Source organism: Melanostigma gelatinosum (genome assembly GCF_949748355.1).
Source record: "Melanostigma gelatinosum genome assembly, chromosome: 20".
In the NCBI taxonomy this organism is placed as follows: Eukaryota; Metazoa; Chordata; class Actinopteri; order Perciformes; family Zoarcidae; genus Melanostigma; species Melanostigma gelatinosum.
The window spans coordinates 2,199,627-2,262,958 of record NC_136653.1 but is presented as its reverse complement, the minus strand read 5'-3'; the positions used below and the strand labels follow the sequence as shown (position 1 = coordinate 2,262,958).

The following is a 63,332-nucleotide window of genomic DNA, read 5'->3' as shown; positions in this document are numbered from 1 at the left end:
ATCATCTGCTGAAGCAGCTCGGTAAAAGCCGATCAGACAACCGTCCACCGGGAGAAGCTGCGTCTTCCTATGACCTTCTGTCTGCAGTGTGTTGTGAAGGACACGGCCGTGTGTGTGCACAGCCTGAGTGCACCTGTAGCGCTGCAGCACGCCAACACACATCACATAGCTAACTGATGACAACACGCACGCACACACGCACACACGCATGTCCGACTCAGCCCACAGTGAAAGCGCATACAGTGTGTATGTGTGATGGGATGATACCGACCTGTCATCGAGCTTCACGCAGACCAGCTGCTAGCTGCATCCTCCTCCTCCTGATGCTCTCTACCTCCTGGCTGCACACATGCTGCGTTCACGTCCCGTGGGGAAGATCGGAGATAGCAGCGTCCGTCTTAAAATAACGTGTGTGTATAGTTTTTGCATAACCAGCAGTGGCGGCTGGTGGAACCTTTTCTAGGTAGGGCTGTGCCACATCCAATCAATTTCAGCAAACATCCCAGTATGATTTAATGCAAACAAATTAAAGTATCAAACACGCATTACCACTTTGCAGTTAAATATTTAACCTTTATTCCAACATGAAAAAAGCAGTAAATAAAACTTTGACAAACACGTCAGGACATCATATTTTTTTTCATACCCTCACATGCAATTCAGTATAATATAATAATATATATATATCATATAATAATATTCACTAGAATATAAAACACACACACACACACAAAACGCACAGACAGACAAAGATGATTTTATCTTCAATAAAATAATAAGATAAAGGGGACCAAAACCCCTAAAACAAATTGCAGAAAACAGAAAATGGAAATCATACAATAGGTTAGGTAGCCTATACATTGCCAGTTGTTTACATAATGTTAAGGCATACATTATAGTTGTTTTTTCTCAATAGCTGAAAAGTGGCTCGAAAACTAAGATTATTATTATTAGAAGAAACATTATTGCATGTAAAAATTGGTTGTTATCACAGTCCATATGTTGTTACAAATGAATCCAAGTCTTTGTTCTTCAGGAAAAAAGGGAACAACTAATGTAATGTTGAAGATTATGAATTATATATTTCCTAACCAGCAATTCATGTAATCTATCCCAAAAGGTTTTATACAATCACAGCTGTAGCAAACATGTCTCCTGAGTTTTTGGCAGCGTACAGTTTGGACAATTCACACCCTAAAAATGAAAGCAAAATAAAGTTTAGTTTATGTGATCCTGCATGAAAAAGACATGTATTCTTTACGTGCCTCATTGTATGCTATTTTTGCACTATTTTGATAAATGCACAGGGTGTACAGTTCTCTACACTGCAAGTCTGTGACACTGTACTGTGGCCAAAGTCAGCATCAGCATCTTCATCCTTCTGGTCGGAGAGATTGGCTGAGATGAAGCACTGAGAGTAATTTCCACGTGTCACATATTACATAATAATGCAGTGACTCAGTGACATTTCGTATATCATATCTAAAATAAACTGTTAGAAATGGTGGTCACACATCTGAGGCACTGGATTTGTATTGTGGTCCGAACAGGTTATCTGTTCATAATGAGAAACATGGTGACTGATCAGGGAAAATGTCCTAACCAAAATTCATTCTGTTGAAGAATGCAACATAAAATTACATGAAAAAGTAATTTGTTTTCAGACCAGCCCTGGTGAGCCAGTGTCTGAGAGGATGCACTCATGACATGAGGACATTTAAAAACAATTCCACATCAATCTTAAATCCAGGACTGGCTGCAGCTGCAGTTGCCATGACATGTTTACTCTGATATTCAGTACAGCAAAGATGAGAGGAACATCATTCAGCATTGTAGTTCATTGTTTGTATCTTTCTGAATTTATAATGTCATAGGACAAAAACAGCAAACAGTGTGGTCTTAAATAAGCTTAAATTAATTATTATTATTAATTAAATATTTAGGCTTATGGTTTGATGAAAAATGTTTGTGGAGAGCTCATATTAAGCATATTGAAACTAAATGTAAAAAGGTGCTCAATGTTATGAGAGCAGTTTCTGGACATCAATGGGGAGCAGATAAACGGTCACTAATGCACATCTATAGGGCTATTATACGAGTATGTATAGATTATGGATGTATGGTTTATGGAACAGCTGCCAAGAGTACATTACTAGCATTGGATAGAATTCAGTTCAGAGCTCTAAGACTTAGTGTAGGTGCAATTAAATCGACCCCAAACAACGCACTTCTGGTAGAAGCTGACGAACTGCCATAAAGCCTAAGACGAGCAGAACTAGCTCTGGCATATTGGGTGAAGTTAAAGGGATCTGCAGAGGAACTTCCCGTAACAAATGTGCTGTATGAATGCTGGGAATACACCCAAAGTAAAGGCAAAGGGTTTGTTTGGACAATCAGTGCAACAGCCAAAGAATACGGGTTCACTGGGTTCGAGTATGGGCCCAATGTAATGAGGGGAATGTTCCTCCGTGGATACCACCAGTGCACAATGTGGATTTAACACTCATAGAAGAGAGGAAGAAATGGATGGAAAGGAAATGGTATGACATTGGACATCAGACTCAAGTATACATCAATAATAAGTATTATAACTATATGCAGATTTATACAGATGGATCTAAAGATAACGGGAATGGACACGTGGGATCAGGGGTATTCATACCAGAATTTACTGTGACAATATGCAAACCAATGAATGACAGACTGTCTGTCTTTACAGCTGAAATGATTGCAATAATCTTGGGACTGCAATGGGTAGAAGAGGTCAGGCTGAGAGAGTGCTCATCTGTTCAGATCCTGCTGCAGCTTTAAACAGCCTGAAGACAAAACTAACAATTGAGAGGATTTAGTGATGGAAATATCTCTGATCATGTTGAGACTTCAAAGACTGGGAATAAATGTTCCATTTAGCTGGTTCCTGCTCATGTAGGGGTGGAGGGCAATGAGAGAGCAGATATGATTGCAAAGAGAGCACCAACACTAAAAGAAGAGGAGATATTGAAAATTCCTTTTGGAAAGGGGGAAGCTAAAGCATTAATAAGAGAGGCAGGACGGGAGGTATGGCAGAAGAAGTGGGACAACGACAACAAAGGAAGACATTATTATAACATTCAGAAATCCATAAATGTGAAGACATACAAAGGGAAGTATAGAAGAGAGGAGGTCATAATAGCAAGGTTAAGGTTCGGACACACAGGACTTAACTCAACTCTGTATTTAATGGCACAAATGGACTCAGATAAGTGCACTGAGATTACTGAAGCCGTGGAGCATGTTGTCCGGAAATGTCAAAGATACAATTCAGACAGGAACATCTTGAAGCAAAAAATATGTCAGTTGGGACGGAAGTGGAGTTTGGAGGGAGTTCTGGCAGTGGACGGAGAATGGCGGGAGTGCTGCAGAGCACTGTTGCGATTTCTTAAAGAAACGGGATTAGACCGCAGGATTTAGGTGGAAACAGTGAAGAAAAGGTTACCCTGAAACTGCACACTCCGGTACAGTAGGTGGCGGTATGCACCTATACAAGTTGGTTGCGACCCGCCAATCAAATTTAAAGAAGAAGAAGAAGTTGTGCCTGAAAGCCGGAACTCAGGGTTCAAACCCGAAATACCATATCTGCGTTGGTCCTACAGAGCCACCGTAGCTGTCATGGCGTGCTTGGTAGGAGCTGTGTTTGCTGTTTTACTTCTATGTTTGTTATTTTTTATCCGCTTATATTGTGTTGTGAAGACTGGCTCGAGCTATAAACCTGGAACCAGAGGTCCGGTTGCTGTTCTCGTCGTCGCAGGATCAGGTGCGTTAACGTTAATGACGTTAGCTTACGTCCATGCACCACAGTAACCGTATCCTTATCTGAAGGGTACCTTAACGTTACGTTAGTCATAGCCCTACGACCACAGATACGTTATGACGTGACGTTACTCCAATTTGTGAGACATTATTTAAAATGCCAGTGCACACGCGTGAACAAGCAACATTCGTTTTGAAGTTGTGCCATTGCAGCGTCGCTGTACTGGGCTTCTGGCTGGACTGTGTTGGGTGTATTGGGATGGAGCTCTTCTAAACCAAAGCTTTTCCAGCTTCTTCATATTTTTACAGAGTATTCCCCCTCAACCCTAACAAGCTGAACAACAAGTGAGCTTAACAGTCCTGGACTCTGACGAAGCTTGTTAGAAAAAGAACCAGACCAAATCGAATCAATGTGATCTTTACCATTTGGACACATGTTCACGTCCACGTCTCATCTTATGTCGTCTCATCTTATGTCATCTCGTCTTATGTCGTCTCATTAATGTCGCCTCTTCTTATGTCGTCTCTTCTTATGTCGTCTCATTAATGTCGTCTCATTTATGTCGTCTCATTAATGTCGCCTCTTCTTATGTCGCCTCTTCTTATGTCGTCTCTTCTTATGTCGTCTCTTCTTATGTCGTCTCTTCTTATGTCGTCTCATTAATGTCGCCTCTTCTTATGTCGCCTCTTCTTATGTCGTCTCTTCTTATGTCGTCTCATTAATGTCGTCTCATCTTATGTCGCCTCTTCTTATGTCGTCTTCTTATGTCGTCTCTTCTTATGTCGTCTCATTAATGTCGCCTCTTCTTATGTCGTCTCTTCTTATGTCGTCTCTTCTTATGTCGTCTCTTCTTATGTCGTCTCTTCTTATGTCGTCTCATTAATGTCGCCTCTTCTTATGTCGTCTCTTCTTATGTCGTCTCTTCTTATGTCGTCTCATTAATGTCGCCTCTTCTTATGTCGTCTCTTCTTATGTCGTCTCTTCTTATGTCGTCTCATTAATGTCGTCTCATCTTATGTCATCTCTTCTTATGTCGTCTCTTCTTATGTCGTCTCTTCTTATGTCGTCTCATCTTATGTCGTCTCATCTTATGTCATCTCTTCTTATGTCGTCTCTTCTTATGTCGTCTCATTAATGTCGCCTCTTCTTATGTCGCCTCTTCTTATGTCGCCTCTTCTTATGTCGTCTCTTCTTATGTCGTCTCTTCTTATGTCGTCTCATTAATGTCGTCTCATCTTATGTCATCTCTTCTTATGTCGTCTCTTCTTATGTCGTCTCTTCTTATGTCGTCTCATCTTATGTCGTCTCATCTTATGTCATCTCTTCTTATGTCGTCTCTTCTTATGTCGTCTCATTAATGTCGCCTCTTCTTATGTCGCCTCTTCTTATGTCGCCTCTTCTTATGTCGTCTCTTCTTATGTCGTCTCATCTTATGTCGTCTCATCTTATGTCATCTCTTCTTATGTCGTCTCTTCTTATGTCGTCTCATTAATGTCGCCTCTTCTTATGTCGCCTCTTCTTATGTCGCCTCTTCTTATGTCGCCTCTTCTTATGTCGTCTCTTCTTATGTCGTCTCTTCTTATGTCGTCTCTTCTTATGTCGTCTCTTCTTATGTCGTCTCTTCTTATGTCGTCTCATTAATGTCGCCTCTTCTTATGTCGCCTCTTCTTATGTCGCCTCTTCTTATGTCGTCTCATCTTATGTCGTCTCTTCTTATGTCGTCTCATCTTATGTCGTCTCTTCTTATGTCGTCTCTTCTTATGTCGTCTCTTCTTATGTCGTCTCTTCTTATGTCGTCTCTTCTTATGTCGTCTCTTCTTACGTCGTCTCTTCTTACGTCGTCTCTTCTTACGTCGTCTCTTCTTACGTCGTCTCTTCTTATGTCGTCTCTTCTTATGTCGTCTCTTCTTATGTCGTCTCTTCTTACGTCGTCTCTTCTTACGTCGTCTCTTCTTACGTCGTCTCTTCTTACGTCGTCTCTTCTTACGTCGTCTCATCTTATGTCGTCATTAATGTCGCCTCTTCTTATGTCGTCTCATCTTATGTTACAAAAAATCCAATATCCAGTTATACATCCTTCCACTAATACCTATTTTATGCATTTTAATCAATAGGCCCTCTCTCCACATGGAGTCATATGCTTTCTCTATATCAAAATAGACGATAGCCATAATCTCCTTCATACTTATTGCTTTCTCTGCCTCATCAATACCTGACTATAGAGCAAGGAGTCTCTGTTTGTGTATGTGTGTGTGTGCTGTAACTTTGTACAGTAAATATCAGCAGAAAACTGGTTATTGACAGGTTTGTTAAGTAAAGAAGTAAGCCAGTACCTCACACAGCGACAAACCTCCATGATCAAAATACTGTGTCACATGCATCAGCGTTCCCTCGGTCCTCCTCTGAAGGAAGAACTGAAGTACCATCGTCCAAATTGGCAAAAAGATGGAGCTCACACCAAAATAGTGTGGCAGCAGTTACCCACAGTCACCCAGAGGTGATCTCACAAACAATTTACAGCAGTTCTTAGCAACAAATAACACTTTTTCAAACTGAGTTCCATGATCAATCAGCACCGTCTGTGACAAAAGACAGGAAAAGTGTCCCATGTTCATCCCGTAGAAACACAGCATTATGTTATTATTATACAACACCTCTGATAGATGATATCCATGTGATAACCTCCGTGGAAATGTGTCCCATAAAATATACTAACTATCAAAGATAAAGGAAAAACACTTCACATGAACCAACAGCACACTGCTGCTGGCCAGTCTACACCAGTGTTCACTTGTACTGACTCAGCGAGGAAAAGATATGGAGCATACATGCACGGTATGGAGCTGATGTAGTGGAACAGGTGGGTCTGGTTTGTGAGGACTAAGTAGTGAAGTGGTTCAGTCAGAGAGGTCCTGTTTGTCAGGCCATACTGCACTAGAAAGCATCTTTTACTTGATGATGCTCTGTCTTTCTTTACAGTATTAGGCTCCAACATTGTCACCACAAAAGCAAGCAATGGGGCCAAATAGCAGACATCAGTTGCAGCGTGACTGATCATCACAATTAAAGAAAGTGTTTCCTTTTCTTTGAGCAAGAAGAGCATTTTCACACCACCTCTAATCAGCACTTTAATTATAACATAATACTATTGTATTTGAATCTTAAATATCTCTAAATATTTGTTATTAGACATATAATGTTGTCAGTGTTTATAAAATGATGCTGAAGAGTCTTTAGATGAAAGTGGAATAAGACATTTGTTAACATATCTTCCATCTGACGGCCTAGTGTCCATGTAGAAGCGGCTGCTCATGCTCCTGCTCATCTCGTGGAACTGACGGTGTGTCTTGTGTGTTTCCAGGTGGTCACACCACAGAGGTCCTGAGGCTGATGGAGTGCCTGTCTGCAGCCTACACACCGAGACACTATGTTATTGCTGACACTGACAGGATGAGTGAGGAGAAAATCTGCACCTTTGAACGCTCTAAACAACACTCCGACTCTGAGGCACAGGTACACAGCTGTCTACAGGATGGACATGTCATGTCATCAAACAACTGTTACGAGGCAGAAATGTCCCCCAGAAAGCAAATGATGGCTTCTGGTCCTTTTTTAAGAATAACTAAAGTTACAGCTAAGCATTCATTCGAATTCATTTCAGACATGTGTCATCTTTGACATGAACGTTGAGGATGAACATGTATTGGGCCAGTTTTAAACGCTGGGTCAGGAGTTATTTAGTGATCACCATTTGATCAAAGCTGGTACCAACACACACACAGGTGAGGTACACACTCACAGGCCAGCTGTCATTGGGAGTATTTGAAATGATTCAATGAAGTAAAAGTACAAATACAACAATGTAAAACTACTGTATTACAAGTGGAAGAATCCTATATTCAAAAGTTTACTTCAAGTAAAAGCACAGAAGTATTGTCAGTGTAAACTATGATATCATCACATGTTTTTTTCATTTTTTTTTTCATACATTTTTTATTGAAAGACACGAGACAATATTAAGACAATACATAGACATAACAACAAGAGGATGACAAGAACAGTGGGATAAAAGCCATAACAAAAAAACAACAAACCAAAAAAATGAAAAACAGGTAAGTATGTGTGCACATGGATGTTCATGTATGCATGTACGTGGGTTTCAATTGTTTGTCCGGCAAGAAAAACAAAACAAATCAACAATAGTAAAAAATACACAAAAAAATATATATATCTACACCGGTATATATACTATACATGTTTCAACATTAATAGAATGGGTGGTGTCACGTTTGCAGAAACATAGTGAGGGATGACCAGGTGGACTGGTGTTCTGTTGTATTGTATATGATGGATGAGGTTAGATTTTCCATTGAAATATATTCGATCATTAAGTTTCTCCAGTGTGCGATGTGTGTATTATTCCTTGATTTCCAGTTGATGAGGATAGTTTTCTTGCCGATAGTTTGGGCCACAAGGAGTAATTTGTGGTTTGTTTTACTCAGATGTATTGTTGAGATGTCTCCTAGTAAGCACAGTGAAGGGGATAAAGGGACGAGGCAGCGCAGGAAGACAGACAGTGACTCACTTATTTCTTCCCAAAAGTGATGAACTGGTGTGCAGTGCCAGGTGGCGTGAACAAAGCTAGCCGGGCTGCTTTGAGTGCAATGTGGACAGATATCTGACGTGAATCCCATTTGAAACATGTTTTGCCCGGTGTAATGAATTCTGTGAAGTATTTTATACTGGATTAGTTGTAAATTGGCATTTTTAGTCATGAAGTCGATGTTATTGAAGATTTGGTTCCAGAAATCAGCATCAGGAGTGATGGACAGGTCTGATTCCCATTTTCTTGATGGTATGGATGATGTTTTGTCAGACTGTGATATTACTCTACATATTTTTGAGATAAACTTTTTTGAAGAGGGGATATTAATTAATTCTGAATGTTGTTAAGTTTGGATTGAACGGATGATTTGAGTTGCAGATATTCCAAAAATGTATTGCTCCTGATGCCGTACTTCTGAACCAAGTGAGGGAATGAAACCATGGTGTTATTATTGAAGATGTGTTTCAGATGAGTGATGCCTTTAGCGGACCATGTGTGGAGATTTAGAGGTGTCTTGTGACTTAGAAAATCATCACATGTTTTTGAAGAGGTACTGAGGTCATGAAGTGTATCCAAAATAATAAGACTGTTAACGTCTTCTAATCTAATGCAGTGGGTGGAGTCAGGCTCAGACCTATGGGTGGAGTTCCACTTTGACAGCATTGCATCATAGGTACTATTTGACTGTTGCAGCAGTTGCTCTGCATACAGTTAGATATAATGATTCATTCCAGTGTCAAACTTATAATATTGTTTATAGATGGCTATATAATCAAATGCATGTTGAATGAAGTAAACATTTGCAGAATCACGCTGTTGTGTGAATATTGATGTTATAGAGCGGTGTGCACATTGGCTTTCTGATAAAGAATGTCCCACTAAAGGGGAAACAACTATCACTGTCTGTGCTGCACTGTTAATATTCACCAGCAGGTGGCATGACGTTTCATCTGTGTTCATAACAAACATACCAAACTCATTTCTACTTCCCATCTATTTGAATATCAGTGAGCACTAACTGTGATGAAAAGGAATATAGAGTGCTGTACATTTCTTTGGGTAAGGATTTGTGTGGATTAGCAGACTAATCGTTGCAGCTTTAAAATTGGAGATATCTGAGTTTAAAGCGAGTTTTATCCAAATAAAACACACTGGTGACGTCTCCGAGCTCCTCTGATCGAGGTGCCCTTGTTCCCCAGTTCACCATCTGTCGGATCCCACGGAGCCGGGAGGTGCATCAGTCCTGGAGCTCCTCTGTTCTCAGCACTCTGGACGCTCTGCGCTATTCTCTTCCTCTGGTCTTCAGACTCAGACCTGACATGGTGAGTGTAGCAATGCCTGTATCCCACACACACACACACACACACGCACACAGTACTGATAGTACTACATGCTAATGAAGACATGTTATTGGTTGCATTATGGGAGCTTGATACACACTACGGACTAAAAGGCAGGGCTCTCAGCCTCTGTTGCACAGACTGTGACCGTGAAGTAGGGTTCAAAACTGCTTTAGTATCCCTTTAACGATTGATTCCCTCTGGAAGAGCACAAACTCATCCAATTCCATCCTGCACTTACAGGGTCCACATGCAGATAATGTACAAATATGAACACTGCAGGGCTCAACAATAAGGACGGCCCTCTGCAAGTCAAATGCCACGAATAAATCTAGGAATGAAATAGATTTAAACACCAATTTCTTTTCCGGAGCTGATGATGGAAGTAGCTCAGGAGTGAGCCATCTCGCTTCTTTTTCATCTCTATTGAGTGTTGCACATGCCCAGTACGGCTTGGCACTGAGAGAATGGCGGCAGATAAGGACAAAGAGCAAACGAGCATTTAAATCTGGTCTTTGTTGTCAATTGTTAACCTAATAAATACAACAATTTTGGGTTAAGGAGATGTCTGACCCACTTACCAGCAAGTGAAAGATTTGAATTGCATATATCTGCAATACACATCCAGTCTAGCTTTAAAATGTTACAGCTTGCCATAGCTGCTGAAGACCCTGCTGCAGTAGAATGAGAGGCTCTCTAAAGGGACTCTGGTGCTCAGAAACACTACCACTGTAGTCCACAGGGACGACAAAATCAACACCAGATGAAAGTGTGTTGTAGTAGCTTGAAATAAAGAAGTCGGAAATAAACCTTCCTTAAAGGTAAACGGGCTTAACATTCATAAAATGCATTATACTGGACATGGAAATGACCTAAGATCAAAACTGAACCAATTCATTCACCTTTCCAGAGACACACACCGTAGAAAAGGGTCAGACTGCACCACGGTATTTGCTTAAATACTGAGGCTCTGAGAGATCAGCTGTTAGATACAATAAAGGCAGACAATGACACCTTTACAGGGAGGTGTTTGTGTCGGGCAGCTGTGCACACTAGCCTAACACCTCTGTGATGACACGCTGAACCAGGAGCACACATCAGAATGATGGAGCTCTTTGTCACATGTCTTCCGCTCCAAACAGCTCATTTAATGAGTGTTTGACAGGGCGCTCAAACTCATTCTCTCTCTGGGCCACATCAGCGTCACGGTCGCCCTCAAAGGGCCGGTTGTAAATGTAACTACTCCTAACATATTGGTAAATAACTGTCTCTGCATTTGATTATTGTTTATTCAAGTGTACAAATATTGTACATGCAGTTATATAAAGGTAAAAATATATTTAAGCACATTTCTGTTATTATAACTTAAATCCTTTTAATTTAGGGTTAATAAACCCACATGACTCTATCAAAGATCAAACTATTAAAGAAAATAGCAAAGACAAATATCAAACACAAGATATTACAATAACTTTGTTCAATGCTTAAAATCCTTTCAAGGGTGCGTTTGCACAATCCCACGTGAAGTATTTCATCTGTTGTAAAGCCACGTTTAAAGTAGTCTTCAATGTACTCACAATACATTTCAAATGTGCAGTAACCAGCCAAAGAGCTGCTTCTGTGTTTAAGTATCTCATCATTATGACTTTCTATCTCATAACTTCGACTTTCTATCTCATAATTTCGACTATGGGGATATTTTTATTATCAAGTCTAACTTTAAAAAAAAAAAAAAAAAATCTTACTTTTTTTTTGTTTGCTGGGGGATTCGCGGGCCACATAAAATGACGTGGCGGGCCGGATTCGGGCCGGGAGTTTGAGACCCCTGCACTAAGCCGTCTCATCTTGTAAGTCACTCCCTGTAGTTCAGTGATTGGTCAGGCCTCCCGGCTCAGGTGACCACTAGTAAATGTTTTACTTGACTACAGTACTTTTGTCTGTAGGATATTGCTTGGCCCTCACAGGTTAGTGATCGATCCCAGAACAGAACAATGTAACTGCCTCTCCTCCTGTGAGCCCCCCGCCCCCCTCCTGTCCCCTCATGTAATGCCATGTTCTCTGAAGATTGGACGCAGGCACCTACATTCTGACGTGGGAAAGATCTGACAAACACAAAATCCCAGCACTTGGCAAAGAATGTCATCCTTTTTTTAAATCTTCGGATCATTCATTCACTCCAGTTCCAATTCTGTTCTGTTTCTTTTTTGTCAGCAAAATGTATTTCTATTCCACAAATGCTCCAGTTGGACCGGTCTCAAACCTAGAGGCTCATGTCCCAGTGTCTTTAACCCTCCAGTTTCTGACAGTCTGAGACACATTTGTATTTATTTAGTTGTACTATGATAAACATATAACTACCTATTGTGCTCGTTTTCAGGTTTATACTTGTATTTTGAGTTTCTACATGCTTTAATGTTTAAAATGCACCTTTCTTCATACGGTCTGTCTGACTATACCTGTAGTCCCCCTCTGTCTGAAATGTTCCGGTCTCTTTAAACCCCTCCTTGAAACAGATGTTTTCTCATCACAGCTGATTTTCTTTGCTTGTTTTTCTGTGCAACAAATATGAGGATTGTTTGCAGTGTTTACATTTTGTAAGCAGCACATAATGGTTCAGTCAACATGATTAGAAGGTAGGACAGCTTGGACATCATCGAGCCTTGTAGAATCAGCTCCATGGTGCAGCCGACGGACTGACGGAGCAGTAGGTGTGACGACACCAGTCAAGGTTTCTGGCCTTAAGCGTTTTACCAATGACCGCACAGGTCATTGGTAAAACCCAAATACAATGGAGGTGAATGCTGTTTCATTTGTGCTGATCAAAGTATTGAACATTTTCATGCAGAAATTCATCAACCACATCTCTTTCCAGAAACAATGTCCCTGTTACTCTGTTACTCTGGATAAACCAGAGTTCAGTAGAGAGTATACAGTATTACAGAGAAAAGTCATGTATTTGTATGCTCATTTAATACTTTATTTTTAAATCCTCTAATACTTCTCAATTGCACAAAAACATGTTTGCGCTCGCTTGAGGTGGTTTTGTCTCTGTCAAAAATGATAAATGGATAAAAGGTGATAAATGGGATATGGAAAGGCTTTGCTGAATAAATTCTGACGTATTCATCTTACATGAGATTACTGTTTTTCGCTGTCTGTTGTCTCCCCGGATATATATTTATGTTGTCTTTATCTCCGGACAACATGAAATATGGCCAGTACCAGCTGACATGAAAGATCAAGGAAAACTCTCCCAACAGAAACAAGTTCCTGAAGGCTCTCCATCTTTCTGTCCTAGATGGTTAGATGGCCAAGATGACTTATTTAGTTTCCTCTACTTCTACTCTGTTGACTGGAGGATTCATCTGAGCTCATATCGCGGAGTTCTGACCAAACTGAGCAGCAGAGTTTATTCCCTCCAAACCAGTTGATGAAGATGTGCCGAAATCTTTAAAAAGTTCCCTTAAAATTCACTTCATGAAGTGTAGAACCTAAATATTCTGGGAAACGGAAAATGTACTCCAAGCTTGCTGTGCTTTAGTCAGTGAAATACACATCTGTCAGATACACATCTGTCACTTCGGATAAAGAGCAGATAATGCAGCTTCTCCCTGGTCTGTGTGAACTGTATGTTGAGCGGATGAGAATAGTGAGAGCAGATTCCAGACCTGTGAGCGTCTGTGCAGCAGAATCCTCTGGATATTGGCGGCTGGTTTGAAACCTAGCCAGGGACTTTCGGACCAGTCATGCCAGGAATGTTCCAGCCAGGCTTCTGACCAGTAATCCTCGGGCCGCCCTCATGAGCATTGTACTGATTCTGATTGTACCACAAGCAATCATGAAATGTGAACTGTAAATATAAAACAATAAAGGAATGTATTTTTAGATGAACTCTACTCTCTCCAAGTTTGGCCCCCATTGTTGAGTCCTATTTACAGTGTTCAAGCTCTGATTTCTGAGTGATCGAATTGGTTACAGGTGTTTTCACAGGTGCATTCTGGGTGCAGGTGATTGATAATTGAGTGTGGTATTTCAATGGCAGTGTTTAGCAAACTACAACCACAGGCTTTTAGTATTAAATGATGTGTTTAATGTAGATAACCTTTTGTAGTTATTTGCAAAAGGTGTGTTTTAGAATTTCAAACTGAGTGAAAAGCAGAACAAAGTGCTAATGGTTCAGCAGACCTGGTCAATAGATGAGTTAGTGATTTCAACAGCTGTGCCACAAGTACTTGTTTTTGTGTCTTCACATAGAAAAAGTGAAACTCCTACCAGAGTACTGTTTACTGCAGCCAGAGGGAGCAATCTGCTGACATCTGCTGATGTTTATGGCAGACTCTGCTGCCATTTTTAAATTGTATTTACTGCACAGCAAAGAAAAAGAAAGTAAACTGACCTCTTCATTTTACCAGTTAAATGGGAAATTGTAATGATTGCATCTGCTGCTAATGAACCATTTCATTGTGTGGGTGTAAAGTATGTCTGTTGGTGAGTTGTGAGAATGAAGGGGAGTGTGCAGAGGTCATTAGTGCGGCTGTGTCTGTTCTGTGGAGCTGTATGATGACTTCTCCAGACTCCAGAGCAGCTCTGTCTGGTTTCCTGAAACCCCAAACTCCCTCAACTCCCTCCGCTGCCTTCAGCCCTGTGGCCACATACTCATCCAGCCCCTCCCCCTCTGCCTCTGAATCACACACATGCTCCCTTTCCTCGTAATTATGGGACTATTTACTACAGTTCTTCAATCTGGGTGTTGAGGAGGGATGGTACATGTTCAGTTGTACATGTATATGTTCGTGTTTAGCTTGAAGCATACTACATAACTCACTTATTATGATGTGTGGGTATTGTGAGCAACATGATGTGATGGAGATTGTTTTAAAACAAATTCCGTAGCAAGTCCCAGGAAACCCAAACTGTTTCCTTTACACGGGTAACTCTTTCCAGCCACCTGAAGGCAGCAGGGATCTGTTCCATCTGCAGTCTGGAGACTTTCTGTCCCGTCACATTCAGCTGTGATAACTATAGCAGTGATGCAGCTAGATCGCAGTCAGGGGCACCCTGCCATGTGCATCAGGAGCATGTTAGCCCACTTTTGGTCATTTATTTATTTTTCAGGGACACTAATAAACACTAAGTGAGCCAGAGTTAGCCAGAGAGGCTAACTTCCATCTGCTGTCCCCGGCCAGATGTTTCAAGGCACAATCATAGTCATTGTGTGTCCAGGCTAACTTGGGGCACCTGTGGGATCATTATTACAGATGGGCCCAGTAGAGAGTGACCGTAGAGACTGGTTCAGTGGAGAGCAGGGTCGATCCCCGGCTCCGCTCGTCGCATGTCGACACTTAACCCCAAAATTGCTCCCGTGGCTTTGCCTACGGTGTGTGAATGTTAGCTAGTCCTGATCAGTGTATGAATGGGTGAATGATGACGTGTAGTGTTAAGTGGTCGGAAAGACTGGTAAAGTGCTATACAAGTCATCATTTCCCTTCATGCCTCTTGGCATGTAGGGCAGCAACAAAAGTCTTCCACTCCTGTCTGTCCTGGGCGAGTCGCTGGATGGTGCCCCATGAGTGGTTGAGGCTCTGCATCTCCTTCACAGTTCTTCTCCGTGTGTTTCTTGGTCGGCCTCTTTTTCTTTTCCCTTCTGGTGTCCAATGTCAGGCTGTTCTTGTGATATCAGCAAGATCTTTTCTCAACACATGTCCTATCCATCCCCATCTTCTTCTCATTAGGATGGTCTCCATGCTTTCTTGTTAGCATTTGTCATACAGTTCTTCATTTGAGATGGTGTTTGGCCAGAAAATGTGCAGTATTCGTCTTAAACTCTTGGTGTGGAAGGTTGAGGGTCTGTTGAGATCTTCTTGCGTCATTCTCCAGCATTCAGAACCGTACAACAGGGGGGATAAAACACAGCTCTGATACAATTTAAGTTTGGTCTTGATGGTGTACTGCTGTGACCTCCATATGTTTTTCAGTACTTTGAAAGCGTTCCTTGCCTTATTAAGACAGTTCCTGATGTCTTTATCTGTGCCCCCGTCGTGTCTGACAGTGCTGCCCAAATATGTGAACTCGTCAGTTTTAGGGAGATCTTCTCCATTAACCTGAATTGGTGAGGGATTTGGAATGTTCAGAGTCATCACTTCTGTTTTCTTTTTGCTGATCTTCAGGCCAATCACTGAGGTGGGATGTGTTCTCCTGCATGTGTCGATGAGTATGTGAAAGAAGAGAGAGATCATCTGCATAGTCGAGATCTTCAAGTGATGAAAAAAGTGTCCATCGAATGCCTCTATTTTAGTCTTCAGTTGTTTGTCTCATTACCCAGTCAATAGTAATATTGAAGAGCAAAGCTGACATCACACATCCTTGTCTCACACCTGTTTTTACTTGGAATTTCTGGAGACTGTTTCCAACCCTACATGTGAAGTTGGTATAAAAACTTTGGATCACATGAACTATATCTTCAGGGATCCCATAATGCCGCAATATACGCCAAAGGCTTTTACGATGAATGGAGTCAAATGCTTTTTGAAAGTCAAGAAAGTTTATATACAGTTCCCTCTGCCACTCTGTGCACTCTATGATGTTACGTAACGTGAATATGTGATCGTTGCAACTTCTATCCTTTCTGAAACCTGCCTGTTCTTTTCGGAGATGTTGGTCTACAGCAGCGGTTCCCAAACCTTTTAGGCCGCGCACCCCCTTCTACATCCCGACCGGGTTCGCGCACCCCCCCCCCCTTAATAAAAAAAAAAAAAAAGAAGCAGCAGAGCCTTTTAAGCCTTCATAGCCGCATAAGAATCGGACCAATGAGAGAACAGTTTGCTCGCGCGTGGCATTTGTTTACAAGATTTAGTCCGCTGTTAAATGTTGCAGTGTGAACACAAACCGAACAAAGGAGCAACTGCAACAAAGCAAACGAACTGAAGGTGTGAAAACGCCCTGAAACACTGCAACAAAGTTTCAATATCTTTCAGTGACACAAGGCGTCACTTTTAAAGAGCAATACGGATGCGAGCACACACGCACAGGCTCAGAGGCAGATTATCACATTTAATTTACAATTAATGAGCGACTAATGCAGCCAGGATGTCTTCGGACAAAGCATCGATGCGGCGCGACACAGTGTTGTTGGACACCGGGATCATGTCCACCTTTTTTGCTTCTTTCTCCCCAATCATACATTCCACCATCTCTCTGGCAGCTGGCAAGCTCACGTCTTCAGTGATTGTGTGCGGTAGCCCCTTTCTCGCTATTCTGTAACCAGATATGAAGCCCGTAGTGCGTCATTTATAGACCAACACATGAATGAGACTCCAGTTGTTTTTGGCTGTTTTGTAACTCCTCCAATTTGGATATAAACAATGTAAGGGGCTTTTGACTTGCACTGGCATGCTTGGTGTTCAGGTGGCGACGTAAATAAGAGCTTCAGACTGTTAGCCAGAACCTCACTGCACACCACGCACTGTGGCTTTGGGGAATCTGCGTTGCCAATCCAAGTGAAGCCCAGACACAGATACTTTTCATCATATTTCCTCTTTTTTTCCCAGTCTGATGCTCACTCTCGTTTCCTCTTTTTTCACCTCGACTCCGCGATGGGCCGATGTGCTCCCGATTTGTCTGTGCTATCCCTTCCTCCTTTTCGGTCTCCTCCGTCTCATCTTCCTCTGACTCTGGCTCGATTTCTTCTCCCGGTCTCTCCCCAACGCACCTCTCCGTTCCCCTCGCCTCCGATTCCTCTCTCTCTCTCTGTCCCTCTCCTCTTTCTCGACTGATAGCTTCAGATGTCCCACCTGACAGTTTTTAAATTAAAATTACATTTTTTTTAATATTTAATATTATTACACCATCAGACCGCCATTACACTTTTCCTCTCGCGCACCCCCTAGAGGCAGCTCGCGCACCCCCCACTTTGGGAACCGCTGCTCTACAGCATCTGTTTTTCGATGAATAATAATCTTCGCCATGATCTTACTTGGTATTGACAGATGTGTAATTCCACGCCAGTTGTTACAATTTCTTAGAGAACCTTTCTTTGGTACTTTGATGATGATCCCCTCTGACCAGTCATCAGGTATTTTCTTCTTCTCCCATATAGATGTAAAAAGTGGTTGCAGAATTGTTGCTGCCAGAATCGGGTCTGCTTTGAAGAGCTCTGCATTGAGATTATCTGGGCCGGGGGTTTTCCTGTTTCTTAAAGATTTAATCGCGATTATAATTTCATCTGTGGTTGGTGGTTCAATGCTGATATCCAAATCTGCTTCTGCATCTTGGATGTTGGCCTGTGTTGTTGGTGGAGGCCTGTTCAGCACCTCGCTAAAATGCTCCGCCCATCTAGCTTCTTGGTCTGCTTCCGTTGTAAGCTTTCCTTGTTTATCTTCTGTTGGTACATCAGATGCCCCCCTGTATTTGCCGCTAATAATCTTGGTTAGCTTGTAGACCTTTCCTTGCTCACCTTTGTTGGCTGCTTCTTCTGCTTGTTTTGCAAGGTCCTCCATATATTCCCGTTTGTCAGCTCTGATTTTGCTTCCATGACTTTCTTCTTTGCTCCCTTGCGTATATCAATGGCTTGCCATGTATCATCGGTTATCCACTCCTTTCTATCCTTCTGTTTGAAGCCCAGACATTTTTTACTGGTTTCTAGATGTGCTTGTTTTGCTTGTTCCCATTTGGTGTTAATCTCATCTCTATCTGTGTCTGTATCCTGTTGCATATCACTTTGGTCAGATAATGCTTGAAATCTATTCTTTAGCTGCACTATGAAGGAGCTTTTCACTTTAGGATCTTGTAACTTTTCAGTGGCAAACTGTTGTCTTCCTATCTTTCTGCTACCAGCTTTCCTTCACTTTACTTTCAGCACTGCTAACAGGGTGATGATCACGAGCAACATCTGCTCCTCGCATTACCCTGACATCAAACAGTGAGCGTCTCCAGGTTCCATTTATCGTCAGATGATCTATCTGGTTCCTGTCTCGCCCATTAGGTGAATTCCAAGTCAATTTATGTATCCTTGTGTGGAAATAAGGTCCCTCCGACGACAAGGTCATAACTGGCACAAAATTCCACTAATCTTTCCCCATTTTCATTCATGATGCCACAGCCCTGTCCTCCCATGGCCCTGTCATAGCCGGTGTTGTCACTTCCGACTTTTGCATTCAGATCCCCCATCACTATCTTTATATCATGTCCTGGTGTGTTGTTGAGCTCAGCTTGTAACTGCCCAGACCTGCTGCCACTGAAAGAAGAAAAAGAAAGAAAGAAACTATTTTTGTTGTCTTCATACATTTTACACATACACGAAATTTGACGACTGCATTTGACCCATCCCTGTATACAGGGAGCAGTGGGCTGCTATTGATCAGCGCCCGGGGAGCCGGGGGTTCAGTGTATTGCTCAGGTACACTTCAACACGTGACACGTCCCAGTCGGGGATCGAACCGTTGACCTTCCGGTTCCCAGATGACCCTCTTAACCCAGTAGTCCCCAAAAGTAGAGTCGAGAGTGAGGAGAGCCAAGACAGAAGCTGCGCTAACTCTGCTATTCCACCGCCTAGTCTGCAGGAAAACTCAGGCTAACCCATCAACCAGAGACAAGTGCCCACACAAAGACCTGGTTCCATTGTGGATCAAGCTGCACTTGACGGGTGGAGCGCAGGACTCTGTATGCAGGGAGACTCTGTTTGCATCAATGATGCTTGGTGCTCAAATACAGTCAAAGTTGATGGACAAACTATTGGACAGTTGATGTTTTAGAGTTAAGATGTCGGCCATATTGCCCAGATCACTTCAATCATGTTGCTCATCGCAGCCGGACATCTACCTGTAGGCTATTGTAAAGAGAAATGTGGAGCCAGCCATGGTTATGCGCAGATGAAAGAATAGTTAATTAAAACGACATGTTTGATGTACACATGAACACAGGACGTTCTGTTATCTTACAGCAGTCTGATGCTTGTTGCACGCAATGTAACAAGCGGATCTCCCACGTGTCATTTTGGATTGACAGCGTGCAACATCACTGCAGTAAGAGAGAGCAGTGGGGTGCACTGTGCTGGCTCTCTTCATGTACACGTATCTCCTGTGCACAAATTATCAAAAATGTGGAAATGAACTGATTTGAACTGAGGCCAATAACTATATTTGGCAGGAAAAAAAAGATTTGGCACATTTTTCATGGGCGCAACCCACATACTCAGCTCTGCTGCTCATCCCACAAATGCATGTTCCTTACAAATGTGTCACCATTTAAAAAGGAAATAAACAGCCTTTCCAACGGTATAAGATTTATTGCCAAGAAGCATTGTTACAACAAAGAAATAGTCTACCAAACACAAATTTCCTTACTTTTTGTGCTATGTTTAGTATATTGATGAAAAACAAATCAGTCTGCAATCTATCACTGTAATGGACACACAGGGATTAAAGAGATGATGATTTTAAAACGGCAAATACGCATCGTCCAGTATTGTTCCTTTAACCAGTTTGCCACTTCCTGGAAATGTGCTCATCCCCCTCCTTTGTCTGTGTGTGTGTGTGTGTTGTTTCAGGTGCTGTGTAACGGCCCAGGGACCTGCGTTCCCCTCTGTGTGGCAGGACTCCTGCTTGGAATTCTGGGAATGAAGAAAGTCTCGATAGTTTATGTTGAAAGCATTTGCCGGATAAAGACGCTGTCCCTCACGGGGAAGATCCTGTACCCAATATCCGACTATTTCTTTGTGCAGTGGTCCTCTCTGAGAGACAAATACCCCAGATCTGTTTTCCTTGGAAGACTAGTGTGAAAACTATCAGTTACATGGAAACACAAATGTAGGATGAAATATGTTGTAATGATCATAAATAAATGCTCTTTTTTTGTTAACACCTTGTTATAATTGAATAGTTCTGTAATGTCTAACTGCAGTATACTTGAAGTTACATAGAAAAACATTAGATTCTCTTATGTATAAGAAAACCAAAAATGCCATAATTCAACAACATCAACACCTTTCACAGCAAACAGGTTGTTCCATTCTTGTCACGGTGTGTTCAAAAGGAAGTCCGAGGCACAGTCAAAGTTCTTGGAGCACACAAACCAAAATATTTGTCTGAGCTGTGGCTCACGGGGTGTCTACCACTTGTCTTTTTCACCCCAGCAGCCAAAAGGTCCACCCAGTTCAGTCACGTATACCTGGGCTGGTTGGGGCCCACTATTTCGCCGCTGTAGCGGCTTAGGTCATAAAGAAGTAGGTGGGCTGTGGCGACAAACGACTTTCCAGTCACGATCAGTGTGGTTGGGTCCATGTTATGTCATGGCAGGACGTTTAGCCTCCAAATCCACTAAACCAGCCTGAACATGAAGACAATATGAACGAGAGTGTCAAGTGGAGCCAGTTAGCTGCCGGACCCTAGTCCCAGTTGCTTCATGCTACGCTACCAGTCTGCATTCGAGTGGCTGCACTTAGCGCAGGTCCAACTCTAATCACTTTCTGTCTGTGTCTCTGCAATTTGATTCTGAGGTCAGGTGATGACAACTGATCCATCTTAATGAAAAGTGGATGAAAGCTCTGGAGAAAGCAAGTAAATTGACCCTGAGCCAAGATTACCAGTTGATAAAACCTGACTGAACAACTTTTCTGACTCGTTTTTCAAAGGAAAGGTCGCTGTCAGGGCGGCTGTGGCCCAGAGGGGTTTCCTCTAATGATCGGCGGTTCGATCCCCAGATCCTCCGGTCCGCATGTCGAAGTGTCCACTGAACCCCAAATTGCTCCCGAAGTATGTGGCATCGGTGTGTGAATGGTTAGTTTAGATCCTGATGGGCAGGTGGAACCTTGCAGCCCCTGCCATCAGTGTTTGTTTGGGAGAATGTTGACATGTAGTGTACAGGGCTTTGAGCGGGCGGAGCACTCAAAAGGCACTATAAAAATGCATTTACTGGTTTCTGGCTGCAGGTTTGACATTTGGGAGCTACGGTGGTTTTGTCTACTTGGGATAGACTTTAGAGCAAAAAGAATGATTTGAGCTGATTTGAGCTGTCACTGTCGCTGTTTTGAGAAACCCAGCACAGAGGGGCCACAAACTACAAACACAAACTCAGAATCAGCTTTATTGGCCATGTACACGTACGCATACAAGGAATATGACTCTGGGTTTTCATTGCTTTCCACGTTCAAATTAAAGTAAATAAAAAATAAAAAACAAGGACAACAAAAAAAGTCGAACAGATGTAAGCATAAACATTTAATGACTGTGCAATATGTATATATATGAACATAACCCTATACAACAATACAACAACAGTGTCGATGGAATGACAGTGCAGTATGACTGATTCATTGTTCATGAGTGTGATTAAAGGGGTTTTGGGTTATGTTTTGGTGTCTGTAGGTTTGTCAAAGCTCTGTCTTTCTTTATGGTGTGTTTACTGTGTGTGTGTGTGTGTGTGTGTGTATATATATATATATATATATATATATATATATATATATATATATATATATATATATATATATTCACAGTAAGCAATCACTGTTTTAACTCATGGTGAAAGAGCATTGTGCCGCAGCAGTTCTATTCATGTCAACATACAGTCAATGTCAGCCCAATGAGTAAAATATTATTTTAGATAATAAAAGATAGATTCGTGTTGAAGTTCATCCTTGATGAGCACCAGGAGAGGGAGTAGCCCGATACACCTCGGCTGCTCTGATTGGCTGTTGTGGGCACGTCAATCATTGGTGGAGGTTGTTTGCATGGTGAGCCCGTCCTGCACACAACAGTCTCTCGCTGCTCTCTGTGAAGCCCACCGGACTTACTTTCCTCCTGCTCTGTCTTTTTAGAGGAGCCCAACAGCTGCTGCTTGAGGAGTTCTCCACTGCCGGCTCTAAGCTACATTGTAGCTGAGGATATTCATCTGGGTTTTCGAACGAATTCAAGAAAATGACACATTTTAACAAGGGGCCATCGTACGGATTATCTGCTGAAGTTAGAAACAAAGTAAGTGTTGAAGTCCCGTCTCTAGCTTTGTGTGTCGAGGGGGAAACAGACGTCAAGAAAGGCTCAGCTAACGCACCATCTTCACAGACACAGAGAAACACTCGGTCACACTTTAATGTGCATTTGGCAAAGGCGGCCTAAACTTTCCGAAATCTCCGAATGTCGACAATCTCTTTTCCTGCTGGTGTAGAACCGACTGAGAGCTCACTGCATGCGGGGAGATGGACGGAGACTGGGGGCAGATGAGAGAACGTTGAACTGTTGCTATCTCGCTATTCACAGTGTTGAGATGTGTCGGAGTCCAGCTTCTCATCGCTGACGGAAGTTGTCCAAACTGTGGGCTGTTTTTACGGTAACGGGTTCGGTACCGTTATTAAGTGATTATTGTCGACGCTATAGGCCGAACTCACCTCAATGATGGGGAAAAGTTTCCGTCCGCTACTCTTTGTTTGTGGATTGGATCACATTTCAAACGTATTCCAGGAACTAAAGCTGATGAGTGGATTGATTCGATTTGATGCACCGTGTGTTTGCAGTGTGAACAATCTTGCCATGGTTCGCGCGCTGCTGTAATCATTGTTGGTGGAGGCAGGAGGGCCCAGCTGGCTGTGTGGCTGGCTGCTGAGGCCTGAGTCCTGGCTTATAGACATTCAACAGCTATTCATTTATGTTGAGATATGTTTTGTCATTCGACACTTAAAGCTAGTGTAATTGTAGTTGCTTTCTATAATTAAAATATTTTGAATAAAAATGATAACGAAGGAAAATCTGCAGCAGGGCTACTGGAGGCCGCATTGCAAAGAAAGTGTCATTTGATGTTATTCTAGACGGGATTGTAGAAATGTCTAAAGGAGATCAGTGTGCATGTTGATCACACACATCTGGCTACATTCTGCTGATACAGCTGTGTCTCAATAAGATAACTAGAGAAAAGGACCATAGTACAGTTACAGCATGTTTTCAATCAGATCACTTGTACTTAATATTGCTGATCATTATTTTTGAAGCATAAGGTCATATCTGTTATTTCAAATGTTTTTCCATTCACTTCAGCGCCAATGGGTTTCACTGGTGTTACCGTGTGACTTAAAGTGAATTTGAGTCTGGTAATCCATCATTAGGAACATCATATCCGTGCTAAAGTGAGGATTGATTAAAGTCTGTACTTCATAACAAAGTTACAAACCTGTAAGTTGACCTCACTACGTTATTTTAGGTGTTGCGCTGTAAATAAACACATCTACTCTTATTGCCATATGATATTTTAGGTGGTTTTGTTTTCTAACCAAACCAGTGTTTCCTCTATGATTTTTTTCCTGTAGCAGCAGCAGTGATTGGCTCTCGCGCATGTCGAGGTCACCGGCTGGACGCTGGGTGATGAGGCCGTGCACTTCCTTGACTATCAGACACTGCTTGCACGAGTTAGACGGTGTTTCATGGGTGGAGCAGCGATGTCGTCAGCTCATTTTGCAGGGGCTTCAACCTCAAATGTTTTGAGTGTCTCTATGAATACTATTTAAAATTTAAGCCTGTAAAGACTGAACATTAACTTAATATGCACTGTAGTTTTTGTAGCATAACAATCAAAGTATATGCAGGTCTCAAAACCAACATGTGTTTGTGCTGAGAATACAGAGGTCAGAGAGAAACGTGGGGTCAACTTGCTGTTAGTTGAACACTGTGAGCTTTCATTTGCAGATGTTTTGTGATCATTTTAGTCTCTTCTGCATTTTCAGAATGTAGTGTGGATCATTCATTGCAACATGTAACCTGACTCCACTGTTTACTGCTTTACAGGTCATTTATACTAATGCCTACTGACATGGCTTTAAAACTATTGTTGGCAAATTTCTGCTTTACAAACATTTTAAAATGCATATATTTAGATAAGGGAAAGCACACATTTTTCAGAAGGCATGCCCCGATCTTCCCTAGTACGCTCAGTGTTTGGAACGCTCTATTTCTGAAACCCTGCTTGTTATGGCCATGGTTGCCAGTAGGTGGCGCTATGGCTATGAGCTAATGTTGGCATGCAGAAGTCCTCAAGCCATGACTCTCATTAAGCATGTCAAGTTTGGGACAGTTTTGACAAAGTACAGTCGAGTTACAGCAGCTTGATGAATGATGGTAAACCGTCCACGTCGTTCCATGAAACCTGAAGCCTTTGATCACGTTTAAAAACTAAGGTCTTGAGATTGTGCTGATTCAATTTGAAGTTGTTCTGATTAATTCCTAGGAGGAGTTCGTTAAAGTACAGTTTCTGGAAATGGCAGAAAAACAAAAAAAATTCATACAAAATAAAAAATGTCCGACTTCCGGTTGGGTTTGGAGCATGGCCCCAAGAGACTTTTTTAAGTCGACATGTGATACATTTTATCTCGGTGAAAAGTAATGCGAGGGCTGCCTCGTCAAAATTTGGTAGGGGGCGCTATCTTGTCACTCTGAAGCATTCAAATCACATGAGAACTACATTCAGGACTTTAAATGTGTTTAAGGCCCCTCATAAACAAGTTCTTTCTTCATGGCGAAGAATGTCAGTGCTCGGGCCCTAATTATGTCAAATCAATATTATGCAAAAAAGGTCAGTATCAATAAACAAGAACAGGGCTGGTAGTAATGTTTACCAGGTTGCCATTGGCAAACAATCTTTGGCCTGTGGTTGCCATCAGTGGCACTACTGGTATTTTGTATACCAGGAAGTGAGGGTGGACACATTAGCTTTAGGTTCCAGTTCAGTGCAGTACATTACACAGTAGAGTAGAGTCATTACACGTGGGGCAACGCAGCATAAAACTCACGGATCGGATCAGCACAAAAGATTCAAGATTCAAAGTGTCAGATACTGATATAAGGTGACAGAAAATGGGAACCGTGATTTCAGTTTCAGCAACTAAAAACTATTGCCAGCCAACTTTAGTTATTGTGAGCCCTGAAGAAACCAAGTCCGTCATGACAGGAACAGTCCGACTTGGAAGAAATAGTTGGGGCTTAATTCTAATGTTTATCCTAATGTTAATGTTAGTTATTGCTGAAGTAGCATACACTATTAGCTTTTGCCAAATCACAACACAAAACATAGCATGGTGAAAATGCACACCATCTAGACACAGGCCTCAGGTAATGCTATTCATTTATTAACTGTGGATTTGATCCAATAGATTTGTGCTTCTGGTTATGGTTGCAGCAGGGTGGCTTATTAGTCTCAATTTAATGCCATGTTGCTGCAGTGGTAACAGTTTGAATCAGATTATTGTTACAAGTAAGAGTGCATGAGCACAGTATCTGACTCAGTCCCTGATACTGGTATCGTATCGGTGCATTCCTAGGTTTATGTTTTGGTTTTGTTATTTTTAAGTATCCAAGTGCAGTGATATGAAAAAATGAGGATGTAATACATTGAGGTAATACATTGAGATGCCTCGAGAATTGTTGTGCATTTGAATGAGAGTCAGGTGAATTGTAATGGAATCATGAGGCCAATAAAGACTCACACCTATTACAGAGCAGACGGTCACCAATAGGAAGCACATCTGCAGTTGTTGTTGGGTCTTCCTGATTTTACACAGATTCATCTGAATGTATTAGAATGTTTTTGCTGCAGTACCACTCTCCTCCTCAAACTCAAGTAAAGCTTATTACCGACTCAATTAATACATTTTTACATTTCAACATTTTTAGTAATAAAAATTAGAAGTTCCATGTTCATTACTTTTCCTGATGTTTTAAGTTTTTGCTGTGGTGTCATGTCAGTATGTGTACAGAGATATTTAGGCTGGCTATCGTAACAAAGTCACCATCGTGGTATCGTGACAACACTACTCAAATCCATCATGAAGAGTCATTACAAAGCCGATGCATTTATTTGAATGGGAAATTGTGATTGGATAAATGAATGGAAAGTTATACTCATGGCAGCTTTTCGAATGGTAATTTCTTTCTCAGAAAATTGCTGAAGGTTGCAGAAAACATCCCATCTGATGACCTGAAGCTGCACTTTAATGCTCACTCTGTGGACCCTCTGAGGAGCTATCTTCTTATTTTCCTGTTGAGGTGGAGTATGTTCGACAAAAGAGCATCCTCTTTTGTAGAACATACTTCAATTTCATGATCATAAGTAATTTACAAGTATTTTAGAAGGCCTTCCTGGGACCATTTGGAGACACTACCATGCATCCGGGACTAAAACCTGCACATCTGCTGTCGATTTGGGCATTGTGCACTAATGATTGACCTATTTCCAGTACTTCCCATACAACTAATGGCCAGTGGCACGTTTCCCTGTCAGTCAGTGGAAACCATGCCCGCAAAAGGAATTCACACTTGGCTGCACATGCACATCAAATGTCAGAACAGTTCCCCAACAGTCCAAAGCAATGTCCACCACATTGCCAGAGGGGTGCTTTTCTGCCCCCCAATAGAAAGCATGTATTTTGTCATTCAGGACATTCGGGTGTCTTCACATCAAACAGGAAACGATCACTGGGCATTGATGCAAATAAACACAAATGGTCTGGTGTAAAGGTGCAACATATAAGGTCTGACCAGAATTTCAGTTTAAATCCTTAAAGAAATGACCTCACAAAAGAATGTAAAAAAAAAGGAACAGTTATGACATTATGCCAAATATGCCAAAGTGTGGTGCTGTAAAGATATCGACTGCCAACTATTGTCTTATAATATCAGTTCCTGGAGAGGCGGCAGTGAGTCACTGTAGTGCCAGACTACAGTGTCCAGAGCATGAAGAAGTAGATCTGCCTCGAGGGCTGGTCCATACCACCTCCACGGTCCGTCTGTCTTTTGATAGTTTTTATTGTAGCAGAAACAAGAAAAGGACCTTGTGGGCAGGTGGATACCCTCTTTTACAGTGAGAGGCATCTGTATTTTAAATCCATCTGTGAAGTGGGATGACTGGTGTTTTGTCTGCAATCACACAGGCCCAGTTCATTGCAGTAAAACCTCTGTGAATAGAAGGAGGTCAGGCAGGGGCCCTCATGTGGTGTGATCAGTAGCCCGTGCTCTTCTCTGCTGCGTACACCACATTCCTGAAACCCTTCGGTGAACCCCCTTGAGGGGGACCCCATCCACTGGGCCTTCTGCCCACTGCCTCACTCCTCAGTGTTCTTGTGGCCTGCGTAGTAGACATGTGTTTCAGGTTAGCCTGTGGCTCTCTTTCTCTGGTGTTGTGGAAAGGTTCAAATTAAAGTAGATTTGTACAAATCACAGGATATTCTGGTTTGAAGGGTTATTTAAATAAAAAGTCTACAGAATTTAAATTAAGCATGTAATTAATGCATATTGTTTTGCACTCACAAAACTTAATTAAACCAAATTTCAGGTTGTGAGTGATAAGCATACAGCAGCTGTGAACCGGTTATGTTATTGATGATAAATAGAACTCGTCTTTGAAGTGATTGGTAGGCTTTCAAACACGGTAGATCATGTTTCAGCTCAGGACTTTTATCAAACGCCACATGTGTCCCTCTGCTTTCCATTCGACTATTGTGGCTCTTCACTTTGTATTTACTAATCGGGACATTCTTACTAACTCCAGCATCATTACGCAACAACGTTGGCGCTGCATCTCAACTGTCAGATGTGTAGAAATAATACAATCACAGTTTCAACCACCTGATGCTTACTGTAGAGAACACTGGCTGGTTCTGTGCCCCACCATGGAGGGCCTGGTGTCCTATTGTAATGACATGACACCAATAGACAATTAAAGTAGAGCTGCTGTTTCAACTGGTACTCTTATTTACGCAGGTATTTTGTCTAATTACAACATTATTACTGTTATGCTGCGTTCACACCGGTCGCGTTGATTTTTTGACGTGCGTCGAGATTACATACAAAGTCTATGCACAGACGCGATGAGACTGGCGCGCCGCGATTTTGCGATGCCGCGGCGCGTTGGACGCGTTATTGCAGTGCGGTGGACGGGGTGGACGCGGTGGACGCCGCAAAATCGCCAACGTGCGAGTTGAAATTTTTCAACTTCAGTGACATAATCACGTGATGCTGTGGCGCGATAGCCTATCAGCGTTGAGTTGCTCCCCCTGTCATCACTGGCTTCCTGCCGTTGTTGAATCAGGAAATAAATCCTGTAGCAGTCTGTGTTCACCCAGAGCTCTACGATACCTCATATCAATAGAGACCGGACCAAACTATGTGTATACATGTGTGTGTGTGTGTAAACCATACGGTACAAACAATGAATAGACGCTGCCGTATTTACGTCTACGTGACGTTATTGAGTGCTGGTGGAGCTGCTACGATGTTAGCATAGCCTAGCACCGATCCATCAGAGCTCCATTGAGAAGACCAGTAACCTACAAATCGGCGGCATCATTACGTAGTTATTTCGGAGTCCCTTTTTGTCGGAGAAGACAAGTACAAATCGGCATCATTACGTAGTTATTTCGGAGTCCCTTTTTGTCGGAGAAGACAAGTACAAATCGGCATCATTACGTAGTTATTTCGGAGTCCCTTTTTGTCGGTTTATTGCCGTTGAATCACAGCCAAATCAGTTTATTTTGTGTTCCTACAGCTGTAGTAAACAGCGACCGGTGGCTTGCTAGACACAGTGAATACAGCTCGATACAATCCACGGAGCTCCTCTGAACAATATTATGAACCAGACATGACGGCGTTTGGCATTCCGATGTTTGAGGGACTTCCACAACACGTACAAAGCAGCAATTGTCCTTATTCCTTTCACGGTTGACAGCGGAAATAAATGGCGGCCAGATGGAGGCTTCCAGGACGATAAACTACGCCCCCTCTCCGGCGCTACGAGATTTTGCGGCGTCTGGTGTGAACACGACCGGCGGCGCGTTGGACGCGATTGTGCAGTGCGTTGGACGCTTTTTTGCAGTGCGTCAAAAAATCAACGCGACCGGTGTGAACGCAGCATTACAGTTAAGTGGTTTCCACAACAGTACAGCCTCTACTTTTGCAAACGCATCAGATCAGCTGACCAATCAATAAACCGATTCAGGCTCAAGTAAAAAAAGAAACTTCTTCACCTGTGGTCCACCTCTCTGAGCTCACCTGTGGTCCAGCTCTCTGAGCTCACCTGTGGCAGGTAGGAGTCGGAGGGCAGCAGTCACTGAGTGTGGCTGAGAAGAGCAGCTACTGTCTAGGCTGACTACCATGGGATACACACCCAGGTGTGATCAGCCTGCAGAGGGCTGCCTCAGCTCAGGGTGTCCTGTGATAGCATGACATGTGTTGTTCATTCTGTACACATGACATCATATTTGTTCCTGTACCGATGTGAGGGTCCCGGGACAGAGGATGTCGTATGTGTACAGATTGTAAAGCCCTCTGAGGCAAATTTGTGATTTGTGATATTGGGCTAAACAAAATGAATTGAATTGAATCTACAACTGTAGAAGTGTCAGAATGGAAGGAACATCATGTAATGGTCATCTTAAAGAACAACCCAGGCCAATTAGTGCAGACAAATACGAATCCATCAGGATCCAGTTCGGCTTCTCTTGCGTTCCTCTGTTCTATTTCATCCTTACTGACCGCCAGAGGCAGTGCTTCACACTGGATATCTTCCGTCGCGCGCATGCGCAGGTCGAATATTTATATCAACAAAGTCACGTGTGATCTCGGATGACCCCCGTCGTCTATAAGTTCCGGTGTCATCCTGAGCTCAGTCCTTTTCATCTTCTCGCGACACAGGTTAGCTACCATGGTAGCATAAACAAGGATGTGTCTACGATCAAGACATATTAGAGCTCGTCGCTGTAGCCTTGTGACCACCGGTCGGAGTTGCGGTTCTCTCGCCCTCCAAAGGCTGCGACGAGCTGTCCCTCTTCGGAGGGAACGGTGTGTTCGCCGTTCGGACATCGAGCCCCGGACTGGTGGACGCCCCTATCATCGGTCGTCACCAGTCTGATAAGGGCCAGCTAAGTCGTGATGACAGCAATCGGTAAGATCGATTAACATTGTTTTCTATAACAGTTGTTTGTTCCGGGGTTGGCAGAGCGCTTCCGCTCTAGTTAATCGAGTGGCGCGCTAACGAGAGCGTAGAATTACGCTGTCGGCCCGCCCTTCACAGTGTTACGGCTATCACAGTTAGCAGAGTGTTCCTGCTCAGGCAAACTTTGTGAGACACTAGATCGGCATTGGCGTTGTGTCCATGGGGATTTAATCTTTACATCTGACGTAATTCGCAGTTAGCAGTGTCTTCACTCAGGCTAACTTGGTGAGATGCTAGCTGGGACTGCGTCCATCAACTTTGTAAACCTTACGGCCGTCACAGTTAACAGAGCATCCCCGCTCAGGTTAACTCAGTGGGAAGCTAGCTAAACAGAGCTGATACTGGGGCTGTGGCCATCAACTTTGTATCCTTACGGCTGTCACAGTTAACAGAGCGTCCCCGCTCAGGTTAACTCAGTGGGAAACTAGCTAAACAAAGCTGGTACTGGGGCTGTGGCCATCAACTTTGTAGCATTACAACGATCACAGTTAGCGGAATGTGCTCGCTCAGGCTAACTCGGTGAATGCTAGTTATACTAAATCAACATTAAGGTTGTGCCCATTGATGGTTTTTACGCATTACGGCTGTCGAGTTCGCTCCGGCTAACTAGACTAAGCTAATACTCGGATTGTGTCCATTGATTGTTGTAAACATTATGGACATATCGGTAGCGGATATCAGTTAGCAGAGTGCCCTCGCTCAGGCTAACTGGTAGCACACCAAGAGTTACAGCAACTGTCCAAGTGAAGAGAGTGTCCTCGCTCCCCTCTCACTATGAGGACTGTTTTCCTGACCTGTTCCACAGTGGCAGAGTGCTCTCGCTCAAGCTAACTGGTGGGACACCAATATCTGCAGCAGCTGTCTTAGTGAAGAGTGTCCTCGCTCCCCTCTCACTGTAAGGACTGTGTTCTTTTTGTCCGTTTTTCACAGTAGCAGAGTGCTCTCGCTCAAGCTAACTGGTGGGACACCAATATCTGCAGCAACTAGCTTAGTGAAGAGAGTGTCCTCGCTCCCCTCTCACTATAAGGACTTTGCCTGGCCTGTTTCCACAGTGGCAGAGTGCTCTCGCTCAAGCTAGCTGGTGGGACACCAATATCTGCAGCAACTAGTTTAGTGAAGAGTGTCCTCGCCCCTCTCACTATAAGGACTTTGCCTGACCTGTTTCCACAGTGGCAGAGTGCTCTCGCTCAAGCTAACTGGTGGGACACTAATATCTGCAGCAACTATCTTAGTGAAGAGAGTGAGCTTAGAGAGTGTCCTCGCCCCTCTCACTATAAGGACTTTGCCTGACCTGTTTCCACAGTAGCAGAGTGCTCTCACTCAGGCTAACTGGTGGGTCACCAATATCCGCAGCGGCTGGCCAAGGGAAGAGTGTCCGAAGGATCACTCGCCACTGACTGCCCCCTGCCTGTTCTCTCAACATTCAGCAGAGCGCTCCCACTCGGACTGATTTGGAATTCCGCATAAACTAGTGGGACAAGGGTTCCACCAGAATCGCGGCCATGTTAAACTCTCCCGGCTGTAGGACCTGTATAGCTCCTCTTCAGCCGGAGGACGGCCCTGACCTCTTGCCCTAGCCTCGAGCTTCTGAGGCAGGGCCTCTCGGAGAACCCAGGCAGGACCTGCGGCATCACGCCTTGAGCAGTAAGGTCTGCTAGGCTGGCCGAAGTGGAACACCTGATGCGGGAGGTCTACCTCCCCCTGTCAGGGCAGCTGAATCCAGCCCAACCTACCCTGGTCATTTGTATGGCGCTTGCACGCCTGGCATACACAGCAGCTGGAACATCCACCTGTGAGTGCCTTCTTCAGGCGCCTTCCCGCCCTCACCACCTTTTCTGTTCCTCCCTCCGAGGAATATCTGAGGGAGTTGCGTGCATGGTGGAGACACCAGGGCTCTCTCCCGCCTTACATCAGACCATGCAGGAGGTGGCAAATCTGGCCTTGCACGTATGCCAGCCAGTTAGACGACTATGGCGTCCATCAGTTTCCCCTGAGGAGACTCTGAGGCCCGACGCCAGGTGCCCTCGACCCAATGTCGGGTCAAAGATGACCTGCTATCCAGGGCTTATGACACAGCAGCGCTGTGCACCGTATCGACAACTCCCTCTCCCACCTCATGCTTTCCCTCGCAGATTCTCTGCAGCGGGCTACTTCGACGCTTCTGCTCAGTGATGCTTCATTGCAGGCGTTTGCGCTCATATCGAGGGAACGTGGATGTATGATGTCCACCCTGGTTCAGACTCGCCGCCAGGTTTGGCTGGCGCAGTCACCCCTATCTGAGACATGTAGGAGGACCCTCCATACTGTCCCAGTGGAACCTGGTGAGCTGTTCGAGTCAGCTGCTGTACAAGCGCTTCAGCGGACTGTTAGAGCTAGCCAGACCAGGCAGCAGTTCTCTGGTCTTTGCAGGGACATGCCTGCACCCCCAGACCTAGGGGTCCCACTTTGGCCCACAAGGCCGTTTTCTCAGCCTCCAGCTTACCCTAGTAGCCGCAACAGGCCTCGGCGTCCTGCTGAGAGGCCGGACCGCTACCTATACAACCCTACTTACGTCCCCGTCCCCCCCGGCAGGGGTGCCAGGAGATGTCTCCAGGCCGGCTGTCGGGGTTCTTTCTCCCATCAGCGGATTTCCAAGGGAGAGTGGTTCACGTCTATCGATGCCTGTTCCCATGGTGCATCACCACAACTTTCAGTCCTGGGTGCTTCCATTCGGACTCTCCCATCTCCCCATGGGTGTTCACAGTGTGTTACTGCTGTCCTTTCCCCCTACAATCGCAGGGCGTGAACATACTGCCGTACTTAGACGACTGGCTGACCTAGGCGCCATCCCGGCTTCAGGCGCCACAGGACACTGCTCGCCTTCTCTCACGTGGCCCGGTGGGCCTCAAGGTGAACATGGAGAGGAGCTACCTGAGCCCTTCTCAGAGCATAACCTTCATTAGTGTGGCCCTAGGAGGGCCTGTCTGTCGCCCCAGCATGTAGCCAACGGCCCCCACAACCTCTCCCTCTTCCGAGGGGGCAGACGGTTGCCCTACATCCTTTTCGCCGACTATTGGGTAAACTGACAGCTGCCTCAACTGTCGTTCCCTTGGGTTTGCGGGTGGCTGAACAGCCTTCACTTGGATGCCAAGTGGCACAGATACAGGGCAATAATATTATCGAAACAGTGCCTATTCACTATCCCCATGGAGGGAGTGCATATCTGGCGAACAGTGTCCCAGGAACCGAGCCCCAGGGGCTCGGTTCCATTCCACCAGGAGATTGTCACAACAGATACCTGCCTCTCAAGGCAGGGTAACAGAACAGGACAGCCTGGGGGCAGTTGTCTGCTGAAAGACCGCAGGTCCAGGTTCTAGAGCTAGCGCTCGAGCACTTCCTTCCATGTTTGAAGGGAAAGCATGTGCTTGTCCGGTGGACAGCACCTCTGCTGTGATTTCCCATGAACTATCGATGGGGCACCAGATCTGCAGAAGTTGCTACGGGGATCACCGTGGCCTTCTGACTTGGGAGGCCCCTCGCCTGACCAGCCTGTGGGCAATGTACCCACCAGGAGAATGGAACAAGGTTGTGGTTTTCCTGTTCCGTTACAAGCCTCCACCGTGAGAGTGGCGGCTGCATCCAGACGTGTCGACCCACTGCCCCCACTGGGTCTCCCTGACGGAGAGGACCAGCCCTCTGGGTCAAGATGCCCTGGCTCACATGTGGCCAGAGGATCTTCTTTATGCCTTTCCACCATTCCCTCTGCTTTTGCTATAAGCTTGTCGGAGTTCTTCCCCGACAGGAGGGATCTCCTGTCGCAACTAGAGGGTCGGATTTGGCATTCCAATCCCTGCCGCCTTCAATTAGGGGTCACGGGAGGGCCCGACCGGATGCTGAGTGGCTGCATAGAACCAGTCTGACGGACTATTCTGAATGCCAGTGCGCGGTCTACCTGCCTGCAGTACAAGAAACAGGTGGAAGCTGTTCTCCGACTGGTGTGCGGCTCAGAACAAGGTCCCAGTACAGCGCCCCGTGCCTGCTGTACTGAGTTTCTACAGTCCCTCCTGGATAAGGGCCGGTCTCCCCTGCATGGGACCTACCCTTGGTACTGGACACCTTATGCTTGTCTCCTTTTGAACCCCTGGCACAGGCGGAGCCGAGATGGCTATCGGCAAGACGGTTTTCTCCTTGCTGTCAATTCAGCTCAATGTGGGGGCGAGCTGCATGCCCTATCAGTGGAAGAATCATGTCTGAGGTGGAACTCAGATGGCTTGGGTGTCACTTTCTGGCCTAAGGCAGTGTTTCTCCCAAGGGGGTGGATACGTTCACATATAAACCGGCCTATCCAGCTGGCAAAGTTGACCCCCCCCTCCCTCATCGGGAGAGGAGAGGTCAAGGCTGCTGTGCCCAGTGTGGGCCCTCAGAACTTATGTGGAAGCCACCGCCTGCATAGTCAGTTATGGTGAGCCTAAGAAGGGCTGTGCTCCTTTAAAAAAAAGAAGAAACAGCACCTGTCCCACTGGATAGTGGAGGCCATTGCCGATACATACAAGGCGAGCGGCTGCGCTCGGCCATCCGGGGTGAAGGGTCACTACCAAGAGTGTCTCCACACCGAGGGCAAGCCTGAGTGGTGTGCCTGTGGGGGATATATGTGCGGCGGCCTCATGGGCATCACCGAGCACATTCACCAAACACTACAGAGTTAACGTTGCCAAACGCTCACCCACTGGGGAGGGTTCTTTGGCCAATTTTCTCTGCCGGAGCTATAAGAGGTAGTTACTGTGCTTCCTCGTGACTCTTTTGGTATAAGTCATCCAGTGTGAAGCACTGCCTCTGGCGGTCAGTAAGGATGAAATAGAACGAAAGTTACGACTGTAACTACGGTTCTATGAATCCTGGATGACCGCCAGAGTTCTTGGTCACTCGGAATCCCGTGAACTCGCCAGAAGATTCCATAGGACTGAGCTCAGGATGACACCGGAACTTATAGACGACGGGGGTCATCCGAGGTCACACGTGACTTTGTTGATATAAATATTCGACCTGCGCATGCGCGCGACGGAAGATATCCAGTGTGAAGCACTGCCTCTGGCGGTCATCCAGGATTCATAGAACCGTAGTTACATTCGTAACTTTCGTTTTATATTGTGGTAAACTGAATATATTTGAGTTCAGGGCTCTTGGAAGGATAAAACATTACCACGTGTTTTGGAAAATTGCAATGGCATAGCGTTTAGTATACTAAACAATTAAACAAAAAGTGATTTATTGTTCAGTGACAGATTCATTTATACAGAAAAGAATGAGTAGTGGCTGCCCTCCATCCAGCATTCTTCCCTCCTGAGTTGGTGACATGGCTCCCCTAACCACAGTGCGTGGTATGTTGCGTGCCTCCATCTTCACTGAACAGCAGCCGCTCTGTTTGCTCAGCCTTGGTTCATCACGCGGTTGAGCCTCTGTGGTTGGGTGGTTTTGTTCTCACACTTCACTGTACTATCACTTTGGTTGGACCGGTTGCGACTACATAACCCCTGACTATGCATTGTGATGTGTGTGTAGGACTCAACCTATTTTTGAAATGTGTGCAGTTTTGTGTTGTCATCAAAAAATGCTTTTGGGTACAGAGATGTAATAGGGAGGAGTTTGTCTGGTTTTCACTTCCAGCCGGCTCAAATCATAACCAGATCAGTCTAATGGTTCCATCAAAAGAATGAAATCCCTTTTTCCACTGCCTGATTTTTTTTCTGAGAGCTCTTGGCAATCTTCCTCGAAAGTCACTGCTGGGAGAAGTGAAGAAGAGAAACCCCCCTCTCTAATCATTGCAGCTCTTTGGCCTCTGTGTTGTCAAACTCCACAGACAAGAAGCCCCTCCCACCAATTCCTAAGTGACAGTTTTAAGCCCCGACAGTATGAGAGGAGCTCTAAGCTTTCACCACAGCCTGGAGGTGAACAGAGACGTCATTATCTGAGTCTGAGCCACCATCCATCTCTGCGTGCGTGGTTTATACCGATGTCATGTTAAGTCATGTCAAATTTAGCATTTTCTAACCTAATATTCATTGCCAAAACTTCAATGCCTCACATTGATGTATTATTGGCATACAATTAAGGAAGAAATTTTTTTCCACTTCCTCACACTGTACTTTCCATCTCTCTCTCCCGTTTCATTTATAGCTACGTTTTATGAACCCCACCATCCCACTTTAGCTGGGAGGCATTGACCAATCAGAAGGCTTCTACATAGTGTGTAACATCTTAAGCGGATGAATATTGATCAATGTTACCTATGTTCCAATGTTACGAAATGAACACATTTTGATGAATAGGTTGTTGGGGTTTGATAGCAATCAGCTGCTAGCTGCTTTAGTTTGGTATATATATATCTGTTTAATTACTCTGTGTGATTGTTATAACACGATAGTGTCCAACCTAAAGCCACATTTCTTGTTGTAAACACAGTAGTACTGTGGTTATGGGCAATACCACCATTTCTGGTTTTGATTGGAGCTCAAGCAATTAGTCAGTGAGTCATAGAGACTAAACTTTTGATAATAAATTAATCCGTTTACTCCAAAAATGCCAAACATTTTCTCTGTTTTACTGAATGATTCAATCATAGACAGAATAATCAGCAAACTAATGATAATATAAAAAATCCTGAGTGATGCACACTAGTTTTGATGCAGCACTGATTAATACCAGAGCACGTATCGACCACATTACAGTGACATTCATTACTTTATCTGGGGCCTGGGCCTTCCTGTGTCTTCCTGCAAACACATTTGGTAATATGTTTATTATTGTGTTGGAAGTAGTGGTGTGACGGACCACTGTTGATCCTCCTCGTGGTTCAGCACACATGTGAACCGCGGATTAACTACACAGTTTAACAGTAACCATCACAGTGTGAAATACAGTTTTACTGACGATCGTTATCGGTCAATATTCAGTCAAATATGCAATCGGGACATCATTCACGCTTTTCTAGACGCTGATCTATTATGTTACAGTGTAAACATTGACGGAAGGAGAACGAACGTTCCCTTCAGTTCCATTATGATGCATTCAGGCTCTGTGGAGGCCCTGTGGACGCTCTGTGGAGGCCCTGTGGAGGCCCTGTGGATGCTCTCTGGAGGCCCTGTGGATGCTCTGTGAATGCTCTGTGGAGGCCCTGTGGATGCTCTGTGGATGCTCTGTGGAGGCTCTGTGGATGCTCTCTGGAGGCCCTGTGGATGCTCTGTGGAGGCCCTGTGGATGCTCTGTGGATGCTCTCTGGACGCCCTGTGGAGGCTCTGTGGATGCTCTGTGGAGGCTCTGTGGATGCTCTCTGGAGGCCCTGTGGATGCCCTGTGGAGGCCCTGTGGATGCTCTGTGGATGCTCTCTGGAGGCCCTGTGGATGCTCTGTGGATGCCCTGTGGATGCTCTGTGGAGGCCCTGTGGAGGCCCTGTGGATGCTCTGTGGAGGCCCTGTGGGCGCTCTCTGGAAGCTCTGTGGATGCTCTCTGGAGGCCCTGTGGATGCTCTGTGGATGCTCTGTGGAGGCCCTGTGGATGCTCTCTGGAAGCTCTGTGGATGCTCTTTGGAGGCCCTGTGGATGCTGTCTGGAGGCCCTGTGGATGCTCTGTGGATGCTCTCTGGAGGCCCTGTGGATGCTCTGTGGAGGCCCTGTGGACGCCCTGTGGATGCTCTGTGGATGCTCTCTGGAGGCCCTGTGGATGCTCTGTGGAGGCTCTGTGGATGCTCTGTGGAGGCTCTGTGGATGCTCTGTGGAGGCTCTGTGGATGCTCTCTGGAGGCCCTGTGGATGCTCTCTGGTCGCTCTCTGGACGCCCTGTGGAGGCTCTGTGGATGCTCTGTGGATGCCCTGTGGAGGCCCTGTGGATGCTCTGTGGAGGCTCTGTGGAGGCCCTCTGGATGCTGTCTGGAGGCCCTGTGGAGGCCCTGTGGATGCTCTGTGGACGCCCTGTGGATGCTCTGTGGAGGCCCTGTGGATGCTCTCTGGAGGCCCTGTGGATGCTCTGTGAATGCTCTCTGGAGGCCCTGTGGATGCTCTCTGGAGGCCCTGTGGATGCTCTCTGGAGGCCCTGTGGAAGCTCTGTGGATGCTCTCTGGAGGCCCTGTGGATGCTCTGTGGATGCTCTCTGGAGGCCCTGTGGATGCTCTCTGGAAGCTCTGTGGATGATTAATGTGAGACAACATCCGGTTTCTTCAGACAGACGAATATCCGGTTTTCAGAATAAGATGCCAACAAAGTATACATATTGCATAATGGGAATTAGATTAAATGAATTATATTCACATTAAGTATAAAACATGCTACCTGCATCTCGTGAGTTAAAGGGAAAATACACCTAAATTGTGCGCAAAGTGTCTTTATTCTTTGATTTGAGGGTTGCTAATGAATAATACCTGACTGTCAGTCAATTAAGATATTTTACTCAGCAAAAAACTCTGAACTGAATTTGGACCTTCAAATGGAACATTTTTTAAATTTTGAAGGTGCTACAAAAATATCTTTCTCAATAATTCCATACAATGACTGATGTATATGTAATCAAGGCATTGTTGACTTAATAATTGTTAATAGTTGTTCAAAAAATGTAATAATAACAATAAATAACCACAAATAAATAATAATAAAATTGAATATGATTGTTTTTTGTTCAAAAAACACACTGAATCTGTAGACTACTGCCTAATAGTCTTATTGCTATTTGATGACAATTGCTCATATACTGTAAGCCTAAATAAGTATATTTATTGTTTTGAACAAAGGTTAAATGTTATTTCACAAGTTTCAAAAAGTGCCAACAATTTTTTTTAAATGCCCTGGATTTCAGTCAGTGGGGGCAAAAATTGCCCCCTAAAAAATATGTAAATTTCCTACCCTGGATGAATCATACTGTATGAAACATAGCAATGCACACTTTTAGACCGCTGTTCTGCAAGGCAGCTACAGCGCTGTGCTTGGTACTCTACAAAAGTGACAGGATTGGTGGAATGAAATGTAAAGCTTGAAAGAAAAGGAAAAAACGGTCTGATTGCTGAATTAGTCAAAGAAAAAGTAAGATACTTGACACATACAAGAGCTTACAGGTTTAGAAACTTTAGTCACCTCTGAATCGTCTACAGAGAATATCATTGGAGCTCAAGTTCTTCCAGGAGGCCCTGGACTAGAGAGAACAAAGCTGAGCAACTTAAAGCTTTTGCTGTTTCTTGTTTTTGTTGCAGTCTTCTACATTTATTCAACCCACACAAGACATATAAGTTCTACTAATAATAGAGAACTAGTCAGGCCCAATAAGCTTCGATGTGTATCTAACGGTCTGGTCTGAATTATAGTCTAAGTAGTCCCATAGTTATTGCTTTGAGTCTCTGGTCTGTGTGTCAGGATGTGAAGTACCTATGGACCGTCTCTATCAGGGAATCACACGAGTATCTACTGTACTGGCTCGTGAAATCAGACCCTGGTTCAGACCTAGTCTCTGTTACTGAAGCTCATAGTTAGGGTATGCCAGCTGGGTTTCTGATGGGAAATGAATCCGCAGTAAATCTACATTTTAACTCAAAATCTCTTTCTCTCATTGTACAGAGCTGCTAAATCCAGTGCCGCAGTTCTTATTGATATTCACTGTTTTTGTTCCCAATGTGGAATGTAGATTAAACATGTTTTATTTCTCAGATTGCTCTGAAATATGACCTCCAAAGGGAGGAGGAGCTCCGCTTCTGGGTTGAGGAGGTGACAGGAATGTCTATTGGAGAGAACTTCCAGAAAGGCTTAAAGGATGGAGTCATCCTCTGCGAGTAAGTTCTGTCTGTCTGTCTCTATATGTCTGTGTGTCTGTCTCTATATGTCTGTGTCTGTATACTGTCTGTCTTACTGTGTGCTGTCTGTGTATCTGTACCCTCCATAGTTGCTCGATCACATTTAGTTCTGATAGATTTGTTTCTTTCCTCTCAGACTGATTAACAAGCTGCAGACTGGTTCAGTAAAGAGAATCAACCTTTCCCAGCTGAACTGGCACAAGGTGAGACCTGTGAAGTGGAAAGAGTCGAGAAGCTCCCAGCATTCCTGAAGCTTTCACTGCTTCTCACTGACAGCATTATTTGTGCTGTGGTGGACTCCCTGCCCCCATCACTCCTTGTTTTTCTTTTTTCTGCAGCTGGAAAACCTTGGGAATTTCATCAAAGCTATCCTGGCCTATGGCCTGAAGCCCAATGACATCTTTGAGGCCAATGACCTGTTTGAAAACGGGAACATGACTCAAGTCCAGACCACAATGCTTGCACTGGCCAGCATGGTGAGTGAACACAGAGTGCTGAGGAGCACATGTTCTACTGCTATAGGAAACAAATGCAACGTCCTTTGACTAGCATGTCCTCTCTGTCAGGCAAAGACCAAAGGTATGGACTCAAAGATCGATATCGGGGTGAAATATGCAGACAAACAAGCTCGACATTTTGACGATGAGAAGATCAAGGCCGGTCAATGTGTCATTGGACTGCAGGTAACTGTGACTGGTGATGAAGTGGTTCTTAGAGCCAACACATGAACCGATATCTTTAGGCTGATGTCCCTGAGAGCTGATGTTTTGTTTGTAGCTGTAAATATACCCACTTTAGAGAAATAAACCGGGTCAGCACTGTCCCTAGAGAGTCCTATTTCTCCTGCAGTGAAACAAAGGTTGGTCTCTTTAAAGCAGAGCAAACAGCCAGTCAATGCAATGACGGACACGGGGATAAAGACACAGTTTCAATTCCCTTCATTTACAATGCCAATGCTTCTTCTTAGAGTTACTTCAAAGGCAAGGCAAGTTTATTTGTACAGCACATTTCAACAACAAGGTAATTCAAAGTGCTTCACATGAAACCATTAAAAGCATAAAGGCAAAAGTAAAGGAGATTTAAAACATACATTGAAACAATAATCGATGTCTCCCTGAGACATTACGCTGCACGCAATCAACCATACACTGCCGCAATTCTGCAATAAAGAAGTTGGGCTGATATGTGATTGCATTTGGTGAGATCCTATCGCTGGTCTTTTGCCCTCAGATGGGGACAAACAAGTGTGCGAGTCAGGCTGGAATGACTGCTTATGGAACCAGAAGACATCTGTATGATCCGAAGACTCAGACTGACAAACCCTATGACCAGAGCACCATCAGCCTGCAGATGGGAACCAACAAAGGAGCCAGCCAGGTTAAAGCCTGCTTCTCTTGTAATGCTGCTCGACTAGGATCTGTTTATGTTCAATACCTCCTTAAAACAACAAATGTTATGTGGAGGATTGTCTCTGTATCTGTTCATGCAGATAGTTTGACTTTATGTCTCCAGGTTTGACTTGAGATTTCTGCACCAACCCCGATACAAGTTGAAGGTGAATGGAATTTAGTTGTGCCGATAACGGCATTGACAAATATGTGGATTCATACCGGATCAGCCTGCATTAAATCAAACAAGGAGCTGTGGCGGCGGCATGTTGTGTCAAACACCTGTGAGACATGATAACGGACCAGGACGTCCAGAGGGAGTAACAGTTATGATTATGAGGGCTTATCAGACTCCAAAACACTGCACAGGGATTTAGAATACTCTCACGCAGGACTTTACAACTCTATTTTACTTTTGTGGCGAGTCGTAGGAATCCTCTCTTCAGTTGCATACAGGAATGTATGTGATTGGCCACTGCAGCGACTTGCTGGATGATGTGTACACAACACAACATTTTGCAGCAAAAGTTACATTTATTTGTATAACCCAATCTCAGAAATCACAAATTCTCCTCAGAGGGCTTTACAATCTGTACACCAGTGACATCCTCTGTCCCGGGACCCTCACATCAGAACAGGAACAACTCCCCCAAAAACCCTTTAACGGGGAGAAAAGAGGAAGAAACCTCAGGGAGAGCAACAGACGAGGGTCCCTGTGTGATAGATGTCATGTGTACAGAATGAACAACATAACATAATAATGATAATCAATAAGAAATTATGCATATCATGATAGTAGTAGGAGTAATAATAACAATAGAAAAGTAATTACTACCAATAATAACCGCAGCAGTGGATCAAATAGAATAAGGCAGTGAAAGTAATATAAATTTGGCACAAACGGCACCTGGACTCAACGTTGAACTGATTAGAATTCGGTGGTCAAAAGTCATTGTGACATTTTTATCCAGAACTCAAGAATTTAAATGTTAATTACAATAATTTCACACAAATGTCTACAAGTTTTAAATGAAGTGATGACACTTTGGACGATGTGGATGCAAACTGCAGCTTGTCTGGTTGGTGGAGGCCTACCACCGAGAGACGGTAATTGTAATTTCAGTCATTTTTCAAAGCTGTGAGCAGCAGAAAGTGAATTCCTTTCACCTCTGGAGTATCGGGATGAAGGCAGAATCCTCAGAGACAGATATTAAAAACCTGGGAGGTAAAAGCAAAAATGGATTGATAGACAGGAGGAAGTTAAAGATGTTTTTTTTGTTACGATTCACAATGTAACCATGTTGCAGTGATGATTTAAGATGTTGAACTAATCCTTTAAATTGTCAAATGTTGTCCTTCAGGTGTGGAATAATAAGAATTAGTCCGAAACAGCCTTTAGTACAAGGGAAGTATATGTATACTACCTTCATCATGTGCTAAAATGTCTGCTGCCTCCTGGTGTCCTGCAGGCGGGCATGTCAGCCCCTGGTACCCGCAGAGACATCTATGACCAGAAGGTGGCGCAGCAGCCGATGGACAACTCCACCATCTCCCTCCAGATGGGCACCAACAAGGTGGCGTCTCAGAGGGGTATGAGTGTGTATGGTCTGGGTCGACAGGTCTACGACCCCAAGTACTGCGCCCCCCCGACAGAGCCGGTCATCCACGCCAACGGCAGTCAGGGCACCGGCACCAACGGCTCGGAGATCAGCGACAGTGACTATCAGGCTGAGTTTCAGGAGGACGAGTACCACGGACCTTACCATGAGGACTACAGCTCCCAATACAATGAGCATGGCATTGAATATTAGTGGAGCGCTCCAGCTCCAAACCAGTATTAACGAGTGTGTTTTATCAACTACACAACAGAGCAAGAGTCTCACTATCCTCACTAGTCTTTTTCTTCTCTTGAAACATACAAAGAACTGTTGCCCTGAGTGCTTTCCTTCTTCACCTACACTCTCTGATCTGAGCAGCAAAGGTTGTCAGAAGCTGTAGTGGCGTAGAATAATGAGATACAGTGATGGGAATGTTTTGAGCTTTTTAATACCCACTTTTTAAAGGGTATCTTAATGATGGAACACTGACGTAGTGATAACTTTGTGGAGCGATGGTGCAGCATCAGGCGAAGCTGCTGCATTCCTGTGTTTGTATTCCTGAAATGAAATTGGGCTGATGATCCATGTGAAATGAATTCAACAAAAGGCTGCTCCTCTCAGTGGTGCGTCTGTTTTCAGCAAAGGTTTGTGATCCTGCTGTTTTTTACTACATTTAATCACGAGGTAGTGTTTTCTTCTTCTTCTTCTTCTTTTAATGATGAGCATGGTGGCTGCTCAGACAGAGCAGGTGACCAAACCCAAGCTGACTATATAGACTGACTTCCTTGTTCCATTATATGAGCTATATTTTCATATTATTCCCTTTGTATTCCTAAACTGTATTTATTGCAATGTTTCTCATTGTAAACAGTTATATGGTAAAGAAGATGCTGTGTTATAAATAAAGCCTTCAATTCTGGAAGCCTGTCTGCACACTGTTACATTCAGTTCAAGCTATTTATATCGTTCAATCCTAACTTTGTATATATTGTGTACATATGTATTTATTTCTTTACGTATTACATTGGATAACATAGTCTTCGGTTTGAGTACATCTGGTCCAAAACACCATCTGTTTGTGCGTATATATTTTTTCACATGTACAATTTCATAAATTGCACATAAGAAACGGCAAAATACAGACATTTAAATGAACGTGCCAGGGGGGCAACCGCAAAGAATACAAAATATAGACAGAAATCAAAGCATGAAAAATAGAAAAAAAACATAATTAAATAATATAAAGAAAAAAAGGAGACACTAAGGCACAAACTCTGATTGTGTAATTACAAACGTATTTCATAAATATATAAATACATTTCAAACACAAAAATCGTTGTTTGGCTCGTAAACTTACACTTATGAATGTAGAATTTGGCAAAAAGAATCAATACATTTATGACATACACCCTTTCCTCAAATGTTCTGTCATAGCTAAAGAATCCAAATGTAACCTGTTCATTAAATAACGCAAAATCTTTGTACAAAACATTGCTAATACATTTTCCCATAGCTTTTAAGAGTGCTGACCATGCCACAAAAGACGAGGCACCGTTTCAGGTTGAGATCTGTTTGCGTGTGTTGTGGCATCACCAGGGGCCAGGTGGTAGATGGGTGCTACTTCCCCTTTAATCATCAGCAGCCACATCACAAGATGGCCGCCAATGCAGAAACTACAGCTCCCAGAAGGCCTCACCACTCACCCAGGTGTGGGTATTTAAGTCACCTGATTAAGACAGGACAGGAGAGCTGCAGGAGGAGGAGGAGAGGAGGAGCGGAGGAGAGGAGGAGGAGGAGAGGAGGAGCGCCGAGAACCAACCTGGACTGGAGACCGGCGTAAAGAGAAGCACAGAGGAGGATCGGAAGGAAGACGACCCGGTAGCTGGTGAGACCGAGGACACCCTAAGTTGAGTTTTATTTTTATACTGTTCAGTTGAACAAAGCTTTATCTCCTCTTGGGTGCTTTTTGTTTGTTTTGGACTCTTTGAGTTTGACAACGAGAATTACCTGAGTTGCCAGTAAAGAATAAAACTTGACCATTTTCTGAGAACCGTTTGATATTTTGCCTGTTTTTGTGAATTACCTTGCACCGCCCCACCCTAGCCTGCCATAGTGACTTCTCATGACATTATGAGAATGAGTGCTTTGCTTGGATGGAAACGTAAAGCCATGTTCATGGTACATAAGTTCACACTGTTAGATGACCTTTCCTAAGCAAGGTCACCAGTGTCCATCTCTAACGTGTGTCCAAACAGTGAGACGTGGTCTGATGAACCCTGTGCACTGAACAGACTGGCTCCGCGATGTCCTTTATCAAAGAGCCAGTCTGGTTCTGTGATGCAGATGAACTGGTGCTAGGAGACCTCTTGTGTTGGCCGCAGGCAGAGGAGGGACACATAGTCACAATACATTACTGAGTTTCCTTGTTCTCCAGTGATTTAGTATTTACTGACAGCCTGGACTCTGGTTCATATCGGCCAATCACAGCTTTGTAAACGGCCGTAAGAATGGGCACCACATCTTCCTTTATAGCCAGCTAGCTCTACATCCGTGCAAGATAATGACAGAAAACTGACCATGAAAAGGGAAACGAGCACGAATGAGATGGGTGCAGCTGTACAGGTTGTTTTAAGTTGAGTCTTAAATCAGCATCGTTCTTCAATCATGGTGAAAAATGTTCTGTTCACTGCTCCTAGCTTTCAGCTGTGTGGACTGAAATGGAGACGGATATGTCCCTTGCTACTGATTGGTTGGTCGTATCAAAACAAGAGAGAGAGCAAATAAAAATGCTCACAATCTGTGTTTATCTGGACTTCTAGTCCCGAGTGGGTCAAGCTCTAAAAATACTGGATCCAACATTTTCCACAACGCAATTTGATAACGTCTTTCACCCTACCGGCAAATGCCCACACATTTCATAACTCTAATTACTACAACATACTTTATGTTAGAAATGTGTAGCTTCAGGCTGAATCTTAATATTTAGCATCACCACTTATCTTAATACTCCAGCTGTTTTCTTCCGTGCTGTCAATGGTTTGCATCGTGTTCCTGCTGTTAAGTACGTTTGCTGTCTCATGACAGTTTGAAGAGCCATGGAGATTTCTTCTGATTCAGTCATTCTGATGAGTGGATCAAACGAGCTCTGTCTTTTCAGGCACCCAGGAAAGACGGAGTGAGCGGCCAATGGGCTTCATGAGAATGTAATGGCATTCATTCAAAGCCCCCCCCACACCACCACCACCACCACCAACCCGTCCGCTGCTCAGGAATAATCACTGCTTTGTGCAAGCCTGCGGAATCTAGGGTGAAAACCCAAGGCTCAATTATAGAGAGAGAATCCAAAAAAGCATGGTAACTGCGGCAACCACAGAGAAGGCATAAAAACACAACCAGTCTTGCAGGCTTTCAAGCAGAAAGCAGCACGGTGATACCCTCCTGCTCCACACATGCTGCCAGAAACATGTCAGAGGTTTTTTTTTTGCCAAAAACTAGTAAATGATGCAGTTTAATTTCCAGCGGCCTAGTGGACAGCTACTGCGGGGCTCTGCTGCTTCATAACGCTGGTTTCTCACCAAAGTGATGAGGTTTGTGATGCATGCAGCTGATGGATGCTCTAATCAATACCCATAATTCAACTTCTCTAATACTACCATTCTTTTTGAACTCATCGACTGCGTTTTTAAGGTGGGATCTAATGATTGTAGAATCCAGTGACGCATAACTAATGCTGCCCGTCCTGCAAGTACAAGAGTACAGCAGTCTGTGGAAGTGCAGCCTAGCTAACAATTTGGTTATTGTATTACTTAACTGTTAGTTAATGGCAGTGGCGGGCCGTGCATTTTATACCTGTGCCTTCACTGCTGTCCTGCAGCTGAAACACAGCTACGCTTATTATTTGTTTCGTGTCAAAATGAAGCCAACACCTGAAGATAGAGCGCGTCTCCTCCCTGCTCTGACTGCAGCTGGGACTCTGTGAGTGCTTTGGGGCAGCGGAGGGGCTCACGGCGGCGGCGGGGCTCACGGCGGCGGCGGGGCTCGCGGCGGCGGAGGGGCTCACGGCGGCGGAGGGGCTCACGGCGGCGGAGGGGCTCACGGCGGCGGAGGGGCTCACGGCGGCTCCCGCTGCTCGTTCACACGACAGTGCAGAACGTGCTTTAACGTCAAAACACCAGAAAAGTCTCCAACGTCACTAGATTTGTCACGAGTAGCTTTTGACAAAACAAGTCGCCATGAGGGTTTGGAAAGTCTCCAGATTTAGCGAGAGAGTTGCCAAGTTGGCAGCGGCTAAATATGTCCCCAGAGAGCAACACTGGATGCAACAATGGTTCCTATCACATATTAACCAAACAAAAATTTTTATAAAAACAAGTTGTACAAATAATAACATATAAACAAGCATATTAAAGCTACTGCAGATGTAAAAACAAACGCATTTAACTTACCAGAGCTGCTGTTCACTATTTAAAGACAAAGTCCATCCTCCTTTCTTTGTTAATAAAGAGTTTAATCTCACGGTTGATCAGTACATCCGTGCGTTTTAGTTCCAGTAAGAAGTCCTTCTCGATTCATGCGAAGACAGTCGAGCCTCCGTATTTGTATTTCTTGAATATGTTTTAATGTGTTTGAGGGCTGAAGATGTCCGCTCACAGAGGCAGCAGATTTTGGGATTATCACCGCCCAACACGTCAGGCTAGCCCACTGACCAATCACGTACTTGGAGGCCAGCTAGCAGCTCTGACACGTTCCTGTAAAGCACACTGGGTTGGCGTCTAGATCCATTCAATTCAATATACTTTATTTGCATGTGTGCAACAAAGACAATATTACTTTGATTTGAATAAACAATAGAATGCTTTATTGTTACTTTTTCCGAAGTTAAAGATCTTAAACTTTCTCCACCACTGATTCTAAAGTACGTTCAACTCAAACATGCATTCAAGATGTGTCTGCCTTCCTGGCCTGCTCGTGTTGTCCTTGCAGGTGGTGGGCTGGCACAGTGCAGAGCTGATGTTCACATCTCATTCATTTCTTTGGTAAATAACCTCACTATATTGGGTCATTTATGACCTCTACCCTTTTGTGTATTCTCCCTCTTTTTGTCGAAGCATTGGGCGAATTCATGGGAAAGCACGTATAATATTGTTCAGTCTTTATTTGTGCACATATACAGTAATTTAAAAGATTGCACAACTTATATTTGACTAAACTAGTCTGGCAGATTCAAGGATCATCTATTGTCATTATGCAACACAGGGATGCACAACCAAATGCAGTTGTAATGCAACTAACACATGACAAACAAAAACAGCAGCACATTCCTGTAGTGCATAAGGAATGTAAACAGCAGATAACATGGCCAGCTTCACAATAAAAACTCAACATGAGAAAAACATTGTCCATCAACTTTGACTGTTTGAGCACCAAGCATCATGATGTGCGAGTCCTCCTTCCTCTGGTCAGACAGCCAGCAGCTGTCAATATAAAGTATGAGTGAAACATGTTAGAAATGTAATGGTTTCTTTCTTGGGCCATTTCACACTCTTTCACCAAGTTTCCTTATGATGTGGTTTTTCTGACACACTTCTCACCAGAAGACCAGCACAAAGTCAGTCATTGTAGACCTGGAAGCATGCTGCATTTACTTTAAAAAGCAGTTTTAGTTTTCATAAAACACAGATTGGCACCTGCCGTTCGCCTAACAGAGCAAATCGAGTGTATGTTTAATAAAGGAGTCGTTGGTGCTGTATTTGTAGATCAGCATAAAACATTTAATACAGTCAATCGTGACGTTCTCATTTCTCAACTGTCTAAATTTCATTTTTAACAGTGCTGGCATGGATCAGGCTGAATTAATTCGACATACTTATTACAGTCACAGGTTTTATTTAGTACTTGATTCGTTAATTGCTGTTAGGATGTAATATGAACTTCAACAAAATAATCAAAAATGTTTTTGAACATTCTCCTAAACTTTAGGAGAGCAGTTTCAGTAGGCTGCTACTAAGTGTTTGCAATGTGTTTCACTTGTTAATCAGTTAGGTTTTGTGTTGGTTGTGTGGCATAACTGAACATTGTGTGAAAGCAATGACTACTAGTTCAGCCATTCGCAAGAGGGACTCTTGCTGCAGTGCAAAGAAGGTGTGAGCATTGGAATAAATTGAGCCGTGATCTGATAAATGTCTGTAATAATAGTAATAGAGGAACTGTAAAATGGCCACAGGTGACTCCTTCTGCTTTGGAGCATTTGATGCCAACATAGGGGCACCTGTGGCTCAATGGTAGAGCAGGCTTGTCCTTCAATCAGGGGATCGGTTTGATCCCCGGCTCCGCTAGGCCATGTCGAGACACTTAACCCCAAATTGCTCCCCAGGCTGTTCCTGCGGTGTGTGAATGTGGTATGAATGTTAGTCCTGATGGGCAGATGGCACCTTGGATGGTAGCCCCTCTCATCAGTGTATGAATGTGTGTGAATGGGTGAATGATGACATGGAGTGTTAAAGCACTTTGAGTGGTTGGAAGACTAGAAAAGCTCTATATGGGTAGAGTCCATTTTACCATAGCAGGAGGAGAGACAGGAGGAGGAAGAGCAGGACCAAGGACAGACATAATCTCTGATGAGTCGGGCTACTTGGGTAGACCATGGTCGAATGATGAGGGATGCTGGGCCTGCTCTCCTTACGTTTCATCAATACAGTACACAATCACTGTAGTACTGCAAACAGAAAGTATATTTCATGTGTGTAATAGGCTTGGTTTTGGCTACTAAAGTACTGTGTTCACACGGGTACCAAACAGCAGTCCCCTGGGTGACAGCCCTGTGCTTTTTCACCGATCCACCACCCCGACCTCCCTATGAGTTCTGGCCACTGATTTGAAACTTATGTCAAAAGCAAAGGTAATCCCCCACGAAATATGTTTCCCTTGAAACATACTTCACGATGCAGATTCATTGCATGGGAACATCATTTTTTCTGATGTTATTTCAGTTTGAATATCTTGAGTATCATGTGATTGGTTGATGTGTGCGGTGAGACAAACACAAAAGACTTGTCTGTATTATACCGCCATTACCTGCCCGCTGACTTCTCACTCTTTACAGGCAAATGAATGGGGAAAAATATTTTTCTCATGTTTATTGTTTTGGACATTGTGTTTAGCTAACAGTTAACGGAACTGCAGGTAAACACACTGCTGTGCCTCTCCGCCACTCAAGCAGACAGCTTGAGTGAGTTTCATTGTTTTTGGTAAGATTGTATGAAGACACCAATGTCTTTAACCAATTGTGGGTTGTATTCCTTCAATAACACAAGACAACAGTGGTCCACAAACCATTGTCTCATATTAACACCTGTTTAAAATGGCAAAAAGAGTAAGATGTATTTTGTAAAATCAGGAACTAAAATAGAAAAGTAAATTGCAACAACATAAGAAAAAAAGTAAAGATATTAAGTGTATAAGAAGTAATCCTTAGAACAGTGCCAAATATAAACTTAAGTATTGTGCATATGATATATCGGCAATCATATTGATGAGTAATAAAACGTTATATTACACAATATATGTTGAAAGTGATGTTACACGATGTTGAAAGAGTGATATTACACATGATATTGTTAATGTCCTCATTTTAGATGGATTGTTTTTCTGTTTGGTTATTATGCTCCTTGTCTGTCTGTCTGTCTGTCTGTCTGTCTGTCTGTCTGTCTGTCTGTCTGTGTGTGTGTGTGTGTGTGTGTGTGTGTGTGTGTGTGTGTGTGTGTGTGTGTGTGTGTGTGTGTTTGCTGAGTGTGAAATGTGTTGTTCACAAAACACCCAGCAGGCTGCAGCATTTAAAGGACTAAACACAGAACAGAACGTTGGAAGGGATCATGCTTTGGTGAAGAGAAAATGCAAATAAACAGACACTTTGCTGCTGAGTCCTTTAAAGTTTATTCTATGATTGACTCCAAACATGAAGGAGTTTTCCATGACCCACTTATGAGCAATGTGTAATGAGCAACATCCTGTTTGAATGCTCTATGTATCGTCTCAGGCCTTTTCCCAATCTGTTTGTATGACACACATCTTGCTCTAAACATTGCCGATGAATCTCTGACTTGGTACAAGACTGGATCATATTGTTTGAACAAATCCTTCAATAACTACTGTAATGCAACGAAAATGACAGATGAATGGAAGTGTACAATGATATCCTGAATAAAATGGAAAGCTGTCAAAACCAAACCATCCACTTTGTTTTCTTAGTTTGAGTCACTGAGCAATGTCATGATCATGGAACAGCAGAATCAGGATCAGAATCAGCTTTATTGGCCATGTATGCGTGCACATTGCTCTCATCATACACACATACACATAGAATATACAATAAACAAGAGAAATATAAAAACAAGGACATTAAAGACGACAAAGTAGAACAGAGAAACTAAGCATAAACATTTAACGTTTAAGTACTATGTACACTATAAATATATATCAAAGAATATATATGAGCATCAAGAACATAAAGAACAAACAATGACAATGGATTCGGGGGATATTAGTGCAAATGGTGGCAATAGTGCAAATGAAGATGCATTTTGTGTGATTAATTGTTCATCAGAGGTGACGGCCAGTGGAAAGAAGCTGTTCCTGTGTCTGGTGGTTTTGGCGTACAGAGCCCTGTAGCACCTACCAGAGGGGAGGAGTTGGAACAGGGTGTGAAGGGTCTGCAGAGATCTTTCCTGCCTGTTTCCTGACTCTAGAGGTGAACAAGGGCAGGCTGGAACCAATGATTCGGACCGATCCGAACCACACAGAGAGAGAGAGAACAGACTGAGCTTGTTCAGCTCCAGGTTGTTCTGACCACACCAGAGGACCAGCTGTTCAACCTCCCGTCTGTACGCAGACTCATCACCGTCCCTGATGAGGCCGATGACCGTTGTGTCCTCTGAGAACTTCAGGAGTTTACCAGACGGGTCCTCTGAGGTGCAGTCGTTGGTGTATATGTATATATATATATATATATATATATATGATCTGACGTTAAACTCATATCAAGCAATGCTGAGGCTGCATCTCTGTGTTTCGCCTGTTGTACACGCTCGACACGTCTCTGGTACCGACTGCTGTCACGGGCCGATGAAGCTTCGGTAACCTTCTCATGTCCAAGTTTAATTTATATTTCCTTTATTAAATACTGTTCACAAACGAATTTGTAAATAAAATCACTGACCACTTATAAAGTGATCCGCACATACTCCAGTGTACGCCAAATTCCATTCCTTTATATCTCGAGAGATGCGTGACAGCCATTTGTCGCGACGTCGCTTGGATAGCTCCTTCGTGTCATTTCCTTGATGTGTAATGACCGCTGGCAAACGAAAGAATGATTTCTTGTCTCTATCAGCTCTGCTGCCACAACCAAAGACAGCACAAAAGTTCACCACCGATAGGTTATGCGACTCAGCCGTGCATGCCAGTGGCTTTGTGTGTACTCCAACATGGCCGACAGCTAAACTGTGACGTCACACGAGACCACTCTATAACAGGGGAATTTGTTTGAAGAGAAGTCTGTATGATTCATTAGTGAATAAGGGCAGCTTGTTATGACGCAGAACATGCTGAATTCTGTGTTTTTACTACGAGGACGTTGCTACAGGCCCGATTGTATTTATTTTCCGATTGGTTATCTTTCCAATGATAGAAGAGATGTGTTAACTTGGGGGTAACATTTCTATCTGTTAATAATATTGAATTAATAAAAGATAATTGAAGTAAATTTATCTATTTTTTTGATGAATCTTTACAAATATGCTGTGTTTTTACAAATAGCAGAAAGTCACAGTGAGAAAAATATATAATATTTGCTACTTTCCTTGACAATAATTTTTTCATCAAGATAACTTAATAACTTAACCTTCATTGATTGTTCTATCTGACTTTATTACAGCAACTTCTGACTGCAAAAGTGTCCTGTGTCTGCTATCCCCCAGAGTGTCCTGGTCAACCTCACTGACTGCACCATCCCACCGCAAGAGCGTCCTGGTCAACCTCACTGACTGCACCATCCCACCGCAAGAGCGTCCTGGTCAACCTCACTGACTGCACCATCCCACCGCAAGAGTGTCCTGGTCAACCTCACTGACTGCACCATCCCACTGCAAGAGCGTCCTGGTCAACCTCACTGACTGCACCATCCCACCGCAAGAGCGTCCTGGTCAACCTCACTGACTGCACCATCCCACCGCAAGAGCGTCCTGGTCAACCTCACTGACTGCACCATCCCACCGCAAGAGTGTCCTGGTCAACCTCACTGACTGCACCATCCCACTGCAAGAGTGTCCTGGTCAACCTCACTGACTGCACCATCCCACTGCAAGAGTGTCCTGGTCAACCTCACTGACTGCACCATCCCACCGCAAGAGCGTCCTGGTCAACCTCACTGACCTGCCAGGCATGAAACGGTGAATGTTTCTCACTGAACAAGCGATTCCAATGTTAAAAAGCTTATGTGTGATGGTCTAGCTAAATTATGTGGAGGTGTATGGAGTGTAGTGTATCTCTATCTGATAGATATGAGCTACTAAAACATATTAGACTACAGCACAGGCAGCGCTAGCCATGCCCACACATAAACTGCCCATGTACTTTTAAGACATGGAATGCTTTGCACATTCATTTAAGTAGAGTCCATCTTCAACAAAACTCCCAGGAGCTGCTAGAATTGTCAACATTCAGTTGTCATTTGTGCACTTGTATTGATCTTCCACAGAGAAGGATTCTTTTTTACACATTTGCACTCATTTGAAGAGTCAAGAAACTTACTTGTATGTTTGGGGGTTGCAGTGTTCAAACAAATGTATACGGAACATTTCACTCTCACAAGACCAGGAAACACAATCCACATACGTTAAAATATTTCAAGCCAGATGTAGTTACAACCAGTGAAGTTTCACAAGAATCCTGTGATAATCCTGAGGACGATGAACATACTCAAGATAACCCTGCAGTTGAAGATGCGTGTATTGTGCATATTTGCATGTCTTGAACGGACTGAACTGCAGTTCTTCTCCCAGCTGGATCTTCACTCTGAAAACCTGATCCAGGTGTATGCCAAGAAAGGTGGCGTTCAAGGGAGAAAGATCAAGAGCATCATGGTACCCATAACTCAGGTATGATAACAATGGAAAAGTTAAAGAGAGGCTATTCTACTCGTAGAGCTTTTGTATTTTTTTACTTCCCCGTTGCTCTTATTGGTTGTCTGCACCTGTTGATAACAGATGTAGTTTCCTCTTGGTTGCCATTAGCTTTAAAAATGTGAAACTTTTATTTACCTTAGTAATGCTAGAATAACAACCACTGATCTCATGGTAACAGACAAGCCACTGGTAGGGCTTAGTCATTGAAGTAGCTCACCATGGCTCAGTGAAACAATTTAATATCAGGTAGTCATAATGTCTTTTAATTGTGTGAATAAAGTTATTGATAGCTGTTTATACAGTCAAATTAACATGTGCAATAAAAATGGGATGTAATGCACATAAGTGAAAAATGATTGCCCTTGTTAATTGTTTTGTCACAGAATTTCGAAAGCAGTCAAACGGCCATGGCAGAGACCGTCTTTGGAATCCTTGTCATTTGAAAAGAAGGTGCAGAGCCCAGTGATGACCCTGAGGATGTTGGAGTCATTCTGGAGGGGGTGGAAGTGCTAGATGAGTTGGAAAAGGTACCTTTTGCGGTGTTAATGTTGCTTGCGCTCGTGTATGCTCTCAACCTGAGCTACCTTCCAGAGCTCAAGTACACATTCGAAGCTCTGCAGAAGATCATGATGGAACTAAATGGAAACAAACTATCTATAAAAGGACAAGCTCTCAAAACAAAGCTTTTCCATTCGTTTGAGACTGCCCACTGATGGTTAAAGCAGATAAGAAACTTCCGTGTTTCTGTGCTATTTTCTGTAATCCTGTGAGTTCACCAGGACATTAAACGACAAGTGCAGTAAATTAGTAATTGCAAATGTTTGAAGAAGAATGTTTGAAATCTTTTAAGAAGAATGTTTGAAAGGTTTTAAGAGGAATGTGTTTTTTTTTTAGACCGCTTGTTTTTTTTCAAATGGATTAAGTACCAAGATCCACTATGTTGGTACTTTCAAAAATAAGTGAAGCAGTGTACTTTTAATGTATGCATGTCATAGAAAGTTGAACTTGTAATTTTGATATGTATGTTTGCAAGCAACTGCTCGTTAAAACATTATTCAGTGCCTCCTTTGAGAAATACAATTGTATTGCAACATCTCCCATTTGTCTTGTTATGTTTCCAGTCGGCTGTATATTTTGTTAAAACTTAAGTTTCAGTTCTGGTTCACGGTAAACGTTTAAAAAATGTTAACACTCTAAAGTTATTTTTAGAATTACCTTAGCTAAATCATGGAAAGTATTTCTACACAATTAAACGTGGAGTTGTCAGGTGCTTGTATGGATCTACAAGCACCTGACAACTCCACGTTTAATCAACAAAAAAAAAAGCGTCGTTTTTTTGAGTGAATATTCTAATTTATTTTCTTTCCAATGTGTCCGAATGAGTTTGACTCATTAACACTAGAGAGCAGTGTTGTTGTGAGACTGGTCCCAGTGTGTCTGAGAGGGGCAGTCTCTGTGCTAAAATAGGAATGTCTGTAAAAAATTACGATAATCTTAATCTTTATTTCCCAAAATGTTGAAGTGTTCTCTTAAAAAGCTGCTATAGATGAGTATGATTAGTTTGGATTAGATTTAGACATATCAAAATGTTGAAATAGAGTGAATGGTACAGTATACAACCACAGCATTCACCTCCTACAAGCTGAGTTTAGAGTTTTCACTCTCTGAAAGCAGAGTGAGTTGTATTTTCCCATGAATGCAGCATGAGAAGCACATGTACTGTTCATTTCTGAGGGGAGGCGCTATCCTTTCTGAATGTGCCTCCCGTCCCTGACATCACTCTGCTTATTCACATGACCATGAAAGGAGGTGGCAGCACAGTGAAGGAGGGAGGTGGAGCCTTCCCACACTGAGGAGCACAGTCCACAGGACCAGAGGCTTCAAAGACTTCAGATCCTACTGTTGATTCAGCAGAGTAAAGTCCTGCAATTCACAAAGCCATGACACATTGAACAGGCCTCTACTGCTCACAGTGCTCACAGTATTTATGAGGAGCATGAAGTGGGCCATGGCCAATGTCAGAGTCATACTAACAGAATAACAATAAAATATTCCCATAACACTTCCTTTCAACCCCATGGCTCTGCTTCAGCTTCAGCAGGAGCAGCTTCAGCTTCTACGGGCTCCGCAGCAGCTTCTACGGGGGCTTCAGCAGGGACAACTTCAGCGGCTGCTTTCACAACTGGTGCAGCTTCTGCAGCAGGGGCTTCAGGAGCAGCTTCGAGAGGAACTTCAGAACACAGACACGATAGAAGTGCAGAGATCCAAAAATAAAAAATAAAATGATATTAAAACAACCATCAAGTAAGATAATATACAACATCAGCAGCTCTGATTGCAATAATACCAAAACACTACAAATGAACGAGTGTCATGAGTGTTCATATTAAAATCAACCTTTATACAGGTGGTTTGAATACTGCATGTTAAAGGCAGAATCACTTCCAAACATTTTTGGTTGGTGGTCACCATAAAATGCACAAATGTGTGAAATTGTTAAACTCATTGAATACATTTGTTAATGCCTAAATTCATGTTGATAAACGTTGTGGAATATTAAGGAAAAGGATAATGACAGTGTTGTGACGTGGTGACATAAAACTGTTGCTGAGTCAATTGGAGAGTTTCATCAACAGCACGGGGAAACAGTCCCAATGAGTGCTCAGCTCCATCTACTGGCAACTCCAATCCAATCACTCCAGCACCTTGTGGAGACTGCGGAGCCTCGCTTTCAAAACTTCCATGTGTTATGCAGTCGAGCCTCCAGAGCAAGTCAGAAAAAAATCACTCACCACATCTTGCAATGCACTCACAAAGATACAGTGATATAAATTGCACAGTTCTGCATCAGTCTGGTTCATCTCAAACAACCCCAATGTCTTCTGGGAAATCAGTCTACAGCACAGATTAAAACAGCTTTGCTGGTTCCCGGCTGTCCTGTCAGCTGCTGCAAACTGGGTAATCCAGGTCTTTAGTTTTTGTGTTGCTTGGTGACAGTCACAGAGTTTCTAAAGAATGCAGCCATGTTGCAGCAGGCCGCCAGACTGACGACGATGCTTCATGTTTCTCTCCACCCAATGAAAACACTATCTGCTGTGTAACTGCAGGGGCTGGTCAGGAATAACATTAATACGAGTCTAAGGTAAACAAGAAAACTAAGGAGAATCACAGAGCCACACATGCAGGATTTACCATGTTAAGTATGTCCTATGAACCATTGATCCAATCTTGATCCAAGTAGAATACAGTATATTTCTGTATTTCTTCAATCTACAGTATAATACTGACAGCAGAGATGCCAGCAATAGACTGTAATTCTCCAGTATCCATACCGTGAAATTACTTAACAGCATATTACTGTAAAATTATGATACAGTGTACAGCAAATAAAATGTCGTAATTTGTTGGTATCCCACGAAATACTTTCATATGTCACGCATGTCATCATGAACAAGGACGTATAAAGAACACCCACACAGTGCAAGAAGTCAACGTTGATTTATTTGTCACATAACCTGTTTACCTCAACTTGCATAATGACAATTCAACATGGTTGCATTGTCACAGGTTCTACTTTTGTTTCTCTGGAGCCTGAGTCAGCGTATGGCAGAAATAAGGAAACAGTCAGTGGAGGAAAATGTAAAATTATAGAAAAATAAATGCTGACAATGCCCTGGATTCAGCCAAAAAATGTAACAAAATAAATACAACTATCAGCACCACTTCTTCCATTGTTATCCGCTGTCCTCCGTCTCCGACCAAACAACACAACAAAAATCATTTTTTGGCCGTTTAAAAATTTTTTTTTAATGACTAGTTCATTTCCAGAGTATACACGTTTGGATATGGTTGTCATTTGAATGCAAAAGCTCCCACGGATATCAAAGCAGAGAGCAAGCTGTACCCAGCATACCATTTGGCGTTGCAACAGCTAATAGGGGTCCCCTCTCAATAAAGACTCATCCATTTTAGACAGATGTATTATTCAACGTGTTTTGTTTAGAAATGGAAGGAATCTTTAGGAACTGAAATGTGTTGGTTTTGGAAGATTTGGCCTTTTAAGGAACCTGACTCGAGCACAGCTCTGGTTCATGACCCTGACTGAATATTTTGAGTGAAGCACTTGAGTGAAGCATTAAGATAAAAAGCTAATTTCTGGACCATTTCATCTGCTCCCTCGCCAAACAGTTTTCAAAGTATTCAAAGAACCCAGATACAGTCTGGACTTTCACAGCTGCCAACTTCTTATTGTTTCACGGCTCATTAAGTAATCTAACATCTGGAACAACAAACCCTATAAAGTCAACTACGCCAGATTACAGGAAATGCTATGCGGAGCTCTCTCATGGAAGGGGGCGGGGTGCTGTGAAGCTCATAGAATCCTGCTGACTTGCTGCTGAGACTATTTGCAATGTTTTTAGAAAGTTGAGTGACTCTAGCCAGGGACAGCCTGTGGACAGGAGGCACTGAATGTTAATAAACATCAAGAATGAAGGAGTTCTGTTGTGCAACACACTGTTGTTGACAGACCCTCTGTTTGGACGGCTGGAGGGAGATACAGGGGGAAAAATACAATACAAAACAGGCACTTCAACTAAAAGTGAAACCACAAAAAAACTGCTACAATCGAAATATATGCAAACATTATAACAATGTAAATGACACTACTAAATAAATTAAACCTAATCATTCTTCTGTTTTTAGTTGGTCCCATGATTGACCATGTTTTTTGGAACCATTGGTTCCCAATGTGTGTTGTCTTTGTCTAAATGATTGACTACCTTTTCAAATGCTTTCAAGAAACCAGGCGATTGCAGGTCATTTAAATGCACTGTATCCTGGATAAAAGCCATGAAAACATGCAATATGTCAGTAAACTGATTACTCCCCGACCCCATTATTTTAGAACATTGGCCCTTTTTGTTATTGACAGTCTTCATTAGCAGATAGTTTGTTTAAGTTTGTGCAATGCTTTTATTCACAGGTTTTTATACAGCAAATATAACCATAACCCTGCCCAGCACAGTATTTCTCTGTGTGTTGTAATTCTTTGTATTAATGTGATGGCATTCACTTGAGCATGTTGTAAAAGTTATGAAACTGATTGAAACTGCTGACTGCTGTCGTGACGTTTTTCAGGGGAATAATTGCCATGACATTGAAAGAGTAATGTGTATGTCTGAAAGGAACTTTACAGTAGTTACAGTAACGTGAGTAACTGTATTACTTTCATCTTTACCAGATGATAGGTCGGTGTATAATTAAACATTCATGTTCATGACACATTTTTGCAGATCACTGCTGTATATCTGCAACCAGCTATTAATGGAGAGGAACGTGTTTTCCTTGTTTGAGAGGAGCAGTGGATCAGAGAACCTCTCAGCTGGACTGAGAACTCTGCACTCCGAGTAGAGCTAGCGAAAACAAACAAATAACTTCATTTAAACTTGAAACAGCATTTCTGTTATCCCAGAGGATTAGGTTGAAGCAGACAGAAAGTGAGAGTTCTCACAGTATCTAGGGCGACTGTGGCTAAGTGGCTAGCAGGGCCGTCCTTCAATCAGAGGATAGGCAGTTTGATCCCCGCATCCGGCTCTGCTAGTCGCATGTCGATGTGCCCTTGAGCAAGACACTTAACCCCAAAAATTGCTCCCGTAGTTGTGCCTACGATGTAGAAACGTGATAGAATCTGAATTGTAAGTCGCTTTGGATAAAAGCGTCTGCTAAATGACTGTACTGTAATGTAAATACTGTTCTATAATCAACTCTCCACAGTTCTGTATTAAAAATAAAACTTAAAACCCTGAGTATCCTGGGAAATCTTTCCTGGTACTTTAGATGTGACTGTGAGCCACCAGGGTTTGTTACAAGCTGGCAATTTCCCATCTTTAATTGGCTTAATGGCCCAAAGTGTATTACAAGTGAATTACAAGTGGGGTTCATGCAAGTGGGGTTCATGCAAACAATCGTCCCCAGGCATGTCTCTTACTGTAAGTCACTATCTGGGCATGTAAAGGAATCGCACGCACCAAACTCACTTACATGAAACATTTCCCATCTGGAGTTCCAGTCTAAATTTGCGTAGCCCAAAATCACAAATTTGTCTCAGAGGGCTTTACAATCTGTACACATACGACATCCTCTGTCCCAGGACCCTCACATCAGTACAGGAACAAATATCCTAAAAAAAACTTTTGACAGGGAGAAAAAAAGGAAGAAACCTTAGGGAGCGAGACAGAGGAGGGATCCCTTTATCAGGATGGACAGAAGTGTGATAGATGTCATGTGTACAGAAGAAGCAAAGTTATTAATGTGCATAAATGAGATATGAATTCATACAGAAGGAGAGAGAGAAGCTCAGTGTATCCTAGGAAGTCCCCCGGCAGTCTATGTCTACAGCAGCTTATCTAGGGGCCAAACCTGAGCTAGCCCTAACTATAAACCTGAGTCAACCCTAACTATAAACCTGAGCCAACCCTAACTATAAACCTGAACCGGCACTAACTATAAACCTGAACCAGCCCTAACTATAAACCTGAACCAGCCCTAACTATAAACCTGAGCCAGCCCTAACTATAAACCTGAACCGGCACTAACTATAAACCTGAGCCAACCCTAACTATAAACCTGAACCAGCCCTAACTATAAACCTGAGCCAACCCTAACTATAAACCTGAACCGGCACTAACTATAAACCTGAACCAGCCCTAACTATAAACCTGAACCAGCCCTAACTATAAACCTGAGCCAGCCCTAACTATAAACCTGAACCGGCACTAACTATAAACCTGAGCCAACCCTAACTATAAACCTGAGCCAACCCTAACTATAAACCTGAGCCAGCCCTAACTATAAACCTGAACCGGCACTAACTATAAACCTGAACCAGCCCTAACTATAAACCTGAACCAGCCCTAACTATAAACCTGAGCCAGCCCTAACTATAAACCAGAACCAGCCTCAACAATAAACCTGAACCAACCCCAACTATAAACCTGAGCCAGCCATAACTATAAACGTGAGCCAGCCCTAACTATAAACCTGAGCCAGCCTTAACTATAAACCTGAGCCAGCCCTAACTATAAACCTGAACCAGCTCTAACTATAAACCTGAACCAGCCCTAACTATAAACCTGAACCAGCCTTAACTATAAACCTGAGCCAGCCCTAACTATAAACCTGAGCCAGCCCTAACTATAAACCTGAGCCAGCCCTAACTATAAACCTGAACCGGCCCTAACTATAAACCTGAACCAGCCCTAACTATAAACCTGAGCCAGCCCTAACTATAAACCTGAACCGGCCCTAACTATAAACCTGAGCCAGCCCTAACTGTAAACCTGAACCAGTCCTAACTATGAACCTGAACCAGCCCTAACTATAAACCTGAACCAGCCTTAACTATAAACCTGAACCGGCCCTAACTATAAACCTGAGCCAGCCCTCACTATAAACCTGAGCCGGCCCTAACTATAAACCTGAGCCAGCCCTAACTATAAACCTGAGCCAGCCCTAACTATAAACCTGAGCCAGCCCTAACTATAAACCTGAGCCAGCCCTAACTATAAACCTGAACCAGCCTTAACTATAAACCTGAGCCAGCCCTAACTATAAACCTGAACCAGCCCTAACTATAAACCTGAACCAGCCCTAACTATACACCTGAACCAGCCCTAACTATAAACCTGAACCAGCCTTAACTATAAACCTGAACCAGCCCTAACTATAAACCTGAGCCAGTCCTAACTATAAACCTGAGCCAGTCCTAACTATAAACCTGAGCCAGCCCTAACTATAAGCCTGAGCCAGCCCTAACTATAAACCTGAGCCAGCCCTAACTATAAACCTGAACCAGCCCTAACTATAAACCTGAACCAGCCTTAACTATAAACCTGAACCGGCCCTAACTATAAACCTGAACCAGTCCTAACTATAAACCTGAACCAGCCCTAACTATAAACCTGAACCAGCCCTAACTATAAACCTGAGCCAGCCCTAACTATAAACCTGAGCCAGCCCTAACTATAAACCTGAACCAGCCCTAACTATAAACCTGAACCAGCCTTAACTATAAACCTGAACCAGCCCTAACTATAAACCTGAGCCAGCTCTAACTATAAACCTGAGCCAGCCCTAACTATAAACCTGAGGCAGCCCTAACTATAAACCTGAACCAGCCTTAACTATAAACCTGAACCGGCCCTAACTATAAACCTGAACCAGCCCTAACTATAAACCTGAACCAGCCTTAACTATAAACCTGAGCCAGCCCTAACTATAAACCTGAGCCAGCACTAACTATAAACCTGAACCAGCCTTAACTATAAACCTGAGCCAGCCCTAACTATAAACCTGAACCAGCCTTAACTATAAACCTGAACCAGCCTTAACTATAAACCTGAACCAGCCCTAACTATAAACCTGAGACAGCCCTAACTGTAAACCTGAGGCAGCCCTAACTATAAACCTGAGCCAGCCCTAACTATAAACCTGAACCAGTCCTAACTATAAACCTGAACCAGCCCTAACTATAAACCTGAACCAGCCCTAACTATAAACCTGAACCAGCCCTAACTATAAACCTGAACCAGCCTTAACTATGAACCTGAGCCAGCCCTAACTATGAACCTGAACCAGCCCTAACTATGAACCTGAGCCAGCCCTA

General features: G+C 43.4%; 2 protein-coding genes across 2 annotated transcripts; both read left to right on the top strand.

Annotated features, from left to right (window-relative positions):
- Positions 1-2,611: 2,611 nt before the first annotated feature.
- alg14 (ALG14 UDP-N-acetylglucosaminyltransferase subunit) lies at positions 2,612-20,528 on the top strand (the record flags this gene model as incomplete). The annotated part of the gene is made up of 5 exons (XM_079292322.1): positions 2,612-2,652; positions 3,504-3,793; positions 7,152-7,303; positions 9,596-9,718; positions 20,280-20,528. The coding sequence occupies 5 exons, from the start codon at positions 2,612-2,614 to the stop codon at positions 20,508-20,510; spliced, it is 837 nt and encodes a 278-aa protein (XP_079148448.1). The 3' UTR covers positions 20,511-20,528.
- Positions 20,529-22,506: 1,978 nt separating this feature from the next.
- Positions 22,507-44,401, top strand: cnn3a (calponin 3, acidic a). Its single transcript, XM_079292059.1, has 7 exons — positions 22,507-22,704; positions 40,359-40,480; positions 40,638-40,704; positions 40,840-40,977; positions 41,068-41,184; positions 41,732-41,878; positions 43,359-44,401. Exons 1-7 carry the CDS (start codon positions 22,648-22,650, stop codon positions 43,698-43,700), a joined length of 990 nt encoding a protein of 329 aa, XP_079148185.1. The 5' UTR covers positions 22,507-22,647; the 3' UTR covers positions 43,701-44,401.
- The last annotated feature ends 18,931 nt before the right edge of the window (positions 44,402-63,332 follow it).

What these genes read in the sequence shown, in the direction of transcription:
- cnn3a (XM_079292059.1), top strand. Translation starts at nt 22,648, where the DNA reads ATGACACATTTTAACAAGGGGCCATCGTACGGATTATCTGCTGAAGTT. An exon ending in GATGGAGTCATCCTCTGCGA is followed by an intron (nt 40,481 to 40,637) that starts GTAAGTTCTGTC and finishes CTTTCCTCTCAG; the next exon opens with ACTGATTAACAAGCTGCAGA. An exon ending in AATGTGTCATTGGACTGCAG is followed by an intron (nt 41,185 to 41,731) that starts GTAACTGTGACT and finishes TTTTGCCCTCAG; the next exon opens with ATGGGGACAAACAAGTGTGC.